The 70,986-nt window shown below is 45.2% G+C and overlaps 2 protein-coding genes across 5 annotated transcripts in view; one reads left to right on the forward strand and one right to left on the reverse strand.

The window, feature by feature from the left end:
* Nucleotides 1-1,159, reverse strand: part of RPS24 (ribosomal protein S24) — a 6,913-nt gene extending 5,754 nt beyond the window's left edge. For all 3 annotated transcript variants that reach the window (XM_012762461.2, XM_012762465.2, XM_076010101.1), the window contains exon 1: nt 1,023-1,159. In XM_012762461.2, the coding sequence (XP_012617915.1) occupies nt 1,023-1,025 (3 nt within the window). In that variant the 5' untranslated portion in view covers nt 1,026-1,159. The remainder of the gene's footprint in view (nt 1-1,022) is intronic.
* Nucleotides 1,160-4,054: 2,895 nt separating this feature from the next.
* On the forward strand, nt 4,055-53,169 carry POLR3A (RNA polymerase III subunit A). Of its 2 annotated transcripts, XM_012762459.3 has the most exons (32): nt 4,055-4,215; nt 8,197-8,332; nt 8,591-8,728; nt 10,234-10,405; nt 10,657-10,811; nt 13,346-13,585; nt 13,707-13,869; nt 14,053-14,189; nt 15,648-15,751; nt 16,417-16,558; nt 20,163-20,303; nt 22,150-22,219; nt 22,982-23,109; nt 23,297-23,435; nt 26,340-26,504; nt 32,529-32,701; nt 34,587-34,698; nt 35,438-35,556; nt 36,257-36,394; nt 38,058-38,228; nt 40,037-40,150; nt 41,100-41,135; nt 44,422-44,508; nt 44,595-44,677; nt 45,244-45,414; nt 46,458-46,551; nt 46,746-46,838; nt 47,866-48,030; nt 48,427-48,591; nt 48,794-48,925; nt 50,040-50,172; nt 52,057-53,169. In XM_012762459.3, the coding sequence occupies exons 1-32, from the start codon at nt 4,172-4,174 to the stop codon at nt 52,203-52,205; spliced, it is 4,209 nt and encodes a 1,402-aa protein (XP_012617913.1). In that variant the 5' UTR covers nt 4,055-4,171; the 3' UTR covers nt 52,206-53,169. The 2 variants fall into 2 exon arrangements, with proteins under 2 accessions (XP_012617913.1, XP_012617914.1); XM_012762460.2 differs by lacking the exon at nt 41,100-41,135.
* Nucleotides 53,170-70,986: the final 17,817 nt, after the last annotated feature.

A 70,986-nucleotide genomic window follows, 5' to 3' on the forward strand; every position in this document is an offset into this window, starting at 1 on the left:
ATGTCACCAGACTTGGCCAACTGCTCTCTTACAAGCAAATTCACCCTCAACTAAGAACCACCTTTCCGAAATAAAAACTCCTGCAGTTGATATAAAAGTTGCACTCACAGAATTGTGTTTATAACATCCTGCAGAAATCTGACACTAAGGTTGCACTCACTTCCTCCATATAATCTACCCTTCTTGGATAGCCACCCTGGAGTCCACAAAACATGGCATTTTATTAAGTAACTACCAAACAATATGGGCATTCAGTAAGTTTAGGCTGACTTAAAAGACAACAACTTTACCAAAAAGGAAGAGACTTTCATAGCAACAATGGACTTGCTAGACTTCTTTCCTCTGCAGTTCTGAGACACCACACTAAATGAAATTCACCTCAGTGGTACGGAATTCTAGGATCCGAGGGGGGAAAACACTGCTTGCAGGTGGAGTTAAAAACGGGAGCTGGAGCCTTTAACGATGAAGCTAAGAAGCAGTGACTGAGAACAAGACCACATTTTGGTTGTATCCCTTTTCGGGGCCTCAGTTTACCCAATATGGGCCGAGAAGACGCATAAATTAAGATGACAAGATTTCTAGCTTACACTTAGGAATGGTTTCGCACGCCGCAACTAGCCCGGGCGCTGCCGGCACCTTCTTCTTCGCCTCTTGGTCTGCCATCACCTACAGCCTGCCTGGCCCAATTTGGGTCTGCAGGAGCAACGTGTCTACTAGAGTCTATCCTCCAACCCATCTCCTGTGCCCCACGCGGTCGACAAGCGCAGCAGCCGCTCTCGCAGTGCCCAGGCCCTAGAGCTCAAAGCCCAGCGTGTCCGTGTCTGCAGTGCAGCTCGGCAGAGCAGCCCGCCTGCCCTGACTCCCCGCCAGCGGCCCGCGGGCCCTTGGCAACCAGCCTGCGCCAGACACGGCCAGAGAAGAGCAACGGGGCTTCGGGCGCCTGCAGCTCAGACGGTAGGACCAGAAAACAAAGGATGGCTCGGATACGCGGCCGATGACTGCACGGGTCCAGCGATACTCACCATGATGGCGGCAGATCCTCAAGCAGCCAGGGAGGAAAAGAGGGCCGCTTTTCGCCGGCCAATCATATCAACGCGCACGGAAGGACCCCTGGTGGCGCCGACGAGGGGGCGTGGCCCGGATCACGAGGCTGACCGTGGTAATGCCTGATTGAAAATGCCTATGGTCCCGCCTCACTGACCTTCGGCCACACCCCTGAGATTTCAGACTGGCCAATGAGGAGGCAGAGCTGCTCCGGCGGGCTAGGTTTACGCAAGCACGTGTTCCATTTCAGTTCGATTCATTATGCTGAATGGTGCGTACCCAGAGTCAACTGTAAACGAACCGATAGTTTAAAATGCTTCCTTCCGAGTTAAAGATGGGTAAGCCTGGAGGGCAGCTTAGGAGATCCTCCAGAGCAGCCTTCCCGTTTTACAGCTTAGGGAAACTGCAGACACCCTGACCCGAAGGCTCTGTTATTTCAAGTACACAACACTCCCCGTTGCAATTTATTATTCATAATATTTACTTTTCGGGCTTCTGTGGCAAGCCTAATTCAAAATAAAAATCCTTCTGTTCTTAGATGAATAGTGTAAAAAAAAAAAAAAGAAAAGAAAAAAATCTTTGGCTTTTTCTGCAAATCTTAGTTCTTACACAAAATTAGCTTTTAATAAATATTTGGCTGGTCCAGAAATGTTTTGCTTAAAGTGCAACAGACATGTAAAGATAAGGAATGTAGGCCGGTCACAGAGGCTCAGCCTGTGATCCTAGCACTCTGGGAGGCCGAGGCCCGGAAGGATCGTTTGAGCTCAGGAGTTCGAGACCAGCCTGAGCAAGAGTGAGACCCATCTCTACTATGAATAGAAAGAAATCAGCCAAATAACTAAAAATAGAAAATATGAGCCGGGCATGGTGGCACATGCCTGTAGTCCCAGCTACCTGGGAGGCTGAGGAGCCAGAAGGATTGCTTGAGCCCAGGAGTTTGAGGTTGCTGTGAGTTAGGCTGACGCCACGGCACTCACTCAAGCCCAGGCAACAGAGTGAGACTCTGTCTCAAAAAAAAAAAGGAATGTAAATGTGCATGTTCAAAGAGAAAAAATAGGAAGTACTTCCCAAAAGTTATCGTGGATGAGGAGACCAGGGTGCAGAATTTGAAGGCAGCTTTCTCATATTCTTCTATAAGAATAATTAAGATTCATTGAGTGATTGCTGTGTCTGTGTTACATTCTAATTATTTTTACCTTCCTTTTGCCCTTTAACCTTTCCATCAGCTCTAAGAAATAGGGTACCTATTACTCATCCTGGATAGATGGGGAAACTAGGACACAATGAGGTTAAGTAACTTTCCCAAGGCCACACAACTCTTAAAAAATCTTTTGGTTTGTTTTTTTCTTTGTAAAAGAAAGGGTTAATACAGTACAGCTTTTAGTGTTGCAGCCGCAGTATCAAAAGCTCTAGTCAGGTAGCACAGACTTGAAACCTTTAGAAGACCCAAGAGACGAGCAAGAGTGCTCGACCAGCTTCTAAAGAAAGGGGGGAATGTGAGGGGTCGAGACATTGCATACCTGCAAGGCCCACACCCCAGTGAAGCCGGGGTCGAGACATTGCACACCTGCAAGGCCCACACCCCAGTGAAGCCGGAACTAACATCCGGCTTCTGGAAACTGTTGCTTGCTTGCCATGGAAACCGTTGCTTGCTTGCTTGATTGCGCCAACTTTGCATTGTTCGGACCCCTGTATAGTGGGGCTGCCAGCCAACCAATCATGTTAAAGGTCAATGCATGATCCACGCGTGATCAGCCACTGCATAGCGTATGCACCATAGGGATAAAAGGCACGCTGCAACCCCAGTCGGGGTCCTTGCCTGCAAGAGTGACCACTGCGTTGGTGCTCTGGGGCTTGGACCCTGGCTAGCCAGAAAATAAACCTCCTCTTGTGTAATTACATCCTCGATGTCTCTGCTTTTCTGTCCGGTGGGGCTGTGGAAGGTCGGTCCCTAACATTTTAACAGAGATAATCAAGTTAAACCTACAACTTTTAAGCGGCACCTAGACTTCCGTAATGGGCACTGTAATTCCAGAACTTTCACTCTCAACCTCTAGATGATAAGTCACTCACAATTGAAATCTTGTTGGCATAATATTGTCAACATTACCCAAAGATACAAGTGGTTGAGTATTGAAATGAGCTAGTAAAACCTGATATGCTTTACTTAGAAAGGCTCCTTGGCATCTGAAAATAAGATAGCATCCCTTCTTAAAATTCAAAGGTCTTGAACCACTTTGTTAAGTTCTGTTTAGAGTTTTTCACAAATAGTAAGGAATTAGTGCCAGGTTCTGCAGCGCTGAGCCCTGGGGTGGTGTGGTTTCCTTGTCAGTTTCATGCACGAGGATATTACACCAGGATCACCTCTCACAGGCTGTAACAGACTGTAGGCAAACAATTTATTTCTTCAATACATTGAATGATCTTCGCTTCCCATTCTTCCCTTTTCTTTCCGTAGCTTACTATAGCTCAGTTTTCACTCCAAACTTACAACTTTTGAGCTTCTGTTTTGGTAATCAAGAATACAAATTTCATTCTCTTTTTTCACAAAACTGACTTTAAGAACTGGAGGCACATTCGCGTCCATGTTTTCTGCTCTGCTTATTTCCCTTGCTTGGTCGTCTACGTGGTGTCCTCTGTTCCATGGCTGGTCCATAATAGCCTCCCTCTTCTTCCCTTAAACAATTGGGGGCTCTTGATTTAGATGGTATTGATGTTGATGATGATTTTCGATTTTATGCAACTTTTGGCTCTCTGGCTGTCTAAAAGTCTAGAGGCAAAGGGTTGTATGTATTAATAGTTTCTCAGCAAGTGTCTGACCACCTAGCTAAATGGATCCGAAATAGGATTGTTAAAATACAGCGCAGGCCCTGATGCAGTTTCAAGGCCGTGTCGCCAGATGGCGGTGTAGGGAGAGAGTGCACAAAGCGGAGCGCCGGAAGCCTCTCTTGGCAGACAGACGCGCAGGCGAGTAGCGGAAGAGGAAGCGGGCACGTGGAACGCTCTACGGTGGCCGAGAGGATGCTGCTTGTATGTTAGCAACGAGTCGAGAAGGACCCTCAGGAGGTGCAGGGAGCATCGTTTCTCCAGCCTGGCCTCCCGAGGAGGCGCCCCGGCAGCCGTCACCATGGTGAAGGAGCAGTTCCGGGAGACGGATGTGGCCAAGAAAATGTAAGACGGATCGAGAGTGGCCAAAGGGCGGAGGAGAAGAGGGGCAGAGGGGGTCCGAGGCCAGCGGTCCCGGGTCTTTAAGGTCAGAGGTGAGGGCCAATTGGAAGGGGAGGCCCAGGAGTCAGCAGAAGGTGTGACCAGAGCTTAAAAGTACCAGGGTAGGTCAAAGAGTGTTGGTCAGGCCGAGCGGATATCAGCACCCGGGGGTCCCCTGGACGTGGGCGGAGAAGGTGGCACGGCCTGAGCCTGGACGGTGCGTGCACCCCGGGCCGAAGCTCGGGTTCTACGGAAGTCTACGATGACCTCTTTCGTTCAGCGAATCTTTCCCCAGAGGCAGCGAGGAGAGCAATCTGGGGCGGGGAGTGTGTCTAATTCGGGTTTTGCCGCAAGTGCCTGACACGGAGGCAGTATTTGCTGACCAAAAGGAGGGAGTTGCCAGGTAGAAAGCTGTACTACAAGCAGATGGATGAAAGAATGAAGCTGCTATTCTGGGCTTCATCGCATTCAGAGATTATTTATTAGGCCATGGCCTCTGCTTAGAGTTCTCAGTATAAAATTGAATCCATCATTCTTGCAGCAGACACTGAGGAGAGTACTGTGTGTTGGGCCCAGTGTCAGGCATTAATAATGCGACATGAATTAGACGTTTGCTGTCTAGTCGGAAAAGGAGCTCCAGTCAGCGCTGGCTGTGACAAGTGCAATGACAAGGGTAGGCATAGGGTGTTCTGAGAGTGTCTAGTGGGTCCAGGCAGAAGAAGGCAGACCAAACAACCTTCTTCAAGGGGCATGCTTGAGGGAGAGAGGGTGGGTGATGAGAAGGAAACAGGAGACTTGAAGCTGTGTCAAAGAGTCATCTTGCAGGCAGTGAGGAAACTTCAGAGAGATTTTTTTAAATTATTATTTTAGAAAATAAACTTCAATCTTACGTTTTATGTCGTTTTTACACCACAGTAATGACTACAAATATTTATATTTTTTTTGAGACAGAGTCTCACTCTGTTGCCCTGGTTAGAGTGCCGTGGCATCAGGCTAGCTCACAGCAACCTCAAACTCCTGGGCTGAAGCGATCCTCCTGCCTCAGTCTCCCAAGTAGCTGGGAGTACAGGCATGCACCACCATGCCCGGCTAATTTTTTTATATGTATTTTTAGTTATCCAGCTAATTTCTTTGTATTTTTTTAGTAGAAACGGGGTCTTGCTCTTGCTCAGGCTGGTCTGGAACTCCTGAGCTCAAATGATCCGCCTGCCTTGGCCTCCCAGAGTGCTAGGATTACAGGCGTGAGCCACCACGCCTGGCCCTTCAAAGGGTTTTAAACAGGGAGTTTCTTGATAAGAGTTCTTCTGGAAGGCCTGTTGAGTCATGGTGTAAAGAATTAGAAATTAGAAGGGAGACCTTGGAGGCCATTGCACAGATTCAGGCAGGGGGTGATGATGGGTGGTAGAATCATTGGAGGAAAAGTAGATTTTAGAGAGGCTTAAGGTGTAAAATTGAAAATACTGGTAGTGACAAAAGTAAGGAAGAAATGAGATACACATACAGAATTCCTTCTCTCTTTGTTTTTTTGTTTTGTTTTGGTTTTGAAGTAGAGTCTCAGTCTGTTGCCCAGTCTAGATGTAGTGGTCATAATTTACTGCAACCTCAAACTCATGGGCATAAGCTATCCACCTGCCGTAGCTCCCTAGTAACTGGGACTACAGGTGCACTCCACCACATCCGGCTAATTTTTAAATTTTTTTGTAGAGATAGGTCTTGGTATATTACCCAGGCTTGTCTTGAACTCCTGGCCACAAGTGATTCTCACACCTTGGCCTCCCAAAGTGCTAGGATTACAGGTGTGAACCACCACGCCTGGCCAACATACAGAATTTCTTGCTTGGGCAGCTATGTGAATGGTTGCTATTCACTGGGACGGTTGTCTTACCTGGATGAAGCAGTGTCCTCCCACATGGTCTCTCTATGTCTACCTTGGCCCCTCACATCCACCCCAACACCCACTCCCATTCAGCATAATACATTCTCACAAAGCAGCTCAAGTGATTTTGTTAAAATGCAAATTAGATCTATGACACTTTGAGCTTAAAATCCTCTAGCAGCTTTCCATTGCACTAGCATTTAAATGCGCCCCCCCCCAAGAGTCCCCAAGCCCTTTGTGATCTGGCCCTTGTACACTTCACTGACTTCTTCATGTACCATTAGTTTTCTGTGCTCCAGTGCACTGTTTGCATTTGGTTCCTTGAAAATGCCAACCTTTTGCCAGCCCGAGGACCTTTACCCTAGTCATTCTCTCTATGTCGCATGCTTGTCCTCCTACTCATCTTGTGGTTGGCTCCCTCATACTCAGAATTGAGCTTACATGTCAGTTTTACAGAGAGGCCTTCTGACTATGCAACATAAAGTGGTCTCCTCAGACTGTCTGATACTTTACATCATTTCAATACTCTGCATCTATTCACTTTTTTCTATCTATTTGTTTATTGTCTGTCTTTCCCACCCTGCACTGTGCTCTGTATTTTTGGGGTTTTTGGTTTTTGTTTTTTGTTTTGAGACAGAGTCTCACTCTGTTGCCCCGGCTAGAGTAAGTGCCATGGCATCAGCCTAGCTCACAGCAACCTCAAATTCCTGGGCTCAAGCAATCCTTCTGCCTCAGCCTCCTGAATAGCTGGGACTACAGGCATGCGCCACCATGCCCGGCTCATTTTTTCTATATATATTAGTTGGCCAATTAATTTCTTTCTATTTATAGTAGAGATGGGGTCTCGCTCTTACTCAGGCTAGTTTCAAACTCCTGACTTTGAGCAATCCGCCCACCTCGGCCTCCCAGAGTGCTAGGATTACAGGCATAATCCACCACGCCCAGCCAAGCTCTGTGTTTATACGGGCCTTGTCTGTCTTGTTTAGTCTGTAGCCTCAGCCTCTAGGATGGTACCTGGCACATAGTAAACACCCAATTTATTGGAAAAATAAGCGAAGGAACAGATATGAGAGAGAAAGTATTGGGGTCTGTTTTCAGTATGTCAGTGCCTGTGAGATATCTGAGTGGAGCTGTCTAGCTGTCTATACAGATGTCTGGTTGAGTAGCAGTAGCTGGCCTGCAGAAAGGTTTGACAGACGACATGTTTAAGAGAGTTGCAGTCAGGCCGGGCGCGGTGGCTCACGCCTGTAATCCTAGCACTCTGGGAGGCCGAGGCAGGCTGATTGCTCGAGGTCAGGAGTTCGAAACCAGCCTGAGCAAGAGCGAGACCCTGTCTCTACTATAAATAGAAAGAAATTAATTGGCCAACTAATATATATAGAAAAAATTATCCGGGCATGATGGCACATGCCTGTAGTCCCAGCCACTTGGGAGGCTGAGCCAGCAGGATTGCTTGAGCCCAGGAGATTGAGGTTGCTGTGAGCTAGGCTGACGCCACAGCACTCACTCTAGCCTGGGCAACAAAGCGAGACTCTGTCTCAAAAAAAAAAAGAGAGAGAGATGCAGTCACTCAGGAACGTATAGAGTGCAAAGATAAGGGGACAGAGGTGGCAATGCTAGGTGGGATAGGACGCTAGTATTTAAGGGATGGCAGTAGAAGAGACCTCAAAGGAGACTAGGGGAGGAGCAGTCAAAGAGGGAAAGAAAACGCAAAGTATATGTAGTGTCACCAGAGCCAAGAGAAAAGGACTTCAAGATTGGGCAAAGGGAGGTGAGGGAAGAGGGTTGCTGCCAGTGCTGCAGAGGTAAAGTGAGAAAGTTCTTGTTGGATTCAGCAGTCAGCAGGTCATCTAGGGCACCTTGGTGAGCACCATTCATTTGATGGTGACAGTAGAAACTAGATTCCGGATGGAAGAAAGGATGTTTGTGAAGGAAAAATGGGAGAGGTTTGAATATATTTACTATGGTGGGAAGAGCCTATAGAGAGAATTGGGACAATGGGATGGTTATGGTGGTCTCTATATGTGATCGCCTTTATGTAACGGCTCCCTCTTTTCTTCCCATTCTAGAAGCCACATTTGCTTTGGGATGAAGTCACCTGAGGAGATGCGCCAGCAGGCGCACATCCAAGTCGTGAGTAAGAACCTGTACAGCCAGGACAACCACCACGCCCCCTTGCTGTATGGGGTGCTTGACCATAGGATGGTAAGACTCCCTGCTCCGTCCCAGTACCTGTGTCTTGCCTTGCTGATAAAACTGGTGGCTTTCCAGATTGGAAGCACCAAGGGCTTCTTTGCAGCTGCCCAGCTCCCCCAGCACATCTCAGACTCAGTCTGCTGGGTGTGCATACACCACAGCTGCCCAGTTGATTCTGGTTCTGAGTCATCTGGCTAGGTGTGCAAGCTGGTCCCTCTTTGCTGTCCAGTGGTCTCCATCCATCACTGTTTGTGCTTTTCTCCAAAGGGTACGAGCGAGAAGGACCGTCCATGTGAAACCTGTGGGAAAAACTTGGCTGACTGTCTAGGCCACTATGGGTACATCGACCTGGAGCTGCCGTGTTTTCACGTGGGGTACTTCAGAGCAGTCATAGGCATCCTACAGGTAACCACACAGGCCTAAATTCTGGAGTGATTGGTCAGGGACACTGGAGTGAGCTTAGGAATCTCGAATGGTGGGAGATCCATCCAGGGGTAGTGTTGTTGTGTGTTTTTTTTTTTTTTTTTTTTTTGAGACAATCTCACTCTGTTGCCCTGGCTAGAGTGCTGTGGTGTCAGCCTAGCTCCCAGCAACCTCAAGCTCTTGGGCTCAAGCGATCCTCCTGCCTCAGCCTCCCCAGTAGCTGGGACTACAGGCATGTGCCACCATGCCTGGCTAATTTTTTCTGTATACTTTAGTTGGCCAATTAATTTCTTTCTATTTTTAGTAGAGACGGGGTCTCACTTTTGCTCAGACTAGTTTCAAATCCTGACCTTGAGCAATCCTCCTGTCTTGGCCTCCCAGAGTGCTAGGGTTACAGGTGTGAGCCATGAGTCTGGCCAGGGGAAGTTTTTATATTAAATATGTAATATTTTCATCTTGTACTACCTTAAATTACTCAAGGATTTTTTTTCCTTGAGAAGATGGTGGTTATACATTGTAAAAAATAAATAAATAACAAGCCGGGCGCGGTGGCTCACGCCTGTAATCCTAGCTCTCTGGGAGGCTGAGGCGGGTGGATTGCTCGAGGTCGGGAGTTCGAAACCAGCCTGAGCAAGAGCGAGACCCCGTCTCTACTATAAATAGAAAGAAACTAATTGGCCAACTAATATATATAAAAAAAATTAGCCGGGCATGGTGGCGAATGCCTGTAGTCCCAGCTACTTGGGAGGCTGAGGCAGTAGGATCGCTTGAGCCCAGGAGTTTGAGGTTGCTGTGAGCTAGGCTGACGCCATGGCACTCACTCTAGCCTAGGCAACAAAGCGAGACTCTGTCTCAAAAAAAAAAAAAATAAATAAAAAATAAATAAATAAATAACAATAGTAATAATTCAAAAAATACAGAACAGGCCGGGCGCGGTGGCTCACGCCTGTAATCCTAGCTCTCTGGGAGGCCGAGGCGGGCGGATTGCTCAAGGTCAGGAGTTCAAAACCAGCCTGAGCAAGAGTGAGACCCCGTCTCTACTATAAATAGAAAGAAATTAATTGGCCAACTGATATGTATATAAAAAATTAGCCGGGCATGGTGGCGCATGCCTGTAGTCCCAGCTACTCGGGAGGCTGAGGCAGAAGGATCGCTTGAGCCCAGGAGTTTGAGGTTGCTGTGAGCTAGGCTGACGCCACGGCACTCACTCTAGCCTGGACAACAAAGCGAGACTCTGTCTCAAAAAAAAAAAAAAAAAAAATATACAGAACAGCACAAAGGAAAAATGAGTTAACAAAATCCTGCCACTGATTGTGAGTACTGTTAGTATTTTGGTGAACACAGGGCTGCCTCTGTATGCATACCTACACGTAGATCTGTGTATGTGGTCACTCAGTTAAGTGTACAGGACAAGGGGATAGCATTTTAAAAAGAAGAATTTCCCATTTTCTGTTATTCTTTTATTTGTTTTGCTTAATTTGAAAAAGATGATCTGCAAAACCTGCTGCCACATAATGCTGTCCCAAGAAGAGAAGAAGCAATTTCTAGATTATCTAAAGAGGCCCGGCCTGACCTACCTTCAGAAGCGAGGACTGAAGAAGAAAATCTCTGACAAGTGCCGAAAGAAAAGCATTTGCCATCACTGTGGCGCTTTTAATGGTGAGTGGGATGCTTGGTGACAGCCCTGTTCATTCACTCTCTTCTGTGTGTTAGGTGTGTGTAGTGTTCTGGAGTCAGCTTTTTTCCTTGTAAATTAGGCCTGAGAGCATAGCAGCTGTTTACTACTAGGAAATGCACCTCTCGTCTTTCATTGCTGTAGCAGTTTCAGTAGTCTTATTAACCAGATTACAACCTCCAGCCAATCTAAGAACCTAACTTTTTTATTCTTTATAAATAAATTAACTTTATAGGAACTGTGAAGAAGTGTGGATTACTCAAGATAATTCATGAGAAATACAAGACCAACAAAAAAGTCGTGGATCCCATCGTATCAAATTTCCTTCAGTCTTTTGAAACAGCCATTGAACATAACAAAGAAGTAGAGCCTCTGCTGGGAAGGGCACAGGTGAGCCTGAACACGCACGTCCACCCTCTGCCTGCAGCAGGTGCTTAGTGCACTGCCTGGCATACAGCCCTTGCTGGGAGCATGGTTCCCAGCTGCAGTAACATCACGGTCACTGCCACTGCTGTCACAATCACAATCATAATGAAAACAGGCAAGGGTCCCCCACCTCTGCGTGTGTGCTTGCACTCCCAGTGTGTCCCCCCATTCCTTAGCGGCCCCCCCCAGCCTCCTCTGCTCTCTAGACCCTGATTTGATCCTGACCTTCCCTGAGCCACAATACATTATTTGTGCCACATATAGCACTTGATCGTATCACTTGTGTTTCATCTTGTATATTTGCTTATTTCTTCTGCTAAGCTGGGTCTTTGACAAGATCTGTTTTTGTTTGATGCCTGTGGCATCAAGCAGTGGCAGGTCCTATGTGGTCATTACTCATCCTGGGTCTGCTTATGCTATCTAGGGCAGTGGAGAGGGGACAACGCATGAATTCACGATTTGCCTAATTCCAAGCAGCCCTGTGTCAGAGAGGGCCCCTTACACCCACAAGGGATGCAGTGTCCTTGAGTACATTCTCCCTTCAGGGGGAAGAGCAGCATGCAGACAAGTGGGACACATACTCACTGTGTGTGTCCATGTCCTGACACGTGCCCCTGCCCATTTAATTTTCAAGAATGTGGAACCGCATGCCTTATGGGCAGCACAACATGATTAAGTTGTTGGAAGAGACCCTAGAGCAGTGGTTCCTGAACTTTTCTAAGTCACAGACCCTTTGGGGGATTGGACAGAAACCATGGGCTCTATCTCCACAGGGCTCATGTACACTCACACTCAAATCCACATTAAGGCAAATCCAGTCTCCCTCCCAGGTGGAAATGCCTTCCACGGCATCTTCGGCAGACTGAGCAACGGGCTGCTCCGGCTAGTGCCTTGCCAGCCTCGTGCTATCTCACCACCACCCAGGGCAGCCCGCACTCCATGGCCAGAGAGCTCTAGTTGTTAGGGTAGCCTTCCTGAGCTGTCTCTCCATCGGCCCATTTTCTGTTTCCTGGTACATAGCATAATAAGTCAGCAGCCGCTTGGGAGGCAGTTGTTATCCCTCGTAGATATTATGCTCTTGCTAAGAGATGGCTTCCAGATTTTTGCTGATTCTCATGCCCTCCTAGGTGTCTTTCAGTTCCATGATGTTCTTAATCTCTTGTCTAGGTTGAGTGTCCCTAATCCAAAACCTAAGATGCTCCAAAATCCAAAATTTTTTGATCCCCAAAAGAAATGTTCATTGGGGCATTTTGGATTTGGGATTTCCAGATTAGGGATGCTCAGTCAGTAAGTATAATGCAAGTATTCTAAAATCCAAAATCAAAACTTTGCTTCTGGTCCCAAGCATTTTGGATGAGGAATACTCAGCTTATACTGGCTGTGGTACTCCAGGTGAGGTCTGGCCTTTGACCCATCCCTCCAATTCTGTTAAATCAGTTTTAGGTTTCCTACCTAACTGCCTCAGGTGGTTGTGAGGTACCCATGGCTGGAAGGTGGGGAAGCTAAGGTAGGGAATTTTGCTGTGGGCAAGCACCTGGACAGAACACCTCTCTGGTGGCATTCCTTCCTTGTGCCCAACTACACTACAGTGTCCTCCAGGTAGGACCACAGTAACCTCCTCTTGCTACAGTGCTCTACAGGCAGTAGCTCTTCAAACATTTTTTTCTTTGTTTCCCTTCTCATTATGCTATGCTTAGCAGATTCTGCCTGTAATATACACTCCCGGTCCTATGATCTTAAATCCCCAGAAAATTTAATGAGTAGGCAACAAGACACAAGCTGACCATTCTTATCTTTGATCTTTGAATTTCTCTGATATTTTGCTTGGGTAGTTATAGTATAGCACTTTTATTGAATGAGTTCATACAAAGGCAATATAAACTAATTAGAGAAAATTTAAATACAAAAATGAAGCAAAAAAGATTTCCTTCCACTCACTTAAAGTCAGCTCTGTTAACATCTCAATGAATGCTTCCATTTCCTTTTCTCTGCAAAGATGTACATTTTCCCCAGAACTGAGAACATACATATACGTGCTTATTTCATTTACCAGTATTTTATGAACGCTTTTCATGTGAATAGCTACATTTCTATTATAAGTGTCATTTTTTCCTTTGTTTTTTTTTCTTCTGGTGTCATTTTTTTAATGGCTTCATGGTTTTCCATGTGGGATATACCATGATTTTATCTTGCCAGTAACCTATCAAGCTGTTTCAAATTTTTCACTATTAAGAACAGCTTATGTTCATTTCTGAACTTACACCCTTTGGAATAATTATGAGAAGTGGAATTACTGGCTTAAATAATTGAAGTAAAGAGTGTGTACCTTTTTAAGGTTTTCACAGCCTAGCATGCCATCAACAGAAATCTCTGTCATTACTTATACTTATCCTGAGTTAATGGTTGATGAACAGGTTAGAAAGCATGAAGAAGTGAAACCTCACTCAGGCTGTGTAAAACTAACACACTATCTCCATTACTTCCTCTCCTCTCCATAGGAAAACTTGAATCCCTTAGTAGTTCTGAATTTATTTAAACGAATCCCTGCTGAAGATGTCCCTCTGCTTCTGATGAACCCAGAAACTGGAAAGCCCTCTGATTTGATTCTCACACGACTTCTGGTGCCTCCCTTGTGTATCAGACCCTCTGTCGTGAGTGATTTGAAGTCTGGCACCAACGAAGATGATCTCACGATGAAATTGACAGAAATCATTTTTCTAAATGATGTTATTAAAAAGGTCAGTACTTCCCATTAGCTTGTAAGTTTTGTAGTATATTCATCCAAAATGTCTGGTCAGGAAAATGCAAGAAACATCCAGTTGACCAGGTTTGTTCCCATTTGTGCTATGCTCGTTTTAGCATCGGATCTCGGGAGCCAAGACCCAGATGATCATGGAGGACTGGGATTTCCTGCAGCTGCAGTGCGCCCTCTACATTAACAGCGAGCTCTCAGGCATCCCCCTCAACATGGCTCCCAAAAAATGGACCAGAGGCTTCGTCCAGCGCCTGAAGGGAAAACAGGGTAGGTTTCCAATAAAAGGTGCCCAATCCGGCCCACTGCCTTTGCTACCTTTCTGTGGCCTGCGCGCCCACACTGTCTAGACGGAAGGCACAGGCGTTCCTCAGTCTCTCTTCTTACTACCCCTAAACAGCACACACCGTGCCATGAGCCATGAGCACCTGTGACCTACTTTTATTTATTTAGGTCGATTTAGAGGCAATCTCTCAGGAAAGAGAGTGGATTTTTCGGGAAGAACAGTCATCTCACCCGACCCCAACCTCCGGATTGACGAGGTGGCAGTGCCAGTTCATGTGGCCAAAATTCTAACTTTTCCTGAGAAGGTAAGTACCATCTAGCTGCTCAATTCTATATTTTAAATCTAGTTTTTTATATTTTGATATTTAAGACATCAGACAGTAGAAAATCCCCAGTAATCCACCCAGTCCACAGTTTGGTTTATATGAGTATATGTATCTTTCCAGGGTGTTTATACATATGTAACTATATATAATATCTACACCATACACAACCACAATTGTATCTGGCTTCGTCTATATCTACTCTTATATACATTCTATGAACTGTTCTGCAACTTTTTTTTCTAATTAATAACATCTTAGATACCTTTGTATATTGGTTCATAGCTCATAGTTCATTTTAAATGAACTAAATGGTAAACATTACCCCTCATTAATTTTCTTGGAACGAGTTATTATGTTTAAAACCTTAGAATCATTGAGTCAAAGCATTTGAACATTTTAAGTGTATCACTGCATACCCAGAAAGGCTGTACCAGTTTACACTCAATTTGAAGTCACAGCGAATGTAAAATTATATTTACAGTGCTTTCTTTTTTTGAGGTCTAGATAACTGCAGGGCTTTCAAACAAGAGAATATTGACTGGTTTTACCCTTGAGATTTACAGTTAGCCCAGATCATAGATGCTTCTGGTAAAGTTTGTATCAAGCGCCCTCATTTGAGTGGCTAATGATCCAGGAGTTTCTGTCTCTGAAATGGTGTTCCACAAGATGGTTGTCCAAGAGGTTGCAGAACACAGCCAGTGCAGACCAGGGCCTGTGGTGCTGGTGTCACAACTTTTAAACCTTAGAAGCCACTGGTAAATTATTGCAGGTGAAGTTGCCACCTGTTTCTAGGGCCACAAATTGTGCTGGAAGACTCCTACAGATCAGTCCAGCCTACTCGTTTCACCAGTGGGGAAGCCAAAAGCCAGGAAAGTACTTGGCCGTGTTACCCAGCAAGTGAATAACTGAGTTGGAACTTGGGCACCTGTTTGCCAGTCCTTTGTTCTTTCTGTACTCTGTAGGCAGGCCGGGCACGGTGGCTCAAGCCTGTCGTCCTAGCACTCTGGGAGGCCAAGGTGGGCAGATTGTTCAAGGTCAGGAGTTCAGAACCAGCCTGAGCAAGAGCAAGACCCCATCTCTACTATAAATAGAAAGAAATTAATTAGCCAACTAATATATATAGAAAAAATTAGCCAGGCATGGTGGCGCATGCCTGTAGTTCCAGCTACTCAGGAGGCTGAGGCAGGAGGATTGCTTGAGCCCAAGAGTTTGAGGTTGCTGTGAGCTAGGCTGACACCATAGCACTCACTCTAGCCTGGGCAACAAAGCAACTCTGTCTCAAAAAAAAAAAAAAATGTAGGCAGCAGGCTACCTGGGGTGCCTCAGTTTCTCCTAGAATCTACACAAGGAAAGTGAAGGTTAAGGTACAATTCAGTATAGTTTACTGGCTTACAGAGACATGAAAGTATCAGATTGTTTTTTATTCTGCTGCTGCAGGTAAACAAAGCTAACATCAATTTTTTGAGGAAACTGGTTCAAAATGGCCCTGAAGTTCACCCAGGAGCGAATTTCATTCAGCAGAGACATACGCAGATGAAAAGGTAATGCTTTCCCAGTCTACTTGGATTTAACTACCTTCTCGAAGTTCACCATCCCTCACTAGCCACAGAGCACAGTCCAGAATACAATTGCTGTGACATTTTGACATGTGGAAAATACCTATACACATAGCAGTTGAGCCTATGTATGTCATTTGCTGTTTGACCACTGACTGTACGTGCAGTGTTCATTTGTTCTCTGGCACGTAATGTTATCAGGCGGACGAAATACCTTGGGCATGACAGCAGGTCATTTCCCGTGTTACCTGCGCTCTCTGGCTTCCTTCAGTGTACTCGTAACTCAGTGGTGCTCACTTCGCCAGCTCTGGCTGTCCCGGCGAGATGAACTGACCACCGGTGCCTTCTATCCCCTGAGAGGATGGCATCAGTCGGGCCTTTCAAGAGAAGCTGATTAATTACTGTATTTCTGTGATTCTAAAACATACTCTTCATATTTTAACATTTCTAAAATTAGGATCTGTCTATAATCAATTTGTCATGGTTTAATAGGCAGCTTTTTTTCTTGGTGACACATAAACTAATGATTTTTAAATGGAGGCATCTTAGATTTGGTGAAATAGGATCATTTTAAAGATTGAATCTGAAGAGAGAGAAATGTGCTGAGTGAACTGTGTTCCCACACATCATGTGTACTGTTGCACGTTCAGGTTTCTGAAATACGGAAATCGGGAAAAGATGGCTCAGGAGCTCAAGTATGGTGACATCGTAGAGAGACACCTCATCGATGGCGACGTGGTACTGTTCAATCGGCAGCCCTCGCTGCACAAACTGAGCATCATGGCTCACCTGGTGAGTATGAGATTGCTCTTACCACTTTCTGCCAGTGAGAATTTGCCATGAGTGTACGATGCTGAATTCTGAACTGTTGAATTAAAACTGCCCATAATCTCAAATTTTCATAACCTGTTTAATAATAACTAAGTCTAAACTGAACAGATGTAATAATCTCTAATCTCCCTTTTCTCTCACTTTTTAGTTTGAGTGAAACCTAATTTTAAGCATTTCTTCAGTATTTTTTTTTTTTTTTTTTTGAGACAGAGTCTCGCTTTGTTGCCCAGGCTAGAGTGAGTGCCGTGGCATCAGCCTAGCTCACAGCAACCTCAAACTCCTGGGCTCAAGCAATCCTGCTGCCTCAGCCTCCCGAGTAGCTGGGACTACAGGCATGTGTCACCATGCCCGGCTAATTTTTTCTATATATATATTAGTTGGCTAATTAATTTCTTTCTATTTATAGTAGAGACGGGGTCTCGCTCTTGCTCAGGCTGGTTTCAAACTCCTGACCTCGAGCAATCCGCCCAGAGTGCTAGGATTATAGGTGTGAGCCACCACACCTGGCCTCCTTCAGTATTTTTAATATAATATAATATTTATCCACAACAGTAAAACATAGGATCTAATTGAGAATTCTTTTATTTTTACCCCAGTATGATCTCTCATGCACATTTACTGTTGGTTTTCTTGTTTGTTTGTTTGTATGTTTTAAGAAGCTGTGTCTCACTATGCTGTCCAGGCTGGTCTCGAATTCCTGGCCTCAAGTGATCCTCATGAATAGCTGTGATCATTGGCCCAAGCCACCACACCCAGCATAATTTTATATATTTATTGATTAATTGAATGATTGATTGCTACCACACCCAGCATAATTTTGTTGATTGATTGATTGATTGATAGACAGACAGACAGACAGGGCCTACACTGTGTTGCCCAGGCTGGAGTGCAGTGGTACAGTCATAGTTCATTGCAGCCTCAAACTCCTGGGCTCAGAATATCCTCCTGCCTCAGCCTCCAAAATAGCTGGGACTACAGGTACATGCTAATTTTTTTCTTTTTTCTTTTTTTTCAGAGACATGGTCTCACAGTGTTGCTCAGGCTGATCTCAAACTCTTGGCCTCAAGCAAATCCTCTCTCCCCTCAACCTCCAGAATTGCTGGATTTATAGGCAAGAGCCACCACACCCAGCTCTTATTGAAAACTAGTGTCAAAGTGACTAGCATGATTTCTTTTGCAAGCAAAAATATATACACATATATGTGATATGTACATAAACTTATATAAAATATGTATGGCAGAAAATTGACTTCTGATTTAACTTTGCATATAAACTAAGGAACTAAAATGCTTAAAAGATTTTTTTCCTTGCCGTAGTCCTCCAACTAAGACCTTAAACCATATTTTTTTTGGTGATTTAGTTTTGCAACAGTAGCAGTTCCTCTTTCTGGAGATTTAAAATGCAAATGAGAAGCAACTTTAATTTGTTCAATATTCATAAATTCTCCTATCTGCAAATCATTAAATTCATGAGCCTTTGCAGTATTTTTTTTTTTTGAGACAGAGTCTCGCTTTGTTGCCCAGGCTAGAGTGAATGCCGTGGCGTCAGCCTAACTCACAGCGACCTCAAACTCCTGGGCTCGAGCAATCCTGCCTCAGCCTCCCGAGTAGCTGGGACTACAGGCATGCACCACCATGCCCAGCTCATTTTTCCTATATATATTAGTTGGCCAATTAATTTTCTTTCTATTTATAGTAGAGATGGGGTCTTGCTCTTGCTCAGGCTGGTTTCGAACTCCTGACCTTGAGCAGTCCACCCGCCTCAGCCTCCCAAGTGCTAGGATTACAGGCATGAGCCACTGCTCCTGGCCCTTTGCAGTGTTTAAGCAGGCTCTTACGGCAGTATTTTGCTAGATTCAGTTTGGGGAAATTTATGAACACATTACATCAGTCTCTCCTAACAGAAATAACAAGCAGTGTATGATTATAGGTTTATGATTATGTGGACTTAGAGGGTTAACAAAAGCCTTCTCTTTCTGGAAACCTTTCCTTGGCTTTGGAACATTTTAAAATAGAAATTTTGTTTTGCCTGGTGCAGTGGCTCATGCCGGTAGTCCCAGCTACTCAGGAGGCTGGGGCAGGAGGATTGCTTGAAGCCAGGAGTTCAAGGGTATAGTGTGCTGTGATCACACCTGTGAATAGCCACTGCACTTCAGCCTGGGCAACATAGCAAGAGCCCATCTCAAAAAAAATAAATAGAAATCTTTTTTGTTTGAAAATTTTCAAATATACATACAAATAGAAAGAATAGTATAATGAACTCACATATTCCCATTCTCTATATGCAATAATTTTCAAGATATGGCCAGAAGTGTTCTATCTTTCCCTTTTTTCTTTGATGAACCCACATGCCTTATCATTTTTCCATGTGTTTTCAGTTTACTTCTATAAGAACAACTTACCTAACCACAGTGCTATAATCAACCTGAAAAATTAATAGTCGTTTTTTAGTGTTCTCTAGTACCCAGTCATACTCAGATTTCCCCAGTTGTCTCAAAAATGTCTTGTTGCAAGTTGTTGCAATCAGGATGCAGACAAAGTGTGCACATTACATTTAGTTGATACATGCCCTAGGTCTCTTGATCTAGAACAGTCCACCTCCTTTTATAAATTTAAGCATCACTGCTGAAGGAGTCAGGTCGTCCTGAAGAATGTCCCATGTTCTCAATTTGTCTGCATATGTGTGCCATTAAGTGTTTCTTCAGTTTTCGTTTTATTCCTATAAGCTAGAAATTAGCTCTGAAGGTATAACCAGATTCAGGTTCAACTTTTTTACAGGGATCACTCACAGATGGTGCTGACTCTGCCTCTTGCCTCATTCCAGGAGGCACTTGTCTGGCTGCTCCCCTTGTATGTAGTCAGGCTGAGAAGGTTAGGGATTCAGGTGCTTCAGCCCGATGTCTGCCCTGTAAGGTTCCTCATCAGCCTTTGTTCTGATGGTTTCGTCCATTTAAGACTGTTGCCTACATTATTTCCTTGGGGCTTCAAAATGAGGCCCCAGTTTCTAATCTGTCATTCCTTTCACATTTATGACCCAGAATTCTGGTAATGACAAATGCTCCCTCGTTAATAAGGGCTGTTTACTTGCCCAGAAGTGCAGTCCGAAAAGGAAAGGCAGCATCAATGGCCGAGTCTGTCTCCATTATTGTCAGCTAGGGGAGTAAGAGGTTGGTGCTCAGTTACTTTCAACTAGATTGGTTTGGGTTTTTTGTTTATGTTGACTTTCTCTTTTTTCCATGTCATTGTAAACTCATGGGCTTTTATGTATCAGTATATTTTAATCAACTTCTGTCATTAATCTTTTTGATAGTCAGTACCATGACATCATTGGCCAGTGGGAGCCCTTCACTTTGGCTCTTGTGTTGAGATCCCTCCTTTGGTTTGCTCTAATAAAGCTTCCTGAATGAGCCCACAGATGGTATATATCACTTGACAGACCATAATAGAAATTTACTCCCTTAAGTGTCCAGTTTTCCAGGAAGCCACTTTTTAATGTGTTGAAACAGAAGCTTTTGGGTAAATGACTAAGTCCTTTTCCTGTTTTGTTTTGTTTTATATTCCACAGGCCAGGGTCAAGCCCCACCGGACGTTCAGATTTAACGAGTGTGTCTGTACACCCTACAATGCAGACTTTGATGGTGATGAAATGAACCTTCATCTTCCTCAAACAGAGGAAGCTAAAGCAGAAGCACTTGTTTTGATGGGGGTATGTAGGATGGCGGGGCCCAGCTTTTGTATAGCAGCTCCTAAAAGGAGGGGAAGGAGAACATGTCTTATTTGAAAAGCACCACCATGGCTAACAATGCCAGAGAAGCCAGACTCTTTCTGTTCTTAAATGGGCCACTGGCTGCCTATATATTGTCTTCTCTTTTTTTGTTGGGTTTTTTTTTTTGTTTTTTTTTTGTTGTTGTTGTTTTTGTTTTGAGACAGAGTCTTGCTCTGTTGCCCAGGCTAGAGTGAGTGCTGTGGCATCAGCCTAGCTCACAGCAACCTCAAACTCCTGGGCTCAAGCAAACCTTCTGCCTCAGCCTCCCAAGTAGCTGGGACTACAGGCATGCGCCACCATGCCTAGCTAATTTTTTCTGTATATTTTTAGTTGTCCAGCTAATTTCTTTCTATTTTTAGTAGAGACAGGGTCTCACTTTGAAGAGTCAGCGTTGGAAATAATAGTATATGAGTGAGTTAAGTTCTGTAGCAGGTGCTTAAAGAGGGGAGAGGGTGTTTTCCGACCTGTAAATGTGGATTCATGGGAGAATACACATACATGAGGACCAGTTATGAAAAGATGAGAGTATAGCAATACCAATATTGGATATCCCAAGGGAAGAAGATATCCCCTATAAGTAGATTCTCCAATAGCTGAAGATTCTTTAAGCACCAGTACATTTTACTGAACACTCTGAATGGAAACCTTCCTAAAGTATATTACATGCTTCTTTGTCTTCTTAAAGCACACACTAAACGTAATCATTTTGTAATGATTCTTGCCGCCATTGCATCTTATAGACAGTTAAGGAGTGCCTGTTTATTTTAAAGCCCGTCGTGTGCTGCAGGAGTTGGTGGTGGTGAGGCACGTGCCTGCTCTTGAGGCACTTGCAGTTGGACTCTTAACTGTCACACTGTGTGTGCTGTTGACTCCCGACCCAGCCATAGCACAGTAGTGTGTGGTATCTGCTGCATAGGGCTCTTCCCCCTAAGCTTAATGGTCCCCAAATGTCAAGAGAGCTTTCTTTTTTCTTCTAGCTTCCTATTATGAACTTACAGTTTGAAGTGTTCCAACTTCCAAAAACACTTGTAACCATTTCTGATGTGATGCTTCTAACCAATTTTGATTTTGGCTTTTAGTATTCCATGCATTGGTTTTTTTATTTTAAGTTGTGTATATATATTTTTTTTCTATAATGGACATGTATAATTTTTGTAACAAAAAGTAATGTTTAGATAATTGCAACCAGCCAGACATCGAGATTAGATCAAATGCTCTGTGATGCTCAGAGCCTCCTTTACATGAGTTAATTATATGTTATGAACTAGCACCCTTTTTTGCCCATGTAGGCACTCATTAAATGTTTAATTAAATTCTATTGTCAAATTGATTGGTTTTAGAACTTAATGTCTTAACCAAGGGAAATTTAATAGTTCTGCCATCATTGTGGAGAAGTGTGCAATTGGTTGACTTCAGAGGTAGCACAATGCTCCTCATTCACAAAAGTGAATTTTCTTTGAAGAAGTGCATTGATTAATAATAAAGTATTATCTGTGTAGAATTTTTTTTATAGAATTCTGAAACAATTTCACTCAGTATTTCATTTTACTGTTGGTAGGAACCTCCAAGGTCAATCTTGCTTGTATGATTCATTTCTCTTTGATAAATGAAGGACCTGGTAGTCAGTGACAAAACTGGGGTTAAAAACCCTGGTTTCCTTTTCTCAGCCTCATTCTCCTGCTACTCTTTATTTGTGCATAATAATTCCAAATCCTTGTGATGCAGATCTTTGGACTGCATCTTGCATCTAAGAATGGCTAACTTAGTGTGCTTACTTTTCCTGCAGACTAAAGCGAATCTTGTAACCCCAAGGAATGGGGAACCTCTGATTGCTGCTATTCAGGATTTTCTAACAGGTGAGTTTATGAAATTCACTTGAAAGGAGACTTCTGACTGTGGAACACAATGATTCTCATTCATAGTGATTTTTGTGACGACTTGAAAGCTATTTTATTTTATTATTTTTTTCTTTTAGAGACAGGCTAGAGTACAGTAGTGCAATCATAGCTTACTACAGCCTCCAACTCCTAGGCTCAAGCAATCCTCCTGTCTTAGCCTCCCAAGTAGCTGGGACTAACCGGCACATGCCACCACACCCAGCTCATTTTTGTTTATTAATTTTTATAGAGACTGGGTCTCACTATGTTGCGCAAACTAGCCTTAAACTCTTGGCCTGAAGTGATTCTTCCACCTGGGCCTCCCAAAGTGCTGGGATTATAGGTGTGTGCCAATGCTCCCAGCCTTGAAAAGTTATTTAATTGCCTGGGTTTAATTCTTTGTTTACTAAGTTTAGTCTTGAGCCTACTTGAGGTATTTTTTATTGATTGACTTGTCATTGATTTTACAAGTATTTGGGGGGCTCCTCCCATGATCTTGGCATTTTCTAGGCCTAGTATCTGGCATAGAATCTATCCCTACACCTGGGGATAAGCCGTGAATAAAACAAAGTTGCTTTCCTGTGAGGCTGAGGTCCTAGTTGGAGGAGAGCCAATAAGCAGCTGGACATTTTAATTCACCCTGTTGGTAATTGTTCAAGTTTATTTTAAAATCGAAACTCTATGGTTTTCTTACAATTTCATTCCTTTTCTTTGTTTTCTGTTGGTTCTTAACATTCTCAGGTGCCTACCTCCTCACTCTCAAGGACACTTTCTTTGACCGAGCCAAGGCTTGCCAAATCATTGCTTCAATACTGGTTGGCAAGGATGAGAAAATTAAAGTTCGCCTCCCACCCCCTACAATACTGAAGGTGCGTGCAGGGGCTGTGTGTGTCTGGCAGGGGTGTGTTGGCGTATGTGTGGATAAAGGGGTGAGGGCCTGTGACCGTGTTGGCGCTGGGTTTCAGCCCCGTTGCTGGACCATCTGGCCTTGTCTGTGTGAAGGGTGGTTGGGACCAGGCTCAGCCCCTGATCCTCCGACTTCCTCTTCTCCCTCAGCCTGTCACCCTGTGGACCGGAAAGCAGATCTTCAGTGTCATCCTCAGACCTAGCGATGACAATCCAGTGAGAGCCAACCTCCGAACCAAGGGCAAGCAGTACTGCGGCAAAGGGGAAGATCTCTGTGTCAACGATTCCTGTGAGTCGAGAAACTGGGGTGTGGAGGGGGTGTGGCAGGAAAGTGAGTGGGTGGGACCATCACTTGGTGAGCAAATCGATGTTTCTCTGAGGCTTTAGGGAGGAAGTGCATTCCTCAGAAGTGTATAGCTGGTGTTTCTTCTCTCAGGTGTAATTCCCCATTTCTTTAAAAGGGTAGGGGTCATATAGACACATGATCCAGTGGTTAGAATGTTCTTCTCTAAACCTGTTTTGTCTTAAGTTACTAGTTTTTGCGAGTTAATGCAATTTGTCTCTTATTTTGTCTTTTTTTTGCCATCAACAAGGATCTTTTTTTTTTTTTTTTTGAGACAGAATCTGACTCTGTTGCCCTGGCTAGAGTCCCGTGGCGTCAGCCTAGCTCACAGCAACCTCAAACTCCTGGGCTCAGGCAATCCTTCTACCTCAGCTTCCCGAGTAGCTGGGACTACAGGCATGCACCACCATGCCTGGCTCATTTTTTCTATATATTTTTAGTTGTCCAATTGATTTCTTTCCATTTTTAGTAGAGACAGAGTCTCACTCTTGCTCAGGCTGGTCTCAAACTCCTGACCTTTAGCAATCCTCCCTTCTTGGCCTCCCAGAGAGCTAGGATTACAGGCGTGAGCCACTGCACCTGGTCAAGGAGCTTATTATTTAAGGCATATAATTTATTATTTTGTTTCCCATGGTGTGTGTTCATTGTCTTTTCTTCTTCTTCCTTTTTTTTTTAACTGTTTCTGCTGGTCAATGAGATTTTTGGTCAAATTAGAGTGAAGGAGGTACAGTCTTGAAGCAAACATTGGTAACTGTTTCTATCCCCATAGAACCTTGATCTTTAGCTTTCAAAATGATTTTAAGTAGGCATTTACAATTTATTTTCTTTAAAACTTGGTCCTTTTTTTTTTTAATCATTATTTTCCATTATAAAATAAGTTGAAACAGATCTAGATTTTCAACAGTTCTTAGAAAGACACTTAGAAGCTAATTAAAAGTTAAGCTATATAGATCATAACAAAACACGTAAAAGCTACAAAAATATTTCTGTCAGGAATTAAATACATATATTAAATACTGGACAGTGCAAAATGTTGAGATGAAGCATCAAAGGTAATGGCTGCAACCCTTACACAGTTGGAGATGGACAGTGGATGTTTCCTGAGTTATATATTTTGGAGTGTAAAATTAGAATCAGAGTGCTCCTTGTCCACCGAGCTGCAGCTGCTGGGCTTCTGCTGCTCGGGACTGGCCTGCGGGTCAGCGGTCCAGGCCTCGCTGTTCACCCCCGGCTCCCGCACCTCGGGCGCCTCTGCTTCCTCTTCTCCACTCTGCTCTGCATTGTCTTCCTCGGAACCATTGAGGGTTTTTCCAAGCTGAAGGGTTTCCATAGTTCTCTGGGTCTCTGAGACCCAAGACTCAATTCTACTATTGAGCTGCACTTCTACAGATATGGGTTCATGAGTATAATCTTCCTCCTCCTCCTCATCTTCATCGTGCTTTAAAAAAAAACACCCTTGTCATGTAAGTACTTTCTGTACGTTGTGCCAACAGGTTAGAACATTAATCCATTTAAAAACTTAATTATCTTTATTTGATTTAAAAAATTTTCTGTGAAATAATTTATTTACAGACACCTTCCTCCTCCCTTGTCCCTTCCAACCTTTACACACATCACAGAATCAACCAAACTGTTTGCCTAATCTGAAATCTGAATCCTAATTGATAAAAATTTAAACTGTTGGCACATCACACCTTAAAAGTATTTGTATTATTTTATAATTTAATTTCTAAATATACCACATGGATTTATAGTTTAATGTCTTGATTGTAATGCTCTAATAAAAAACTAGCAAAATTAGTATGAGTTATAACATGAAGGGATTTTCATCTTGTCCTTTTGCTGTATGAAGGATAATTGTTATATCATATTTGGGGGGTAATAACAGCTTTTTTGCACTATGTAAATACTAGTGGGGATTCTTCTGTACTAATAAAATGATTATTGAAAAAAAAAATGAGATTTTTGATAAGGTGATCAGGTGTAACAGGGAGAGGATTTAAATGCAAGTCGTCTGCGTCATCTGGACCAGGACAACCCCAAGTGTGGTCCGCAGACCAGTGTTGCTCCCGCGGCATCCACCGATTTCCTTTCTGGCGAGAGCTGCCGGGCTCACCCTAGACCACTATCAAGCAGTTCCTCGTCCAGTTCCTTTGAGTAACACTGATTTATAATGGAATTGCTAGGAATGCCTTGTGACTGGAAGTGGATTTCCAGGACTTTGTACTGAAGAACTGAAGTGTAGCATTTCTTTAAAGGTCAGGGTGTCTCCTGTCAACTAATGAAGAGTAAATATTTGAAGGGCACTGATTTTTCTCAGGTTTGTTCTTTTGACAGTATACTGTCTGCTCTTTAAGATATTTTGGCTTCTTGTTTTAGATTTTGTCTGTGTTTTGTCTTTTTCTAGGTCTGAATTGTGTTTTGTTGTGTAGACTATTCGTGATGGTGCTACTGTTTGTTTTCAATATTTTAGACCAATAACAAATTGCTTTACAGTCTACAAAGTGCTTTGCTGTACATGTTTCCATCTGATGTTCCAAATATTCCATAACATAAAGATGGCAAGTGCTTGGCACTGTCGTCCACAGTTCACATATGAGGAAAGCGAAAATGTCAACTAGTACATCTCAGATTTAGGACTGCAAGTTAATTAACTGTGCCTTTCATATTTTCAAAAGCTTCTAAATTTTCCTTTTTTCCCCTCAAAACAAAAAATCTTTAAAAAGAAGTTCTGTTTGTTCTGCTTTAACTTTTCACCTGGGGACATATTTTCTTAACCACCTCAAATTCATTTTGGAATGAGGCAGAGTAATAAGTCATTGTCTCAATGCATCATCATTATTCTTCCAGACGTCACCATCCAGAACAGCGAGCTGATGAGTGGCAGCATGGACAAAGGAACCCTAGGATCAGGATCCAAGAACAATATCTTCTACATTTTGCTGCGAGACTGGGGGCAGAATGAAGCTGCTGATGCCATGTCACGGCTTGCCAGGCTGGCTCCTGTCTACCTGTGTGAGTATCTCAGCATTCTCATTTTATTAGTGCAGTTTTTAGAGTTTCAGAGGTTTATATCATTTTGTTCTTTTCAGTTGTTTCATTCTCTCCCACCACCACACATACACACAGAAAAAGGTACATCTTTCAGGATAAATCATGTGTGCTTTTATTAATGAAACTAACCTAGTACCGACTGGTTTGACTACAGATTTGAACTTACTTTTCAGTTCTCTTCTCAAAATCTGCAGTAGCTCCCTATGGTCTGTCTTCTGGATAGGATTATATTATAAAAAGCCCTTCATGGGCTGCTTCCAGGATACATGTGGAAGCACCATCACCCTCTGGGCCTTCTGTGATTGGGCCATACCAGGTTACTCAGTGTTTCCCTACTATGCATTCTGTTCTGGTTCTTTTGTTTGCTCATGCTTTGAGGGTACCATGTGTCGGAGTGTTTGCATGCCAAAAATATCTTTTTTCCACTCTTATATTTGCCTGGAAATTCAATTCTAGGTTGAAAATTATTTTCTCTCAGAATTCTGAAGATATTGCTCTATTCTCTTGTAGCTTTCAGGGTTGCTGTTAATGTGTATTGCCATTCTTATTCCCCATTTTTTTTTTATTTGTATTGTTTTTTTGACTCTGGAAACTGAAAATCCTTTGTTCTTGTGAAAGTTCAGTGATATATCCTTGGTGTGAATCTTTTTTCATTCATTGTGCTAAACACTCAGTAAGCTCTTTAAATCTACAACTGTGTGTCCCTCATTTCCTGAAATTTTCCTGTGTTATTTCTTTGAAAATGTTCTCTCCTTCCTGTTCTTTCTTTTTGGAAATTGTATGTTAGAGCTTCTGGATTGATTGTCTAGTTTTTTATCTTCTTTTCCCTGTATCCATTTTTTTTATTCTAGATGCACTTTATCTTGTAACACTTCTATTGATTTTTTTTTATTTTATTTCAGCATATTATGAGGGTACAAATGTTAAGGTTACATATATTGCCCATGCTCCCCCTCCCCCCTCGAGTCAGAGCTTCAAGCATGACCATCCCCCAAACGTTGCACATCTCACTCATTATGTTTGTATATACCCATCCCCTCCTCTCTATTGATTTTTTTAAAGCTTTTCACTACTATATATTTAATTTCCAATAATATTTTTCATTATTTTTATTTGCAGATAGTGTTGTTTTTAAGACTTCCTTGCCTTGATCCCTACATACATCTTCTCTGATTGCTCTGAGATGACATACATAGTTTTATTTTATTTGCTACCTGGATTTTCTCTCTCCTTTTAGTTTCTTTTTGCTGTGCATTTGTTCTCTTCTATCTTCCGTGTTAAAGACATTCCTCAAATATCTAGTGGTCCCTGGCTATCCATTCACATTTTAGAAATGAGACCTGAAACTGATTGGAAATGCAGCTGATTGGTTTGATGGACCTCTCAGGTTCCTTGATTGAGCTGGGAGCCAGCTTTTTCCTTATTATGGGTATATAAAGTTGTATATATGTATAGGGTATCTGTGTTTTGGTACAGGCATACAATGTGAATTAATCAAATTAGGGTGATAGGTGTATCCATCACCTCAGGCATTTATCATTTCTTTGTGTTAGGAACATTCCAATTCCACTCTTTTAGTTATTGTAAAGTATACCCTAACTTATTGATTATAGTCAGTTTGTTGTACTATCAAATATTGTTCATTCTATCTACCTAACTATATTTTTGTACCCATTAATCAACCCAACTCTATCCCTACCTACATGCCACCCTTCCTAGCCTCTGGTAACCAGCATTCTACTCTCTGTCTCCATGAGATCAATTGTTCTTCTTTTTTTTTTTTTTTTTTTTTTTGAGACAGTCTCACTTTGTCACCCAGGCTAGAGTGAGTGCCGTGGCGTCAGCCTAGCTCACAGCCCTCAAACCCCTGGGCTCAAGCAATCCTGCTGCCTCAGCCTCCTGAGTAGCTGGGACTACAGGCATGTGCCACCATGGCCGGCTAATTTTTTTTATATATATATAAGAAAAGGTTGGTTTTGAACTCCTGCCCTTGAGCAATCCACCCGCCCGGGCCTCCCAGAGAGCTAGGATTACAGGCATGAGCCACCGTGCCCAGCCTAATTATTCTTATGAGTTAGAACATGTGAATTTATCTTTTGTGCTTGGCTTGTATCGCTTAACATGATGTTCTCCAGTTCCACCCATGTTGTAAAAGGCAGAATTTCATTGTTTTATGGCTATATAATATTCCATTGTATATATGTACCACAATTTCTTTATCCATTCATCCTTTAATGGACACTTAAGTTGATTCCAAATCTTGGCTATTGTGAATAGTGCTGCAATAAACACGGAAGTGCAACTATCTTTTCAATATACTCACTTCCCTTCTTTTGGATATATACCTAGCAGTGGGATTGCTAGCTTATATGATAGTTTTATTTTGACTTTTGTGAGGAACCTCCATACTGTTCTTCATAGTCATTGCGCTAATTTGCATCCCCACCAGCAGTATATGCCACATCCTCACCAGCGTTCATATTGCCTGTCTTTTTGTTAAGAGCCTTTTTAACTAGGGTGAGATTATATCTCATAGTTTTGATTTGCATTTCTCTGATTGAACTGTTGTGGCTCATTGTATATTCTAGTTATTAATCGCTTGTCAGCTGGGTGGTCTGCAAGTATTTTCTCCCAGTCTGTGGGTTGACTCTTCCCTTTTTTGATTGTTTCCTTTGCTGTGCAGAGGGTTTTTAGCTTTATGTGATCCCATTTGTTTAATTTTGCTTTGGTTGCCTGTGCTTTAGGGGTATTACTCAAGAAGTCCTTGCCTAGACCAATGTCCTGAAGTGTTTCCCCAATGTTTTCTTTTAGTAGTTTCATAGGTTTAGGTCTTAGAGTTAAGTCTTTAATGCATTTTGATTTTTGTATATGGTGAGAGATAAAGGATCTGGTTTCATTCTTCTGCATATGGGTGTTGAAGTAAGTTCACTATAGATTTGTGGATTAATTTCTGGGTTCTCAATCCTGTTTGGTCTGTGTGTCTCTTTTTATGCCAGTATCATGCCTTTTTGCTTACTGTAGCTCCGTAGTAAAATATGAAGTCAGGTAATGTGATTCCTCCAGTTTTGTTTTGTTTTTTTTGCTCAGGATGGCTTTGGCTATTCTAGGTCTTTTGTGATTCCATATAAATTTTAGATTATTTTTTCTAAAATTTAGAAAATACTATTGATTTTTATATGTTGATTTTGTATCTTGCAACTTTACTGTATTTGTCTGTCAGTTCTAATAGTGTTTTCTGGAGTTTTTAGGATTCTCTAGATACAAGATTGTATCATCCACAAATGAGTAATTGGACTTCTTCCTTTCCGATTTGGATGCCCTTTATTTCTTCTCTTGTCTGATTGCTCTAGTTAGAACTTCCAGTATTATGTTGGATAACAGTGGTGAGAGTAAGCATCCATGTCTTGTTCCAGATCTTAGAGGAAAGGCTTTCAGTTTTTCCCCATTCAGGATACTCACTATGGGTCCAGATATGTAGCTTTTATCATATTGAGGTAAGTTCCTTCTAAACCTAGTTTTTTGAGAGTTTTTATCATGAAGTGATGTTGAATTTTATCAAATGCCTTTTCAGCATCAATTGAAATGATCAATGGTTTTTGTCCTTCATTCTGTTGATATGATGTATCACATGGATTGATTTGCTTATGTAGAACCATCCGTGCATCCCTGAAATGAGTCACACTTGATCATGATGAATAATCTTTTTAATGTGTTGTTGAATTTGGTTCGCTAGTATTTTGTTGGAGATTTTTGCATCTGTGTTCATCATAGATATGGGCCTATAGTTTTCCTTTTTTGTTGTGTCTTTGTTTGGTTTTGGTATCTGGGTGATACTGACTTCGTAGAATGAGTGTAGGTGTATCCCTTCCTCCTCGATATCTTTGAATGGTTAAGTAGGATTGGTATTAATTCTTCAGGTTCTGGGCTTTTCTTTGTTTGTTTTCTTTGTTCTTTGTTGTTTATTTCTTTCTTTTTATTACTGCTTTTATTTCGCTACTTTATATTGCTTTATTCAGCTTTTAGATTTCTTCCTGGTTCAATCTTGGTAGGTTGTATGTGTCGAGGAATTTATCCATTTCTAGGTTTTCCAATTCATTGGCACATAGTTGCTCATGGTAGTCTCTAATGATTCTTGAATTTCTGCACTATCATGTCAGTCTCATGGTAGTCTCTAATGATTCTTAAATTTTTGCACTGTAATGTCTCTTTTTTCATCTCTGATTTTATGTATTTGTGTCTACTCTTTTTCTTAGTCAGCCAGCTTTTATACTGATGGACTACTAGATAGCCCTATCAGGAATGCTTTTCTCTAGGGAAGCTTAATTTCTCCAGAAATCACCTTTCCAGCCTCCATCTCCTACTCAAGGGGTAGAGACATGGCTGCTGAGATTCAGGGAGCTGGACAGGAATCAAGCTAAGGGTTCTCAACCCTAGAATATACAGGCTTTCCCTCAGTGCCCTTATTTTCAGTTGTCCCCTCTGCCTGTGCCCATTATCCTCAAATCCAGAGCCTCTGTGTTGCCATAAGGGAAACTGCCGTCTGCCAGAGGGATAAGGGCCTGAAGCCTGTTCCTTATGTAGACTTTCCATGAGGTTTCCTTGTTTCCAGCACATTCATTATCTCTAGCAGCTGCAGGACCTGGTGATCTCATTACTGAGCCTTTCCAGGCTCATTAGTCCTCTCATCTATAGACACTTTCAGGCATCCCCTTCCCAACCCCACTAAGCCAGTGGCCACTCTTCCACACACTTTATTCCTACATACTATATATTATGGTGGAGATAATGATGGCACCTCGTTCCATCAAAGGTGGAGTTTACATTGATTCCCTATTCTCTGTGTTTTGTTTTTTTTTATTTTTATTTATTTATTTATTTATTTATTTATTTTTGAGACAGAGTCTCGCTTTGTTGTCCAGGCTAGAGTGAGTGCCGTGGCGTCAGCCTAGCTCACGGCAACCTCAATCTCCTGGGCTCGAGTGATCCTTCTGCCTCAGCCTCCCGAGTAGCTGGGACTACAGGCATGTGCCACCATGCCCGGCTAATTTTTTTATATATATATATCAGTTGGCCAATTAATTTCTTTCTATTTATAGTAGAGACGGGGTCTCGCTCTTGCTCAGGCTGGTTTTGAACTCCTGACCTTGAGCAATCCGCCCGCCTCAGCCTCCCAAGAGCTAGGATTACAGGCGTGAGCCACCGCGCCCGGCTTATTTATTTATTTTTTTGAGACAGAGTCTCACTTTGTTGCCCAGGCTAGAGTGAGTGCCGTGGCGTCAGCCTGGCTCACAGCAACCTCAATCTCCGGGGCTCAGCGATCCTACTGCCTCAGCCTCCCCAGTAGCTGGGACTACAGGCATGAGCCACCATGCCCGGCTAATTTTTTGTATATATATTTTTAGTTGGTCAATTAATTTATTTCTATTTTTGGTAGAGACGGGGTCTCGCTCAGGCTGGTTTCGAACTCCTGACCTCGAACAATCCCCCCGCCTCGGCCTCCCAAAGTGCTAGGATTACAGGCGTGAGTCACCACGCCCGGCCTGATTCCCTATTCTCTGTGTTTTAACATGACTTCTGAGATGAGAAGGCAGGCAGACAATTCCGTACTATGCTCTCTTAGAGCCGGAAGTCAGATGGCTCACTTTCTGTGGCTTACTTCTCAGGCCACTCTGGAACTTAACGTCAGCTTGCTTTATAATGTAGCCAGTTAGAAACATCCTGTGTTCCCCACTGGGTGGTAAGGTCTCTGAGAGGAGTTGGTGAGTCTTAGTCATTTTGTATAACTCCCTAGGGACTGAGACAGGAAGCTATTACTTAACTAAATTGTGACAAATTCTGTGACGATACAAACGTTTTTATACTTTATACGTAAGTAGTTCGTATATAGTACAAACTATATCAAGCAGGTATAAACCGTACTAAATAGGTTTACTAAGTCTCATTTATGGCTGTCTCTTCCTGCTCTGCCTGCCAACTCTTCCACAGCTAACCGCGGGTTCTCAATTGGGATCGGTGACGTCACACCTGGCCAAGGACTGCTGAAGGCCAAGTATGAATTGCTGAACGCTGGCTACAAGAAATGTGATGAGTACATCGAAGCCCTGAACACAGGCAAGCTGCAGCAGCAGCCCGGCTGCACTGCCGAAGAGACCCTGGAAGTGAGTCTGGCCCTTTGGCTCCGGGTGCCCACTTTGTGCGTACAGTGGCTGAAACGGTGTCCACGGGGGTTGTGCTGTGAGCCACGAAGAGAAGGTGGCAAAAGTGGGCAAGTCAAGGCAGTGGTGTCTGTCCCATCTGGGCCCTGGTCTGGCTGGCCGTGCTCTCATCTCTCCTGAGGCCTCTGATAGATCCCCGCGTCCTTCCCAGCTTTCACATTCCAGGTGGCAAGAACACAGCCATCTGTTCACTCAGCCACACGGGGCTGCTCTTGTTCCGACGGCACACTTGGGCCTTCTGCAGCTGCTCTTGAGCGCTTCTGCCCTTTCTACTTTCAGCGTCCTTCAGGTGGACACGGGCACCACGGTTCTTTGAATGGGTGGGTTTTTTTTCTGGGTGTGGGGATTGGTTGTCAGTTTTTCTTGTTTTGTTTTAAGAGACAAGGTCTCACTCTGTTGTCCAGACTGGAGTACACTGGCACCATCACAGCTCACAGCAGCCTCCAACTGTTGGGCTCAAGGGATTGAATGGATGGTTTTTATAAAAGATTTGGTACAGAAGAGGGAAAATTCATGTCTAATTATCACATACCCAGTCTGCTGCCCCTCACATGTGAAGCTAGTGTAGCTGAAAGGTAGACCAGCATGGGTCAGAGGCAGCATCACCACCAGCCTCTAAGATCCCGAAATTCTTCCTCCAGCAACCAGGTCAGCAGTCTGGGTACAACAGGCTTTCTTCTGCCTCCCCTACAGTCCATAGCTCCAAGCTCTCACTTACCTGAGTGTGGAAGAAAGGCTCTTTAAGCACTGAGAAGTTTTCTGATGAAATTTTTTGAAGCAGAGAGAAACTAGAATTGTGTGAGATTTTCACCATTAGCTCCTTAATCTCACTGAGTTTGAGAGAGAGAGAGATGTTTCTCACTGATACCTACCTAGAAAATTACGTGAGGCCTTGGCAACACCAATTTTTAATGGAGCCATGACTCCTAACTGACTCAGTGTCCCAAGTTATGCATTGAGGAGTGATGGTGTGTGAATGAGCTCATGGTCCAAAATATTTCTATAGAGTCTCCTCATCACATGCTTGGCTTGTGGGAATTTAGATGTGTGTTTGACAAGAAAAAGTAGACAAAATTTATAGACAGGGCAAGCAATTCTCTTTTAGTTGATGCATATTATCTTTATACATTCACGCATGAATGCCTATGTGTATACACCTAGTTATACAACAGATACTTTGTTGTGTAGGCTACTATGCACAAAGCCATACTGTCTACTTTATGGTCCATTTAAAGGCTTTTTCAAGTTTTTATTACTAGTCAATTTTTCCCTCCCATGCTGATTTTATTTTATTTTATTTTATTTTTTTGAGACAGTCTCACTCTGTTGCCCATCCTAGAGTGCTGTGGTGTCAGCCTAGCTCACAGCAACCTCAAACTCCTGGGCTCAAGGGATCCTTCTGCCTCAGCCTCCCGAGTAGCTGGGACTACAGGCATGTGTCACCATGCCCGGCTAATTTTTTCTATATATATTTTTAGTTGGCCAATTAATATTTTTCTTTTTATAGTAGAGATGGGGTCTCACTCTTGCTCAGGCTGGTTTCAAACTCCTGACCTTGAACGATCCACTCACCGGCCTCCCAGAGTGCTAGGATTACAGGCGTGAGCCACCACACCCGGCCTCTATACTGATTTTAGAACCTTGTGAAAGTTGCACATATTTATATAGCTAGGGCATTTTGCTTCTCTAAGGCTCTGAAACCTTTCTTGATTGGAAGTCTGATATCCTGCTTCAATATTTTCAAATTCCTTTAAATGTCAAGTTGAACATTTGTAATCCACAAAGCCAGAGGACAAGCCACTGTAAATCTCTCCTTTTCTCCCGCTAGGCGCTGATCCTGAAGGAGCTCTCTGTGATCCGCGATCACGCCGGCAGCGCCTGCCTCCGCGAGCTCGACAAGAGCAACAGCCCCCTCACCATGGCCCTGTGTGGCTCTAAAGGTGCGCCTGCCCCGTCCCGTGCCTGTTGTTGCTGTGTCCTCCGCGTGGGCTGGTTCCGTTACAGGAAATGTCATAGTTATAACTTCAAGCAGGCATTTCATTTCTTTAAGGGCATATCTTTTTAAATCATAGAGACTTACTTGCATTTTAGGAAGTTTAACTCCTTTGGAAGAACTTGTTGGTAATGTGTGTGGCTTTCTGAGTTTGAGAGTGCTTTGAGCAAACTTGGTCTTTTTAAAACAAGAAGCAAACTAGGAGTTTTTTGTTGTTGTTGTATTTAGTGATGTGGCAAAAGTCTTTAATGTCATGGATGGCCCAGGCCTTTAAAGCATTAGGTTTCATGATACCGCATTCAAATTCAATACCTCTGTGCTTTTCTTATTTCTGTAAATTTATTTAATATAAGAAAATCCAGTCTGTAACTTTGATGCCTCTAGAGTCTCCTAGAAGATTCACCTGGCATTTCCCTAGCCTTTCCTCCAACCAAAACTTGCTCCCAAGCTCCTCACCCTCGCTTTGCCATTCCTGTGTTCCTGACAGCTCCATCTCGTCTTGATTATATCCCTGGACTGTGAAAAGTAAAAGACAGGGGCAGTCTCTTACTCTCCTTGGACTATAAACTTGTTGAGAATAAGGACCTTTGCTCTGTCGTATTCCTGTTTCGCCCTTCTAGTCTGCTTACACTTCAGTGAATGTGATTTTGGTAAATGAATGTTCCATTTCCTACCCATGTCTCCAGGTTCCTTCATTAACATATCACAGATGATTGCCTGTGTGGGACAGCAGGCCATCAGCGGCTCCCGAGTGCCAGATGGCTTTGAAAACAGGTCCTTGCCTCACTTTGAAAAACACTCAAAGGTGAGCAGTAGTGGATCAGGTAGAACTTCGAAGGCCTCTTTATCTAGATATCTCCTAAGGATCACAGACCTATCCAGATCAGAGACCACTGGCCACTTCATATGGAGTTTTATATATATATTTTTTTTATTTGCTATTTTATTGATATGTATTTCATATAATATTCACCCATTTAAAGTATACAGTTCAGTGACTATTAGTATATTCACAGAGTTGTGCAAACATCACCACAATCTACTTTTAGATCATTTTTAATGCCCCCAAATGAAACCCCATACACACTGGCAATGCATGGTAGTGTTTTGGAGGTGGCCAGGTCTGGCCCACAGGAAGGATGTCTGGGAGGGAGTCATTTCCCAGGGAATGGCCAAGCTGCCTCTGTCAGCACCCCTGAGGTCCATGATGGCTCACCTGCTTTGGGAGAGCAGTGCATGCTTAGGGTTCCCTTTCCTGAGCTAACTGCCTGCACTGGCACCAGCGCCAGCCCTGACGTGGGCCTCACCCTTCTGTGTCTGGTAAGGATGGTTTGTCTAAATTATTTCTGTTTTAGAAAGGGGCATATAAAACCTACCATTTAATGAGAGTATATTGGCCAGTTATTTATAGTCTAAAGGTGTGGCCAATTCTGATTTGAATGGATCTCAGAATTGTGGGGTTTGAACTTTTTTTGTTTGACTTTTCTTTTTTTCTACCTCTCTAGCTCCCGGCTGCCAAAGGCTTTGTGGCTAATAGCTTTTATTCCGGTTTGACACCAACTGAGTTTTTCTTCCACACAATGGCCGGCCGGGAAGGTCTGGTGGACACAGCTGTAAAGACAGCTGAAACAGGATACATGCAGGTAACTTGAAGAAATGTAGGCCATTAGCAACAGAGCAGGACGGGGCTCTGCGTTTTGACTGTTGCGTGTTTACACATTTTGCACATGAGCTATGATTTATCTGATCTTGGTATTTAAAAGAAAAAATTTAAAAAGGTAAATGCCCTGAACCATTAATGAACAATAAAAAAAAAAAAAGGTAGTATGTTCCAAGTCATGCCGTATACCTTGAATGATCAAGACCAGACCAGAGCCACATGTACCAAAGCTCGCCTAGGGGAGAACATGGGCATGTAATTCATTATGAATATCATTCTAATTATTTCCAGTGACCTATTCTAGTGCCTGCTGGAGGGCTTGGACATTTAAAGGGAAAGCTGCTTCCCCAGTGAGTGTGTAGCTCTAAGATAATAAGCTCTGGGCACCAGGGCTAACCTAAAGGGTTCTCTGCGCTTGTGCTTCTCAAACTTTGCCACAGAAGTACCCCTAATGACAGAGGAGTGAAAAATACGTCCTCCTGTATTCTTCCATAAGACCACAAGCAGAGGACGCTGTCTTTTCAGTCTCTAATTGTCATTTCTACTCTTTACTTCATCATTTAACTATGTCTGGGTTTTATGGGGAAAAGTTTAATGTTTTTAACTAATTACAATACCAGATAAAGTCAACACTCCAAGTTGCTGGCCCATGAACTTGGTGTGTCTTTGTGTCCTGTCTCTCCTGACTGTGGAAGAGAGAGCTTTGCAAGCTGGGAAACCAGGACAGACAGCCCAGAGATGTGACTGAGCGGGCCAGAGCAAACAAGGGTGACTAGGGTGACGGGGGAGTCAAGGTAGTAGACACTGATTTTCGTAGTCTTTCCTGCATCTGATACTTCTAATCATCTTTTGGTGAGAAATTGCCCTTCAGTGTTGAGTGTGCTGCTTTTGTCAAAAACCCAACAGACTGTGAAATGCCTTTACCACTCTTGCCATAATGTGTTTTGACTTTATTTTTCATCTTTACCTTTCTGAAGTAGAAAGTATGACTTTCCCAGAGCAGTGTGTTAACCTAGAACAAATTGGTTCTGGCATAAGAGATTTTTGTTTTGAAGTTGCCTGGAGGAAGATGTCTTTCTTTTTAATTCACTGAGCCACCATTGCAGCGCCGGCTGGAGTGTTCTGCTGGTGGACGATCCTCCCCCTAAGCAGCTTTGAGAAGTGATTGCCGCCTGCTGGTTCAGACACAATGCTGTCCCTGTTTTCTCTTCTCTCTTTCTGTCCCAGAAGAGGGCCTGTACCTGATCCTCTGTAATTCATATCGAAGTCTGTAGGAGTCCTGGCTTAAGGTCTGTTTAGAAACAAAAAGCTATTGCATTAATGTATACCTTAGGGAGAAAGAGAGAGAAGGCAGAACAGCCTAGGAAAACAGTGTTTGCAGAGTCCTTTGTGGGTGGTGGGGTTTAAATTGTGTGTATTCTGTAAAGTGCTGGAGGCTGGAGCATATTCTAAATCCCACTGCACAGGCTAGTGAGGCACTCACAGTCTTGTCTTGGGGCAAGGGGACTCTTTAAAGGGTTTCTACTAAAGGAATTTTATGTGATTAAGTTGTTTGTAACCTTGAAACTTTGAGTTGCAAACTTCATCCTCTGCACATGTGACTAGTCTTCTCAAAGCAGCTGAGCTTTCTCCTCCTTTTCCTTTAGAGAAGGCTTGTAAAATCCCTTGAAGATCTTTGCTCCCAGTATGATTTGACAGTCCGAAGCTCTACCGGTGATATTATCCAGTTCATTTATGGCGGTGATGGCTTAGATCCTGCAGCTATGGAAGGAAAAGATGAACCTTTGGAGTTTAAAAGGGTTCTGGACAACATCAAAGTAAGATTTATTATCCTATCTGGAGTTAGAGTGTTTTTGAGGATGTTTCTTTACAGTAGAGGTACCATTTGGAATATCATTTACAGTTAATACTTCAGTCATATCTATCCAAGCACTGGATTAATGTCTTTTATCTTTATGTTACTCTGTATAATCTTTCAATATTAAAAGGAAAAAATTATTAATTGGAAGTTAATTGGTAGTAATCGAATGCTAATAGAAGAGGGCTTTGGTTTCCCTCTGTGTCTAAGTAGAGACCAGTTTTATAAGTCATAGATAATGAAAACCAGGCACATTTCACATACTTTAACTGGGAATATAATTTGGAGCAACCTTTTTGGAGGGTAGTGTGACAATATTGATCTGAATTTAAATGCATGTCCCTTTTGACCCAATAGTTCCACTTATAGGATAGGAATTTGCCCTCCAGAAATGGTCTAAATATGCCAAGAATGTTTTTTCCAGGTTGTTTGCAGTAGTGGCAAATCATCAATAGAGAACAGGTCAAATATAACAGTCTGTCCATACAAAAGAATAATAATGCACCCATTAAAACATTTGGAAAATCCCACAAGCTTGAGGAGTGGGAGAGTATTTTTGCTCTTGAAATGTTTAGGGCTTTTTAAATAACAATCATATATATATATATATATTTTTTTTTATTTCGGCATATTATGGGGGTACAGATTTTAAAGTTTCAATAAATGCCCATTTTCCCCCCTCCCCCCACAAGTCTGAGCCTCCAGCATGTCCATCCCCCAGATGGTGCACATCTCACTCATTATATATGTATATGCCCGCCCCCCTCCCCCCTCCCACCTGCCCAATACCCTGTTACTGTAGTACCTATGTGACCATTTAGGTGCTGTTCAGTTATAATCTTATATTTTTAATGCAAATCTGTGGTGAGGTGAAGGTTGGGAAGTACAGGAACAACACCAGCTGAATACCCAGAAGTCTATGTAGGATCGAGTATCAGTTTAGCCGATTTTCACCTTCCTGTGAAAGACAGAGTCCATGATATGTTATGTTGGGTTTTTTTGAGACAGAGCCTCACTCTATCACCCCAGGTAGAGTGCAATGGCACCATCATATTAATAGCTCATTGTAGGCCAGGCGAGGTGGCTCACACCTATAATCCTAGCACTCTGGGAGGCCGAGGCAGGAGGATTGCTTGAGGTCAGGAGTTCGAGACCAGCCTGACCAAGAGTGAGACCCTGTTTCTACTAAAAATAGAAAGAAATTAGCCAGACAACTAAAAATAGAAAAAAATTAGCTGGGCATGGTGGTGCATGCCTGTAGTCCCACCTACTCGGAAGGCTGAGGCAGGAGGATCTCTTGAGCCCAGGAGTTTGAGGTTGCTGCAAACTAGGCTGACGCCACAGCACTCTAGCCTGGGTAACAGAGCGAGACTCTGTCACCCCACAAAAAAAGAAAAATAGCTCATTGTAACCTCAAACTCCTGGACTCAAACTATAAGTGCACACCGCCACACCCAGCTAATTTTTCTATTTTTAGTAGAGACAGGGTCTCGCTGTTTCTTGCTCAGACTGCTCTCAAACTCCTGAGCTCAATCAATCCTCCCACCTCAGCCTCACAGAGTGCCAGGATTACAGGCGTGAGCCACCATATCTGCCCCATGATATATTTTGAAAGAAAAATCACAATATTGTGATTGTGATTACAATCACAAAAGCTAAAAGCTCACTCTGGGTAAGGTCATTTTATCTCTTTTGAGTTTTCTCATCTACTACTGCCCCCTTTTCCATCTCTCACACTCATAACTCAATTTCCTTTTACTACTCGAGGCAGTCTTCCCGTGCCCAAGCGAGCCTGCTCTCAGTAAAAACGAACTGATCCTGACCACTGAGTCCATTATGAAGAAGAACGAGTTCCTCTGCTGCCAGGACAGCTTCCTGCAGGTAAACTCCTCAGGGTGGTGGTGACCGCACCCAGCTTGGCTGTCACAGAGAGCTCTATTTGCCAAGTGCCAAGCAGGTGGATTTTATAAGCTGGGGGTTTTGTTTGTTTTTTAACATATTATGGTTCCTTTGGTAAAAAGTTCAGAAATGGCCAAGGCAAAAATCTCACTAGGCTACATGAAGAATTTATCTCATGTCTTTCTTAGTTTGTGTCTTTCACATAAGCATCTCCCTGTTAGAGGAAACACGCTTTAGAGAACTGGTTTTGTTTAGGCCCTATCCCTGACACCAGCCTACTGCCCACTTTCTTACCCAGTGGACCGACTCTGCCCTGTCATTTTGAATCCCAGTAACTGTTAGTAGGCCTAGCATTGTTTTAATCGCATGTATGTTAAATTGCTGGCACTTTTAACATATTATGGATGAGAAATCCATTAAGTCAGCCTTCCTTGTTCTTCCAGGAAACTATTAGCCTTGATACCCTCTTGAGGTTTTTTTGTTCAGTTTGTGTTTTGTTTTCATAATTGCACTGACCTGCTCAAACAGCTCCTTCATGTTTATGATCATGGTTAGGAGCAAAAGCAAAGGGGTACAGAAATCAGTCAATGGTTTCCTCTGGTTGAAAATTCAAATGCAGCTCAAGATTAGCAGGCCAAGGAAGAATGTATCCTTTTCAGTATACCAAAAATACAAACAGTAAGTGAAGCTTACGTTAGAAAGTTGTCTTTAAGGATCTCCTCATTCCTTCCATGCATGTGTTGAAGTGTGAAAGGTAAAAGAGTCTTCCAGATTTTAATTTAATTTACAATCACTTGTATGGCTAGGCCTTTCGTTTTGTTTTTCTTCCATAGAGGTTTTCTTCCCCTTTTTTAAAAAACAAATTAGAGTTGTGATTTGGTTTTTCTCCATGATTATGTTTCCTTATTTATTTTTCTGTTTATCCTCAAAGACCTTAACTAAGACAGGTTACGAGACATATAACGAGGTACTGTGCCTAGCATGCTGTGCATGCGACTCCAGCAGCACGTAGCTGTTTGCCAGCACCGGAGACGACGAGTTTCTGTCCCAGTCCTGGCAAACACGGCTTCGCTTTGGACTGGTTCCTTTCTTGCCCTTGACAGGGTTTAACAGGTGACTTCCTGCCCAGCAGTATTTGTTTATTCACTGAGCACTTGTTTGGCCCTCACCATATGTCCCCCAGTCTGCAGATCCTGAGGACGCAAGGCTCACAGAACATGTCCTTGCTGCCAGTAGCTCACAGCTTGATGAGCTCAGATTTGTCGAGAGGGTCTAACATCCGCCGGCCGGCGCAGATTTGTCTGAGCCCGGGAATCATTCTCCAGCTCTAGCCTAGAGCTGAGGCGACAGAGGCAGCTCCTAAGTGGCACTGAGTCCTGGCCTCTGCCAGAGGCTGATGCCCATGCTCACGGACATGCTGTGGGGTGTGAGAATCTAACTACTGGTTAATAGTGTGATTAATTGCCTGCCAGTTGTCATGTTGTACGAGTTCCCTCTAGTATGCATGGGTTGATTCAGTCTGGATTTTTAGTAGCTTGTTTCAGTTTTCATTTCTACCAAGTGTGCTTTTTTTTATTTTTTTTTTTTAAACCTAACTTCCAGAATCTTTGTGTAGGGAAAGTCATTTCTTTCCACAAGCCCACTAGAAACACGTACAATAGTGTAGCAGCTGAACTATCATTGCCGGTGCCTGAGCTGGTGGATGGTTCTAGGTGTGTACTCTTTTCACTCCATGTGTGTGCAGAGTTCCTCACAGGTGAAAGTCCCCTGGCTCTGCATGGCCTTGGGTTCTGCTCCTGTTTCCTGTGCCAACAGGTAAGGCAGCCTTTAACACTGGTGATGAAATGGCAGCACCTGCACCAAGAAGGCTTTCAGGAGCTTTCTCTAAAGGACCCAGCCACAGCTGGACAAGTAGGCAGGGGGGGAGAAAACCACTAATGTGGCAGAGGCCCCTTGCACTGAGTGCTAGAAGGAAAATTCAGTGGCAGTGAACGTGAATGGCTTTGAGCATTGGCGCAGTTAGGCAGAGTTGAGCTGGGACAGATTGTTCCACTGCACTCTCCAGTTTTATTTTTCACCTCTGGTTTGCAGTAGCTGACTGTATGTAAAAATGTGGTCTCAGACTCATAATTAATAAGTGAGTCTGGGAAGTTTCTCTTTAAAAAGAGCCTCTTATGAGTTTTCAATCTCTTGTGAGTTAATAAAAGTCCTTTTTGTATAGAACAATGGCTGAGCTGCAGGGTGACCCTCCGTGTGTCTCTACGCTTTCTCGGTGGGAAGAAAGAATTGGCCAACAGGGTAGCCATGAGAAAGCCTTGTTCGTGGAAACAGGACAGGCAGGGTGTGGTGGATGCCACACCAGGTAGCCTTTTGGCCCCCTGGGTTCCTAGGAGACAGAATGAATTTCCCAGTGAGCGAAGATGACATCATAGAAACCCCTGCTCAGAGAGCAGACTTTGGAGAAAGAATTTGTGTGGAGAGGCCTTTTGCCTTGATCAAGCCCCTGACCTCATTCAGAACAGCGCCCCCCACTGTAGGAGATTGGGTAATGCCATGCAGCCTCACAGGGAGGTCTCTCCTACCTGGGCAGCAGCTGGTTGGGAAAGGCATGAGACCATGTGGATGCAGATGCTAAGGCTATTTAAATAAAAACATAAAAGTTCTACTGTTTTGCTTTCAGAAAAGCTAGTAACTAGAAATTGCTAGACAGTCAGAGGAAGCCAACAAGATTTATTTTTGCAAAGTTCGGATAGAATGAGACTACAAAGTCTTAAGCTCTCTATAGGTACCTTGTAGGATTTTATTTTTGCAGAAGTAGGCTTCTGGCTCCGGCTTAGGCATTTTCAGCAGTGTGCTAGGATGAGTGGACACTGGGCAGGGTGTGCTGGCCTTTTCCCTGGGGGCCCCTCAGCCTACCCTGGAATCAAGAAAGAAGACCCCATGAGGCTTCTCAGCCACCACAGTATGCAGTCTGCCCTCACACCAGCCTGCTCATCCTCCCGTGTGTGTGGTCTGTCCCCAGACATCCACACAGAGCAGTTGGATGCCTGCAGTTGGCCAGCCTGCCAGTCAAGCTCACTGCCAGCGTGATTTGTCCAAAATCATCGAAGGAAATTGTATTTCTGGGAGGCTGCTGAAGGGAAGGGTGGTCTGTCTATCCACTCTTCCTCATTTTCTTAAAAACCATCCCTGGGTCACAGCAGAGGAGGCGATTGCCAGCTCCCCGGGCTGCAGTATAATGGTCTCTGAAGGACTGTGCTGCGGGTGACGCGTGCCATCATTGCACCCTGGGGAGAGCACCCTGGGCAGTGCTCCAGACCCAGTCCTAGAGCGCTTGACGACTGACCCACTGTGAGCAGGGTCAGTGCTCAGAGTGCTCCTCTGTAGGTGCTCCCTCCCCGTGAGCACTTCCCAGGGCGGTGCTGGCTGATCCTGGTTTTAGGAGAGACGATGGGCTGAGCGTATCTCAGGGACATGCTGTAAATTGTCAAACAGATAGGTTTTACCCTGTGAGTGGTGGCCAGGAAATGTAGAGTCAGGTCTGTGGTCCCTGTAGTCGATCCCCTGCCTGATGTACTTTCCACTCCTTCCTGACTCCACTTTGTCAGCATCTGGGGGTTCCGAGTGCTGTTTTCAAGTACAGAAGGGATAGCATATATGCGAATGTTCCACACCTGTCTTTTGAGAGTGATTTCTGGGAACCCTCACCAAGTTCTGATGGCGTGTGGGAAGGCAGCGAGGCAGCGAGGCGCTGGCCTGGGGGAGGGGTCACAATCAGAGGCAGGGGTCAGAGGGGGAGGGAAGCTGGAACTGGGGAGTGTTTTCTTTGGAATGAAGGTAAGTGCAAAGCATGTGTTTGAAGTGCATGTAGGGTCTACAGAGCTATCCTATAATCAATCTAGAGAAGAAAAGTATAAATGGCAGAGTGATTCCTGTTCTGAACTGTGTTAATGTAGACTTTGTGGCATGAGGGGAGAGCAAGAAAGGAGGCCGTGGATAGCACCACGAGAGCAGGCGGAGTAGGCCTTAGAGACAGCTTAACCAATGGAGTGTGTGCCTAGGGTGTAGACCATGCGGTGTGTTCCTTGAAAAACTACTTTGTAATAGAACCAATATCTACACTGTATCCTTTATACTGTAATTGCCACTAAAATACGATGGACTCATCATATATTACTAAAGTTTATGAAATGAATTATGTCACCTGAATGACTGAGAAACATACAACTGATGTTTGCTGTTTAATCTTTCAGGAAATAAAAAAGTTCATTAAGGGGGTTTCTGAGAAGATCAAGAAAACCAGAGATAAATACGGCATCAATGATAATGGCACAACAGAGGTAACGGCGTCCCCAGATGTGCTGGGACTCGGGGGAGGTGGCAGGTGCCGCAGCCCTAACTCTGCCCCCGGCTTGTGTTCCTCCAGCCCCGGGTGCTGTACCAGCTGGACCGAATCACCCCCACCCAAGTGGAAAAGTTTCTGGAGACCTGCAGGGACAAGTACATGAGGTAGGGGTGCTGACTGCCCTTGACTGCCGGGCATTCACACAGGTCCTGCATGTCCTTTCTCCTTCCCCCTGGGGACAAATCCTGGATCTGTACCACTTATTAACTGCCAGTATTTGAGCAGATCTGTCACCTCTTGTCTAGGGACTCCAGTGGGTCACTAGGCTGAATGCTCTAAGATGTGGAAATAATTGCATACAAATTTCCTAATGTCTTCTCTCCATAGAGAAACTGTCAGTAAATTTGGCAGATGCCAGCTGTTCTGTCCACCCTCAGTTTGTTAGCAGACACTTAGATCTTTTCCAGGCAGCAGACATCACGTGCTGACCACGAGTAGCCACGTAGAATTCAGTGGCATTGCTGCCCCCTCTGTGACCATCCCTTCCCCCGTCTGTGGCGGACTCTTCCTCTGTCACAAACACAGCCTGGCCCGTTGCCTATTCCTTCCTGACCCTAGTGGCATCTGTGTTTTTTTCTGTTGAAAGTTGATAACCAGAAGCCTCTCCCCAGCAGTTGTGCTGGACTTTTCTTTGTCGTGCTGGATTCTCATCCACGCCTTTTCCTTCTAGGGCACAGATGGAGCCCGGTTCCGCAGTGGGCGCGCTCTGTGCCCAGAGCATCGGCGAGCCAGGCACCCAGATGACCCTGAAGACTTTCCACTTCGCAGGCGTGGCCTCCATGAATATCACCCTGGGCGTGCCCCGGATTAAAGAGATCATCAACGCGTCCAAGGCCATCAGGTGCCTGGCTTCATCGCCCTCTTATTCTCACACGCACCTGTCGTGTTTCCTGAGATACAGGGATCCTCGTGTCACATGCATGCATGCAATACTCTGATGGCACGGTGTCTCACACTTTCAGAGGTGTGCTTGCTATGTTAATCATATTTTAGCTTTCAAAAAAGCCACTCAAGAAAAATAAGTTGAAACTGGATACACCCAAAATGGAAGTAATGTTTTTTTATGGCCACAAGTCATATGAAAGAGAGAAAATGTGAAAAATGACTGGAAAAATTAGAGCAATGTGTCAGTGGAGGTTTTATCCCTTTACTGTCGTTATTTCCAGCCTGCCTAGGTCTGACTGACATGTCTGCCACTTGGCCCGTGGCCATATTCTGTGACACGCCACCCCCACCCCATGATTTCATGATAGGATTTGTCATTGATCTGAGGCTGGAAGAATCAGAAATACATTACAGTGCCTTTGATGACAAAAAGGCATGATTTAACAACATTAAGCGAAAGAGTGCTGCACTTGGTTGTAGAACAGCAGCTGCCGATGATGGGGGGGGTGCAGGGGCTCTGCCTGCCACCGCCGGGCTGGTCAGCCCAGTCCCAGGAGCGTGTATTCCCAGGACCTTGTCTAGAACAGTGAGGACAGAAGCTGACAGCTAGTGGAGGTACTCCTAGAGAAGAAGTGATGGGGAGCAGGGGGATGAGGGAAGTTGTGTTATTTAAAGGTCCATTTACTCAGGGAACAGAACTAAAATAACTGCTTGTTAGGACCAAAGAGAAAGAGATAAGGCTCACTTTGTAAGGAAAAATTTTCTGAAAGCCTTTTCATTCACTTATGGAGTAGGTTACCTGGGGAGCTCCAAAAATAGTAACTCTGAGTGAGAATGCACGTGAAGCCCTTAGTAGCGTGCCTGTCACACACAGCAAATGCTACATCAATCGCAGGTGCTATTAACGTTAGAATTTAAATGGCGCTTGGATTTAACAAGCAGTGGTCCTCACACAGGCTCACCCCTTGTGCTAGAATCCCTCTACCTTTGCTCCCACAGCACTCCGATCATCACAGCACAGCTGGACAAGGACGACGACGCCGACTATGCTCGCCTCGTGAAAGGGAGGATTGAGAAAACCCTCTTGGGAGAGGTAGGAAGACATTTCTGTTGATAGCAAGAAAACCAACTCAGCAGTGGTTCAGAGAGGTGTTAAAAACCAGCTGCAGGGGACTGACCCATCAGTCATGTCCATGCTATTCTAGCTCTTCAAAAAAGGCAAGCAGTTGTCTACTGTTAGCAAAGGGGAAAGTGACTAATTAACACTCTGATCTTTTGGCATGGCAGATTTCAGAGTATATCGAGGAAGTGTTTCTGCCTGACGACTGCTTTATTCTCGTCAAGCTCTCCCTGGAACGGATCAGACTTCTGAGACTGGAAGTGAGTCACGTAATTAAATGTGTGGAGGAAGTCATCCTGTGAGTCCCAAGATAGGTGCTGGTAAACTCGGGCACGAGCTGAGCGAGACAGCGGAAGCATTGCAGAGGAAGGCTTTGTTTGCTTTCTGGTTTTTGGGATCCGGTTGTCCCCTCACATTTTCTCTTTCTAAACCTGACTGACATAGATATGGCCATCAAAAAACATGCAAGAAATAAGTTGAAATTTTGTGCACGACACAGCACCAGTTCACTGTGACACAGTATTGTGATAACTGGTCTCCTTGTCCACATTCCCAGTGTCTGGAAGGACCCTAGGCTGGCTGTGCCTTGCTCATGTGTGGTTCCACAGCACCTGGCTGGTTTGGGGAATGTTTTCAGACGGGGTGGTTAACCTGGTTTCTTACATTGGCATTCATGGGGAGGTCACGGTTGAAAGACTATCAGCCTTTCTCACAGACGCACTGAATGTAGGGTACATACTGAGAAACTTCGTGTGTTCCCCATGTGAGAGTTGACTCTGAAATTAAGCAGCCAGATCTTGAGTTGGGGGATTTCTGTAGCCTGTCTTTTGCTACCTACCTTGTGGCTCTTTCACCAGAAGAGCTGAGCAGCAGCTAGGAACATAGCACAGGAGCAATCGTGGCAGTGTCAGATAAGGGAGCAGCTCCATTGAAGCCTGCGTAGCCCTGCCCACCACCTGCAGCCTCCCTCGGCTTACCGCAGACGCTGCCTGTGCTCTCATGAATCGAGCGTGGATTCTCAGTGGGGCAAATATTCATTCTTTAGGGGTGAAGAAAATCTAGTCTTTTCGTGCATAAAGCACAGATATACATAGAGTACATAAACAGACCTGTACTGTATCTGCCACATTAAAGTTTCATAGTAGGGGTGGGTTAGGAAAAATGACTTTTTAGTCATTTAGAGGTCTTTTTAGACCTCTTAGATAATAATGAAGTAAAGGGTGAAAAACAATGGAATGAAAACCTTCAGACCTTGGTCAGTAACGCCCACGCGTGGCCACGTTGCAGGTGAACGCTGAGACGGTGCGGTACTCCATCTGCATGTCAAAGCTGCGCGTGAAGCCCGGCGACGTGGCTGTCCACGGCGAGGCCGTGGTGTGTGTCACGCCCAGGGAGAACAGCAAGAGCTCCATGTACTACGTGCTGCAGTTCCTGAAAGAGGATCTCCCCAAGGTGAAACAAGCCATTTCTAATGGAGACATAGCATTTACATTTACCTGCCGTGTGAACACCCACCAGCGGTGTTCTTTTGGAACATCAATGGGAACTTTGTCATTTAGTCCCGTTTCTCCTGGGCCTCATCCCTGGGGAATCAGTCAGATTTTTTTTTCTGCTTGGCACTGCCACAGCAACTTTACCTGTTAGATTCCTCTGTGTTCTGCCATAAAATCGATGTTAGAATGACACACAGTCCCCTGAACTTCTATTCTCCAAACCCCAAAAACAGCCCACAGGCACTCTTAGGTCTGATGCATCACTGATGACCACTGCTGAGAGCTGGGGGTGATCCAGGTGACAAGCCAGGGCCTGGCACACCAGCCCTCACAGCCTCTGTGTCTCCGAATCCAGGTGGTGGTGCAGGGCATCCCCGAGGTGTCCAGGGCTGTCATCCACATCGACGAGCAGAGCGGGAAGGAGAAGTACAAGCTGCTGGTGGAGGGGGATAACCTGCGCGCAGTCATGGCCACGCACGGCGTGAAGGGCACCCGCACCACCTCCAACAACACCTACGAGGTACGCTCAGCCCATGGGCTCACCTGCAGGCCCTCAGCTGGTTCCTGGCACGCATCTCTGACATTTCCATTTACTCTGGGTCTACTACTAACATTTGCCCACCAATTCATTTTTGAAAAGTGGCACGGGGTTTGCTTTGAACCTGCAGGGCAGAGGGAGGAAGTAGAAGGGGCTGCTTCCACTCATCCCTGGCTCCCCATAGGTGGAGAAAACTCTGGGCATCGAGGCTGCCCGGACAACCATCATCAATGAAATCCAGTACACGATGGTGAACCACGGCATGAGCATCGACAGGAGGCACGTGATGCTGCTCTCCGACCTGATGACCTACAAGGTGCGTGGGCAGGGAGGCGCCTGGCTGCCTGGACATCCCCAAATTCACTTTCAGGAGAGTGATGCTGGGGAGCTTCTGACGTATGTAGAAAACACTGTCACCATCACCCAAAAACCAAAGCATGGTGGTTGGGCTGTGTGTTATGGTAAAATCCCGATATGAGCATTGCAAACCCATGGCAGCCTCCCTGCAGCTGGTGGAGTGAAGAGAGAGCTGGAGCATGGTTTTGTCCTTGTTCTGTTATCCTGAAGCAAAATGAGGCATTGCCAAAAACCCAGATTCCCATGGCAAGCCGAGGTGCTTCTCTCTTATTAAACCCCTTCATCACACTTCTGTAACCATTTCCAGGGAGAGGATAAGTTAACACGATCTAAAGCGGGGTTGAGGGGGATGCTGAGGTTGGTTGGTTCGTTGGGTTTTTTTCCTCTCTTCCCCAAAAGTGTATTTTCTTCTGGCGGTGCCATAGAGCAGCAGGTTTTCATGCAGCCTCCCGAAACACGCCTGTGGTATGTTACAGAATGTTTAGAAACCAGGTGAGGGAAATGGCCGGTTCCCTACCACCCTGAAGCAAAGGCTATCAGGTTTAAGTCTGTCTTTTAAGTTTGTTTGTTTTGTTTTGTTTTGTTTTGTTTTGTTTATTTATTTATTTATTTATTTATTTATTTATTTATTTTTTTGAGACAGAATCTCATTCTGTTGCCCGGGTTAGAGTGCCCTGGCATCAGCCTAGCTCACAGCAACCTCAAACTCCTGGGCTCAAGCGATCCTTCTGCCTCAGCCTCCTAAGTAGCTGGGACTACAGGCATGTGCCACCATGCCCGGCTAATTTTTTCTATAAATTTTTGGTTGGCCAATTAATTTCTTTCTATTTTTAGTAGAGACGGTGTCTTGTTCTTGCTCAGGCTGGTTTTGAACTCCTGACCTTGAGCAGTCCGTCCACCCCGGCCTCCCAGAGTGCTAGGATTACAGGCGTGAGCCACCTCGCCTGGCCCTAAAGTTGTGTCTTGAACAGCTGCTTGACTGCTTTTTGTTTATTGAGGGAATGCATAGTGCTTCGGTTTTAAGCTTTTTACAAGTGGCATGAGCACCACTTTGACATTCTCCCTTGACGCAGGGTGAAGTCCTGGGCATCACCAGGTTCGGCCTGGCCAAGATGAAGGAGAGCGTGCTGATGTTGGCTTCTTTTGAGAAGACAGCCGACCATCTCTTTGATGCTGCCTACTTTGGGCAGAAGGACTCAGTGTGCGGTAGGTTTGATGTTTCTAGGAGCAGCATTAAAGGCCTTTATTGTGTACAACTCAGACCACGGCTAGGCTTCCAGAGGGTGAACAAAACCGAGTAGGCAGAGCATTTATTTCTTTCAAGAATAAAGTCACAGATGACAGAATTGGACTGATGGATCTTTTATCTCCAAGGCCTGACTATAGCAGCCTGCATCCCCCAACATCCGTTAGAAGATTTTTCTCTGTCAGTACAGATGGTTTTTGGTCCATGAAGAAAAGCGTGGCCCTGGGCATGTAGGAATTTCTCTAGTCCTGGGCGTTGTGGTCAGCCACACTGATCCTGACCCTCTGTGTGACGCCAGGGCTCAGCGCAAGAGGCAGCATCGTGCTCTCCGGACTCCCTGGGGAGGCAGCAGACCTGCCTCTGGCGTTGGCTGAGCCCATGCTAGGCACTGTGCATGCGCAGTGTCTCCACCCACCTGCGGGATGGCGTTCTTAAGCCCTTTCACAAGTGAGAAGACCAAGGTGACCTCACCTGCCGTCAAGTCCACCTGCAGAGGCTCGCCCTGTGCTGCACCTCACTCCCCACACCACAAAGCATGGCTCTGTCCCGGGCATGCTGGCCTGGGAGAGGGCACACCAGGGGCACTGCCACAACAGCAGCTGGCTTGCCTGCTTCTTCCCCTCGGGGCCAGCACTGACTGCTGGGCTTTGCTGCAACTTTCCTGATTCTGCAGCAAGACCCTGCAAGCCCAGGGTGGGGCTATAGTGTGCATTCACCAAATAGGTGACAGTCAGGTGGGGCCTCATTCAGAGGATACACCTATTTTTTTGCCCCTAAGATTAACTTTTTCCTTTTTACTGCACTGGAGGTGGAAGGGAAGAAAAATTACGTAATTCTTAAAGATAAAGAAGGATGAAAGGAAAGGAAAAGGAGCAGAGATTGGGGTGGGCGGGGGCAGGTATGCAGGGGAGTGGGAGAACACGGAGGCCAGGGCAAGAGCAAGCCTGCCTGACAGTAGGCCCAAGTCTAGCACCTCTGTCCACCACTGACCCCTCTGGGGTCCTGGGACTGCCACCTCAACCCTGCTCTGAAGTTTTCCCCTCCCCCCGCTCCTTCACTATGTCGTAACCAGTGTTGTTCCACACTACTGTTGGTTTTAGTTTGGGTATTTGCCTCTCCTGTTCCTTGTTAACAAAAAGCCTAGAATATAGTAGCCACTTGCTTGTTGTAGAATCAGAAGGCTGATGCAAAGTCAGCATTTGCATCTTACAAAGCCGAACTGGCGCTTGGAGAAAGAATCTGCGCCACCCCTTACTCCTGGAACTCTAGCAACCCTGCCTTCTGCCTGTTTCTCATTAGGGCTGTGGCTCGCAGGGCTTGGCTGCTCTTAAGCCTGACCCAGCCCCTTCCCCTGAGCACGGCTAACAGCTGTCTGCTGTGGTTTCCAAGGGGGCGGTAGTCTGCTCACTGTCGTCCCCAGTCTGCTTTTCCTCCAGGCTCTAAGTTCAGGAAGCCCTGGATGGCACATTTAGGATTCCCGAGCATCACGCCTGCTATGTTGAGTTGAGTGTTCTCAAGGGTAGCGCCCTCCAGGGGGCCTTCAGCTCCAACAGGAGAGGAGAATGGGTGCAGCTGGCTCAGTCCCCAACAGGCTGCTGGGCCATGTATGGGCACCGCCCTTCCCGACGGCGCAGAGTTCTTGCACCCATCCAGAAGCACGGCGATAAGCCTGTCCCCACAGCCTTTTCTAGATGGAAAAGAGTGATTTGCCTAAGTCTAACTGGCTGATGTGGAGTAGAGCTGGGACTCATCCCAATTTCTGACACTTAAGTCAATAGTTTCTCCTTCCTAGGAACTGCCTGTGTGTTCAGAAGCTCTCTGATCTTGATTCTGTTTGGTTTCAGGGGTGTCTGAGTGCATCATCATGGGGATCCCAATGAACATTGGAACCGGGCTCTTCAAGCTGCTCCACAAAGCCGACAGGGACCCAAGCCCTCCCAGGAGACCCCTGATCTTCGACACAAACGAATTCCACATCCCCCTTGTCACATAGTCCAAGGGAAGAAGGGACCGTTCCTGACCTTGGCTCCTTGTCCTGTCTGCAGCTGGTGTGAAGAACTTTGTGCTGCCTGGCACATAAACTCTGATGGGGACCAGCTCATACTGGTGGCCCTGACTGCGCCACACTGCTTGGGAGAGCTGCAGGTTTTATCGTTTGTTTAAAACCCAGTCTGTGGACAGCCCAGCCCCTCCTACCCCCCTTGCCTCCCTGGACTTAGGAGGAGGCCCAGCCAGGTGTTGTTGCTCATCCCACCTTGCTGTGTCCCATACCTGACGGTGAGCCCCCTCTAAGCCCTGCACGGGCCAGGCCACGTTCTGCATTTTCCGTTTCTCAGTCGTGTGTGCCAGGATCTCTCACTGTGGCATACTCATGTAAATATTGTCGCTATTATTTATTGGTTCCATTTGAAGGATTTGGAATCTTTGTTATTTTTATTTTACTTTTGAAACCAAGCAACAATAGAAACCAAGAAAGCCAGCAGTGAAGCGTCACTGGACAAACTGGTTAAGCCATCTAGGATTTTTGATGGAGCTGAGTCCAAGCCGATTGGAAACCTCTTCTGTAGACACCCCTGGCTACCCTGTTGCTTTCGTCTACCTCAGACCCCCATGACGGGCTCTGCCCTGGGACAATAGCCAAACCCATTATCCATGGCCTGTAGAAGCCTCACAAGTCTGGGGCCTGCTGAGGTGGGGACAAGATGGCTTTCTATAGAATTACACTTACATTCTTTGGACAAGCCCTCATTGATTTCCCAAGTTCTGAGTCAATGCGTGTCAATGCTGGTAAGGTACTTAGTGTGGATGCATCAGTTCTTGTGTCTGTATTAGAGTGAGTGCTTTCCCTCCCATGCTGATGTGATTCTCAATTAGGAATTCTGGACCCGAGTTATTTTTGGCCAATGCTCAAGTTTAAAATTATATTAAAATTTATATTTGGTCCCCTGCATCCACAAGGTAGACCTACAAGCTTCTTTCGGGGTATTGGTGATGTGAAAAAAAATGCCATTTTGGCCAGGCACGGTGGCTCACGCCTCCTAGCACTCTGGGAGCCCGAGGCAAGAGGATCACTTGAGCTCAGGAGTTCAAGACCAGCCTGAGCAAGAGCAAGATCCCATCTCTACTAAAAATAGAAAAATTAGCCATCATCATAGTCCCAGCTATTAATACTAAGGAGGCTGAGATAGGAGGATCACTTGAGCCTGGGAATGTGAGGTTGCATTAGCTATAATGACGCCACCGTACTCTTCCCAGGGCAACAGAATGGGACCCTGTCTCAAAAATAAAGAAAGAAGGAATTGAACCCCCCGCCTTACTCCCTCCCATATAAAAGATTTTTTTTTTTTTTTTGAGATAGAGTCTCACTTTGTTGCCCAGGCTAGAGTGAGTGCCGTGGCATCAGCCTGGCTCACAGCAACCTCAGTCTCCTGGGCTCAAGTGATCCTACTGCCTCAGCCTGCAAGTAGCTGGGACTACAGGCATATGCCACCATGCCTGTCTGATTTTTTGTATATATTTTTAGTTGGTCAATTAATTTCTATTTTTAATAGAGACAGGGTCTCGCTCAGGCTGGTTTCAAACTCCTGACCTCGAGCAATCCACCCGCCTTGACCTCCCAGAGTGCTAGGATTATAGGCGTGAGCCACCACGCCTGGCCAATAATTTTTTTTAAAGACTGCCATTTTTCTTAATGTTTAGTCCCCCCTATATCTTTGAATTGAGCTAGCCTGGTGCACGACAGAGGATTGAGTTCATTAACAGTGATGATTCAGAGTTCTACTCGACCTCCTGAGAGCCCTGCTTCTCTTATGCTACCTAGGAAGGGCCACAGCAGAGCCTGCCACCACCAGCTGCCTTTCTAGAAACGTGCCTAGGAGGTAAGCGGTTGGCCTGATCAGATTCAGGACCGCTGGGCTACAGGCAATGGCAAGGGGAGGGTGGAACTGAGCGGTAGGAGGGAACAGCAGCACCTGCTTTCCTCTGCACGTGACACACACTTGGAATGGAGAAGTGGTCGTGGCAGTAATGTGCGGCAGGAGTAATAAAGGCAGCACCGCCAAGGAGCCTCATCCTGCTCAAGCTGGTGCTCACTTGGGTGCTAAGGAGTCTGTGTGAGACATATGTGATTGTGATGGGTGCAGATCATTGTGAGACACTGTGGGAACAAGGCCAACCTTGGAGCAGAATGGTTATGTAAAGGAATGCATCGCCCAATGGGACGGGATGTGTCCCGAGAGCACTGGTCCTGCTGGTACTGCTAGTGCTGCTGGGACCACTGGCATAGGCAGCATGGACTGGTGAACCCTGCTGGCTAGGGGTTAAACTTCTTCCTGATATGATCATCTGCCTACCCTGGCATTGGCTTTATACCAGCACAAAGCTCAAAGACCAGCTCAGGCTGGGCGCCGTGGCTCACACCCGTAATCCCAGTATTTCGGGAGGCCGAGGTGGGAGGATCACTTGAGCCCAGGAATTCAAGAGCAGCCTGAAAAACATAGTGAGACCGTTCAGTCTCATCCATGAACAGTTACATATTTTTTCAATGGTTGGTCTGTCCAGTCCTTTGCCATTTTTATATCTTTTGTGTAATGGGGGATTAAAATAGTTACTAGCTCAGTTACAGCCCCCTGCTTTGAGGGAGACACTCTGGAGTCTTTCAGTGCCTGTGCCAGTTAAATTATTGGTGCCCTGTTTCTGTTTCAGTGTTTATCCATGTGTATTCACGGAGTCATGTCTGATTGAACCTGACACCGTACAGTGATTATTTCTTGAATTTTTGCTGTCTCTTGGCAGACCTCTTTTATGTTTCTACCAAAACTCGAAAGAGGAGCAACTTGCTGTACATATAGCTGAGCTGTCCTTGTGGGTTGTGAAAGATTTGTATGAGCTCTCTCTTTTAGAATAAGAAGTATCCCCAGTCGTTGCCACCTGTGCGCTCCCGTAGTCCCAGCTACTCGGGAGGTGACACAGGAGGATCGTTTGAGCCCAGGAGTTTGAAGTTGCAGTGAGCTAGGCTGACACCACAGCCCTTCACCTGGGGTGACACAGCAAGACTGCCCCCTCCAAAAAAAGTATCATCTGCCAGGAGCTCACCAGCTCACCTTTCTGAGTACTGGAGGTCAACTGTGAGTGCTCTGCCCACGCTGACCTGTGTGATTTAGACATGAGGTAGCTGATTCAGCCCCAGTAGGAAGCATTGAAAGATCTCTAAAGTACCTGCGCACTGCAAGTACCACCTGGCCAGAATCGGGTATTTAGCTTCACTCTTCTTTAACTCATTCATTCAACGAAGATTTAGGGCTACATCCAGGCACCGTTTTAGGTATTAGGAGTACAGCAGTAAACACAAGTGAATCAGATATTACTGCATCTAAAAAGAATCATTCAGCAGAAGCGAGTGTGTAAAGCAAAGAGGTTCAGGATTGAATCTGGCAAACACGTGTCCAACACACTCTAGGGTCAAAGCTGCAGATCCAGGGACTGGCTCCTGTGGGCAGGCTCAGCACATCAGGCCCCTACCGGGCCTTTCATGACTTAATTTGGCCTCTTTCCCTTAGGCTTAGATTCTAGAGAATATGCCCTGAGCAGAGGACCCTGCCTGCAGTCACTGGGAAAGGATGCATCCATCCTCTCTCTACCGCTAACCTGTGTGCAGTGCTCATCTGTGAACATGTAAACACAGGAATATTTATTTGGTAAGCTTCTCCTCCGTGCCAGGTGGGGCACTGGGCCCTCAGGAAGGTCCTGCACGAATGGAGCTTTCCTGGTCAGGGTCGTCTTGTTAAGAGCCTGACTTCAAATCCCAACTCTCCCCTTTCTTCCTCGAATGAATGACTTAACTTTGCCTCACTTACCTCATTTATAAGATGGGAATCCTGTGTAGTAGTGTCTGACTCCTAAGGTCATTGCGAGGTTTAAACATGATTATGCATATACAGTGTGTGGCACATAGTTCATACTCCACGTTTGCAATTACAGTGCATGGTCTATGAATTCACAACTGAAAACCAGTCCTCTGGCCCCTTTTCATTCACCCAGATGGAGCTGTGCTTTGTGGGATCCAGCCTCCCTAGACATAAGGACTACCCCACTGTGTGCTCCATCAATCAGTAGGGCCTGGGAAGTATTTTACACCGTGGAGAAGGAAGGCTAGGGCAGTGGGCTGACGTTGCAATCTTATGGCTGAGGGCTTGAACATTTTAATCTGGGCCATTTAGTATGATCTCATTTTAGAGGCATGGGTGGGAAGACCAGAATAAGTCAAAGGTTTTTTATAGAGAGATGTGGATATGGCTATTTTTCAGATTTATTATATAACAGGGTACCCCATGAAGGGGAACTTAACTTTTTTTTTCCTCTTTAAAAGAGAGGTTGTCATTTAAAAGTCATCAGCAGGCCGGGCGCGGTGGCTCACGCCTGTAATCCTAGCTCTTGGGAGGCCGAGGCGGGCGGATTGCTCAAGGTCAGGAGTTCAAAACCAGCCTGAGCAAGAGCGAGACCCCGTCTCTACTATAAATAGAAAGAAATTAATTGGCCAACTGATATATATATATATAAAAAAAAAAAATTAGCCGGGCATGGGCACATGCCTGAAGTCCCAGCTACTCGGGAGGCTGAGGCAGAAGGATCGCTCGAGCCCAGGAGTTTGAGGTTGCTGTGAGCTAGGCTGACACCACGGCACTCACTCTAGCCTGGGCAACAAAGCGAGACTCTGTCTCAAAAAAAAAAAATTAAAAAAAAAATAATAATAAAAGTCATCAGCAAAGACTGTATTAAGAAACCAGAAATAATGGTTGCCTCTGAGGACAGAAACTGGGTGGCTAAAGGACAGGTAGGAAGTGACTCATTTTTCACTCTATGTTCTGTTGTACCTTTCTGATATTGTATCTTCTAAAGGTCTTGCCAATTTTTTTTTAAAAGGACAGTCTCCCTATGTTGTGCAGGCTGGACTCAACTCCTGGGCTCAAGCAATCCTCCTACCTCAGCCTCCTGAGTAGCTGGAACTATAGGCACTTGACACAGCACCTGGCAATTTTTTTTTTTTTTAATCAGCACCTAATGGTAAAGAAATCGAGTCATCTTGGAGCAGATCTTATTCTGGAAAGTACTTGAGTGTTCTGAAAGTAGTTGAATGTTCTGGACCTTCCAGTGATAGCAACATGAAGTTAGTAGGCACCAGTTAATTCAGGAGAAAGGGTACTGTTATCAGATAGGACAAAAAATGCAAGTTGACACAGCTTTAAATACGTAAGATTTTCTGGTTGGGCACAGTGGTTCATGCCTGTATTTCTAGCACTCTGGGAGGCTGAGGAGGGAGGATTGCTTGAGGTTGAGAGTTTGAGACCATCCTGAGCAAAAGCAAGACCTCATCTCTACAAAAAATAGAAAAATTAGCCGGGCACGGTGGCACACACTTGTAGTCCCAGCTACTTAGAGGACTGAGGTAGGAGGATCTCTTCAACCCAGGAGTTTGAGGTTGCAGGGAGCTAGGATGACACCAGTGCACTCTAGCTTGGGTGACAGAGTGAGACGCTCTCTCAAGAAAGAAAAAATATGTAAGATTTTTTTTCTAACATAAAAAGTCCATTTCCAGGGCTGATATGGCAGTTTCACAAAGTTGTCAGGGAGGAACCCAGGCCCCTCCCAGCCTGCACTCCACCATCCCTTGGGTGTGGCTTCGACCTCATCCTGTTCCTCATGGTCCAAGGTGGCTGCTCCAGCGCCAGGCATTCCAGCCAGGAGACAGGGCAAAGAGGCATAGCACTTCCCTTTAAGGAAAGTTCCCAAAAGTTACTTGACACTTCTGTTTACATCTCCTCAGCCAGAACTTACGTAGCCAAACCCGGCTCCAGCTCCAGGAAGGCTGGAAAATGTTTGGACTCTGATGGCCATGTGCCTGGCTAAAAATAGGGGCCTCTGTTCACAGAGACTCAGGGGGCGGAGAGGACAGGAAGTGGGAATGATCATATCTCTGCCTCCCATGGATCAGGATTATTATTTTTTTTTTTTTGGCTTGACAAAGTTTGGAATATCCCTCAGGGCCCTCAGAACTGGATGCTGCTGGGGGGCGGGGTGAGACCAAGAACCCCTGACCCTTCACTCTCCCTTTCCCTTTCTTGCAAATTTTATGCCTGGGTTATGCTGGGAGTTTTTTGTTTGTTTGTTTTTGTAAACTGACATTTAAATTAGATCATATTCCCTTAGCAGGCTGTCCAAAATGTTTCTGGGCTGATGGAAAATGTGACTGTCAGACATTGATTCAACAAATAGCACTGGTTTTTTGCCTATCTGCTATGTCCTGGCCCCACTACCGGCTCTTGGGTATAGAGCGGTGACCAAAAGTATGCTATGGCCCCTTTCCTTGTTGAAGTAATCAAGACACAGCCCTGTCTCATAACAGTTAATATAGTACAAATTGCATATGTAATTTTAAATCTAGTAGCCACATTAAAAAGAAAAGAAACTGCAGAAGTTAACTTTAATAACATATTTGATCCAACATGTCCAAAATATCATTTCAGGCCGGGCGCGGTGGCTCACGCCTGTAATCCTAGCACTCTGGGAGGCTGAGGCGGGCGGATTGCTCAAGGTCAGGAGTTCGAAACCACCCTGAGCAAGAGCGAGACCCCGTCTCTACTATAAATAGAAACAAATTAATTGGCCAACTAATATATATATAGAAAAAATTAGCCGGGCATGGTGGCCCATGCCTGTAGTCCCAGCTACTCGGGAGGCTGAGGCAGCAGGATTGCTTGAGCCCAGGAGTTTGAGGTTGCTGTGAGCTAGGCTGACGCCATGGCACTCACTCTAGCCTGGGCAACAAAGCGAGACTCTGTCTCAAAAAAAAAAAAAATATCATTTCAACATTAATCAATAAAAATTATTAACAAAGTATTTTATACTTTTTTTTCTTTTCTTTTTTTTTTTTTTTGAGACAGAATCTCACTTTGTTGCCCAGGCTAGAGTAAGTGCCATGGCATCAGCCTAACTCACAGAAACCTCAAACTCCTGGGCTCAAGCAATCCTACTGCCTCAGCCTCCCGAGTAGCTGGGACTACAGGCATGCGCCACCATGCCCGGGTAGTTTTTTCTATATCTATTAGTTGGCCAATTAATTTCTTTATAGTAGAGACGGGGTCTCGCTTTTGCTAAAATTAGTTTCAAACTCCTGACCTCGAGCAATCCGCCTGCCTTGGCCTCCCAGAGTGCTAGGATTACAGGTATGAGCCACCACGCCCGGCCTAAACTTTTTTTTTTTAAGACAAGTCTTGTTCTGTTGCCCAGGCTAGAGTGTAGTAGCATCATCCTAGCTCACTGCAGCCTTGAACTCCTGGGCTCTGAGTTCAAGTGATCCTCCCACCTCAGCTTCCCAAGTAGCTAGGACTACAGGTATGCACCACAACACTCGGCTCACTTTTTTTCCCCTAAGAAATGGGGTCTCATAATGTTGCCCAGGCTAGTCTCAATCTCCTGGCATCAAGCAATCCTCCCACCTCAGCCTCCCAAAGTGCTAGGATTACAGGCGTAAGCCACCGTTCCTGGCTCATTCTTTTTATACTAAGTTTTTAAAATCCGGTGTATATTTTACACTTAACAGCACATCTCACGTTTCAAATGCTAAAGATAAAATTAAATAGCTCAGATCCAGGCTTTCAAGTCAAAAAGATAAAAAGAGATATAAAAAGTTTTTTTTAAAAAAAAGTTTCAAATGCTCAATAGCCACGTAGCCTGTGAGTTGGCCACTCAGCTCCTTCCCTCAATATCAGGGAACTTTCCAGTAAATGCTTCTTGGGGCTTAAACTGAACAGAAACCATTTTCTATTGCCTGCTCACCTGGCCCCAAGCCAGAGCCCTATATGAAGGCAGAAAATGCCCAGTGTAGAAAGACCCAAGTCCCACCACCTCCCTAGGAAGTTTTTTGGGTTGCCCAGGCCTTAGGCCTGTGCTTCCAAACGTCTCCATTTCCTGGAGGAATGCCAGTGGCTAGGAAGCCAGTTTTAGGAGAGCGAGTTCCTGCACCCTTCGGTGTCTTCCACCACCAAGGACTGGCCTGACCCACTCATGGACCACACACATCAGGCGTCAGTGGACTGTGATAAAGTTCCAAGTCAGGGGAGCATGGCATAATCACCTAAGGCTGGCATTAGAAATAAAATAAACCAAACTCTCCCCAGACAGACTACATTGGTCTCCCAGGTGCACGAGACAAGCCACTTATTCAGTCTTCTGTAAGACAACACCAATTCGCAGACCTGGCAATAAATCCCCTGGGTATCCAATCTCTGGACTAAGATAGCCAAGACTCAAGTCCTAGTCACCACTCTGCCATTAGCAGCATTGCCTTAGGCATGCTGCCTCCCTTCTGGGTCTCAGTTTCCCCACCTGTGTAGTGGAGATTAAGCTCCCAACCACATCTGTCTGCTTTGAAGCATCTAGTGAGACATCCAGAAGCCGGAAGGCTTTGTGTATCGTTTGGCTGTGCTGACAGCACGAGGAAGGAGCCAGCCACTGCTGAGAGAGTCTCAAATCTCAGCCAGTTCCTCTCACACCTCACCCTTCTCCCTTTCTGGAATCGTCCTGAGACCTGGAGCTGAGCCCTGTGGCTGTGCCTGGGGACCCTCAGCCCTGGTGTCATTGTGCCACAGCTTACCGCGTCATCTCGAACCACCTTCACTGGCACTGAAACCTAACGCTAACCAGCGTGTTTTACTTACTTGACTGATTGTCTCTCCCCCAAACCTAAGCTCCACGAGGACAGGGGCTTTGTTTTATTCACTGCTGTATGCCCAGTGCTTAGCACAGTGCCTGGCACGTAGTAGGTGCTTTAAACATATTGGTCAAGTAAATGAACACGTGCAGGAGTAGATTCAATCTTAGGTTCCTCCTTAGACTTTGGATTGAGGAGTGAGGGCCCTGGAGCCCGCAGGCTGCAGTGGAAGCCCTGCTGGGTCGCCGCACAGCCCCCTGCAGCTGCCTGGGGGCTGCCTGTCCTCCCAAGTCCACAGTCTGGGGACAGCGTCCTCCTTGCTGCGGGATCTCCCATTCCAACACTGCACAAGCCTGACTGCCTCTTGTCCTCACACCACTTCGCAAAAGATTCAAACTTCCAACTTTGCCCAGAGAGGGCCCCTCGCAGGCCTAGACCAAGGGCCATGGCCCTGACCACCGTCTCCTGCCTCCCCCATTTCTGCCTTGCGCCTGGGCCCCAGCCCTGGCCCTGAACACAAGAGCCGGAGCCAAATGCTTCTAGCATGTACCACCACGGGTGATTTATTTAAGGGTCTCCAAATAATCACTTAAGTGTCACCATGGCAACCTGAAGAGTTGCCATGGAGATTGGAGCAGGAAACGTCCCCATGGAGACCCCCGGGAGACTCTCTAGGAAATCATTACCAGGTGGAGGGGGCTCGGGAAGGGGGAGCTGGACAAATGCGGAAGCCCCACGGTCTGTGTGCTGGTGCAGGGGGAGGACGGGAGGGGGCAGAGCGGGAAAGGCCAGCCTGGAAAAGCAGGCAAGTTAATGATCTCCACCAACTCCAGGGGCCCGTGTGATAAATAACTGCTGTTCCATGCACAGGAGAGACGAGAAACCGGCAGTCACAGTGGCCCACAGGAAGGGAGTGGGGAAACGTTTATTTTTCATTGTATGCTCCTTTGTGCTGTTGCATTTCTTTTATCATAGGTATGTAAATATTAATTATTCTAAAATTAAAATTATGTAAATTATTTAGTGAACATTTATTATGATAATTATTTTATATCCTCAAAACGCCCCCAAATGGTGAGTATTGTCTCTGTTACACGGGTGAGGAGGGTTCAGAAAGTGGCCCCAGTCACATGGATGGATGAACTCAAACCCGGGCCCTCCGGCTCCCCCAGCAAGTCTGGACTCTCCACATGAACCCAGCTCTGCCATTGACATACTGAGCACCTGTCATACTCCTCGTCCCTCTGGGCCTCAGTTTCCTCGCCTGTGAAACAGTTTGGCAGTTTGGCTAGGTGAAGGCACGGGTCATCAAAACCGCAGTGAGATGCCTCTCACAGCCCGGGGATGGCTGCCATCAAAAAAACAAACAATTAGGAAATCAATGTAAAAGGGGAAATCTTGTTAAACTCACAGTCTCTTCCTTCTCTGGAATGTTCTATGCTTTAATAGCCTCTGGTGCTTTGCTTATATCCGCTTGGTTTGCTCATTTGCTCTGTCTACTCAGTACCAGTAACCGTTCTTCAGTACTGGGAACCAAGAACCAAGAACACGGACCTGACATCTGGTCCCCACACCTGACAATCTAAAAAAAATTTTAAATTAGCCAGGTATAGTGGTGTGCACCTTAGTCCCAGCCACTCGGGAGGCTGAGGCAGGAGGATCGCTTGAGCCCAGGAGGTTGAGGTTAAGATGATGCCACTGCACTCTACCCAGGGCAACAGACCAAGACCCTGTCTCAAAAAAAAAAAAAAAGAATGAAGCACTGACGTGTGCTACAACATGGATGAACCTTGAAACCTTATGCTACATGAAAGCCAGTCATGGAAGACCACACAGGACCACATATTAAATAATCCCATTTATATATATGAAATGTCCAAAATGGGGAAATCTATAGATAGAAGCAAAAAGTAGATTAGTGGTTGCCTAGGGCTGGGGGGAGGAACAGGTGGGGGGAGGGGATAGCTAAGGAATCCTAGTCTTAGGATGATTAAAAATGTCCTAAAATTGACTGTGGTGATCCATGCACAATTATGTGAGTATACTAAAAGCCTGTGAATTATGCACTTTAAATGCGTAAATTATATGTTATTAATATACGAATTATGTCTCAATAAAGGTATTTAAATAACAAGGAGGTGGGGGGTACTGAGCCAAGGTCACACAACCACTGAGCCACTCCCAGGTTCCCTGTCACCGCCCATTCTCCCTTTAGGAGAGGCCCAAGTACCTCTATGGGGCAGCCTCCAAGGCTACTTCTGAATGAACAGGTGCCAGCTGGGCACAGCGGCACGCACACTTGTAGTCCCAGCTACACAGGAGGCTGAGGCAGGAGAATCCCTCGAGCCCAGGAGTTTCAGACCAGCCTGGGCAACATAGCAAGACCTTGTCTCAATCAATCAATAAAATGAAATGAACAGGTACCAAGGGGTGGGGGTCCCTCCTGTGACTCCCCTCAGTCAGAGCAGCATTCTTTGACACAATGGGCTGCCTCAAGATGTCATTTAGAGAATAGGGGAAAAAGGCCAAAGGGAAAAAAGGTGAAAGCTTGAAAGCCACTGAGCAGAGAAAGTGTTACAGAAGGATGACAAAGTGATCAAGAGAAGCTGGGCTTTGTCTTTGTATTAAGCATATCTTTCTTTTCTTGAGACAGAGTCTCACTCTGTTGCCCGAGCTAACGTGCCGTGGCATCAGCCTAGCTCACAGCAACCTCCAACTCCTGGGCTCAAGTGCTCCTCTTGCCTCAGCCTCCCTGAATAGCTGGGACTACAGGCATGTGCCACTATGCCAGGCTAACTTTTTCTATATATTTTAGTTGGCCATCTTTTTAATATCTTTCTATTTTTAGTAGAGACAGAGCCTTGCTCTTGCTCATGCTGGTCTCGAACTCCTGAGCTCAAACAATCTGCCCACCTCGGCCTCCCAGAGTGCTAGGATCACAGGCGTGAGCCACCGCGCCCAGCCTACGCATATCTTTTTATTCTGATGCTTTGACATCTCGGGTCTTTGGTGATCCTGGAGGGGCTGCCCCTTCCACGCCAGCCAGTTCCTAGAGACGGTAGAGGACTCGTGTGTGAGTGTGCCCTTCACGTGCAAAGCCACCGGTCCAGAGCCGTGTCTGTCTACCTCCCTTACCCAGCTCTTGCAGGGCTCTCACTCTGGGCCACTATTCCGAGCCCTCATCCTCCCAGGGCCAGGTACTGGACAGCTAGAGACAGCACCTGCACCCCAGAACCCACTGACATTATTCAAAGTAGCCAGTCCCAGCCTGCTTACCCTGCTCACCCGTCCCTTCCTGCAGAAACACAGCAAAGGCTCTTGCCCACATTTTCCCTTCTCTTGCTCCACCTCCCAACCACCCTGGGGCTTCCCCACCCTGCCCGGTGCCCTCTCCCTTGGGAACTGTGAGTACCAAACGATCCTTTCAACAGCAGCCATCTCCTGATCTGTTGGCCTCACCATACCTAAATAAAAATAAGATCTCTGCCCGGTGTGCTGGCACACGCCTGTTACCCCAGTGACCCAGGAGGCTGAGGCAGGAGGATCCCTTAAGCCCAGGAATTTGAGGTTGCTGTGAGCTATGACCATACCACTGCACTCCAGCCTGGATGACAGAGCCAGACCCCTTCTCTAAAAATAAAATAAAATAATACATTTTAAAGCAGGCCTCATTCTGCCTGTGCTCCAAGCTTGCAAATTCCCACCGCTGTGTTCACTCTTCTCACCCACAGACCTGGCTTTCCAGCCATGCCTGCCTGGAGGCCGCCATGTACGGTTGTGTGGGCTGTGCTTTGTGCTAGGGCGCCGTGCCCAGGACCTGAGTAGGAGCTCTAACCTGGTCCCTGTTCTGCTTTCCAAGCTGTGGGGCTGCCAGGGTATCTTTTCCTAATTTGCAAAAGGGCCCAAATGGGCCAGCAGTGACCCTCACCATGCCCCACCCCATGGGGCTGCTGGGTTGCTGCAGAAGCAACTGGTGTCTGTCTATCAACAGATGAATGGATAAACAAAATGTGGAATATTCATACAATGGAATATATTCAGTCTTAAAAAGGAGGGAAATTATGACACGTGCTACAACATGGGTGAACTTTGAGAACATTATGGTAACTGACACAAGCCAGACATGAAAGGACAAATATTGTATGAATCCACTTATATGACATACCTAGAGTAGTCAAACTCATCCATAGAAACAGAAAATATGCTGCACGGAGCTTCCATGAAAAAAAAAAAAAAAAAAAAAAAGAAAATAGATGGTGGCTACCAGGGAAGAGAGGGAGGGAACAAAAAGTTATTGTTTAATGGGTACAGAGTTTCAGTTTTGCAAGATGAAAAGAGTTCTGGAGATAGGTTGCACAATAGTATGAAAGTACTTAAGGCCACCGAACTGTACACTTCAAAATGGCTAAAATGGTTGGGTGTGGTGGCGCATGCCTGTAGTTCCAGCTACTAGGGAGGCTGAGGCAAGAGGATCACTTGAGCCCAGGAATTTGAGGTTGCTGTGAACTAGGCTGACGCCACAGCACTCTAACCCAGGCAACAGAGCGAGACTTTGTCTCTTAAAATTAAAAAAAAGGTTGGATGTGATGGCTCATGCCTGTAATCCTAGCACTCTGGCAGGCAGAGGCGGGAGGATTGCTTGAGCTCAGGAGTTCGAGCCCAGCCTGAGCAAGAGTGAGACCCCGTCTCTACTATAAATAGAAAGAAATTGGCCAAACAACTAAAAATAGAAAAAACTAGCCGGGCACAGTGGCGCGTGCCTGTAGTCTCAGCTACCCTGGAGGCTGAGGCAGAAGGATTGCTGGAGCCCAGGAGTTTGAGGTTGCTGTGAGCTAGGCTGACACCGCTAACACCATGGCACTCTAGCTCAGGCAACAGAGTGAGACTCTGTCTCAAAAAAAAAAAAAAAAAAAAAAAGTTAAAATGGAAAATTTTTATGTTATGTATATTTTACCATAATTTTTTGTGTTTGGAGACAGAGTCTCACTCTGTTGCCTGGGCTATGGTGCAGTGGCACGATCAGGTGCGCATACCTAGCTAACTTTTCTATTTTTTGTAGAGACAGGATCTTGCTATGTTGCTCAGCCTGGTCTCAAACTCCACTCCAATTCTTCCACCTCCCAAAGTGCTAGGATTACAGGTGTGAGCCACAGCACCTGGCCTCGCCACAAAGTTTTTAAAGGCACAGCCACGTCATACTTCCCGGCAAAATCACGCACATGGGAGTAAGAGCCGTTCCTGCTCTTGTCCTGTAGAAAAGCCGCTCAGGCAAAGGGAAGCGACTTTAAGGTGTTCCTCTAACAGCAAGGTCCCAGCACTTCCTCGGACTCCCTTGGGATTGGCCAAGGCTGGGCTCCGTGTCTGTGACCTCGTGGGACACTTTGCTCCTTTGCCAACACCGACTATTTCCATTTCATTATACACACACACACGTATGTGTATGTATGTGCATTTGCCAATTTGACAGGAGAAAATCTTCTCTGTTTTAACTCATACTTCTTTGTCTGCTCCTCAGATTTGAGGTTCAACTTTTGCTTGACAGTTTTTCCTTTGCTGTGAGTTGCCTGTACTTAAAGCTAAGAGAACAACCCGGGAGGACAAGTGTGCTCCCGTGGCGGTGTGAGTCCCACTGGTGTGTCAGACCTCATGGCCCTGTTTTTGATATCTTGCATTGTTGGGGCACCAGGTGTTTTCATCAGAGTTCCCGGTAACAAGAACAGAAGCCAACTCTGGCTAATGGAGTGGAAAAGTTTTGTTTTGTCATGTTTTTGGCAACATATCAGGCAGCTCACAGAATCATCATGAAGGCTGAATACCCAGGATGAGAAAATGTGCAAAACAGCCGGGCGCGGTGGCCCAAGCCAGTAATCCTATCACTCTGGGAGGCCGAGGCGGGAGGATCATTTGAGGTCAGGAGTTCGAGACTGGCCTGAGCAAGAGCGAGACGCCATCTCTACTAAAAATAGAAAAATTAGCTGATGTGGTGGTGCATGCCTGTAGTCCCAGCTACTTGGGAGGCTGAGGTAGGAGGACAGCCTGAGCCCAGGAGTTTGAGGTTGCAGTGAGTGAGACTGATGCCACAACACTCCAGCCTGGGTGACAGAGCAAGTCTCTGTCTCAAAAAAAAAAAAAAAAAAAAAGAAAGAAAAGAAGAGAAGAGAAGAGAATAAAAAAGAAAAGAAAAGAAAATACTGACCTTTTGATTTTTGTAAAAAAAAATAAAAAAAATAATAAAAAAAAATACTGACCTTTTGATTTTTGTAAAAAAAAAATAAAAAAAATAATAAAAAAAAAAAAAGAAAAGAAAAGAAAAAGAAAGAAAGGCCGGGTGTGGTGGCTCATGCCTATAATCCCAGCATTCTGGGAGGCTGAGGCAGGAAGATGGAAGACCAGCTCTGAGCAAGAGCAAGACCCCATCTTTATTATTATTTTTTTTTAAGTAAAAACAATTACTAAAAACAAAACAAAAAAAAATGGGCAAAACCCAAGGGTTACTGAACAACAGAGGGGCAAGCAGGATCTGAGCCCAGCTCTGGCCAGCTGGGACACTGGCCGTCCCCACTGCCAAAATAAGATTCTTCTTCTCCTTTTGCAAGAACATCCAGTTGGCCATGCAGCCCCCCGGGGAGGGGACAGAGGTGGTGAATATCTGTCATTCCTGTCCTGGAGGGGATGGAGGAAGGAGTAGTTAGATGCTAAGCTGTCCAAAACATGGTGCCCACCACATTTGTGAAATACTTACCAGGGTACAGAGCATCTTCATGTCCAGGAAAATAACTATCGATGGCCACCATGTATTGGGTTCTGCTATGGAGAACGCACCCTGCTAAGCATATTACACACTATGTCATTAGGTGTCACAGCCGTCCTCTGAGGTTGGTATTATTCTCATTGTTTTGTAAATGAGAAAACCAAGCCCAGAGGGTTCTATCACTTTCTCCTGCACACAGTAAATATCCAAGCCAAATTGTAAACCTAGCTCCATTTGACTCCAAAATCACACCCTCCACGGCCTCCCTAGTGGTTTGTTTGACAATCACAACGCTTCCCTCCCCAGGAATGGCCAGAGCCACCGAGTGAGCGAGTGGCAGAATACAGCAAGGTCCGCTCCATCAGGGCCTTTGGATTATCTTCAAGATCCCAGGGGGTGCTCCAAACACAAGGCTCTTCTCCTGGTTGTCACAGAAAAAGACTTTGGTGAAGTGTTTTCTGTCAGTTCCCAGTTTTGCCCAGCATGCCAAGAAAATGTATTGAAACAGCTATGTTTTAAGGTGGCTCATGCCTGTAATCCCAGCACCTTGGGAAGCTGAGGTAGGAAGATCACTTCAGGCCAGGAATTTGAGACTACTAGCCTGGGCAACATAGTGAGATCCCATCTCTACAAAAAAATTTTAAAAATTAGCTAGGCATGGTGGTATGCCCCTGGAGTCCCAGCTACTCAGGAGGCTGTGACAAGAGGATTGCTCGAACTGAGGAATTCGAGGTGAGCTATGATGATGCCACTGCACTCCAACCTGGGCAACAGAGCAAGACCTCTGTCTCAAAAAATAAAAAAATATATTTAAAGTTTCTGCTTCCAGGTTTGATGGAGTGGCTGGTATCAGATTTATTCTTGCCTGGCCTCTGCCATAAACAACTATAAAGGCTGGACAAAATACATCCGACAATTCTTTGCAGATATGGGACATTGACCCGTGCAGGGCTGTGATCACAGAGAGAGAGTTCACCCGGCTTTCATGCGGAGAACGTTCTCTAAACTGTGGGAAATGGCATCCAAGGAGAGAATGGCAGTTTTCCCGGGCGGGGAAGACAGATTGAAGCGTGAGGGAGCTGAGACGACAGGGACTGGCAGGAAGAGGAAGAAGACGCAGAGCAGAAACCCAAAAATTCTTCACAAAAATCTCCCTTCAAGGCACAAAGAAGCTTTTTGACAAGTTGGAAATGTTCTATATTTCAGTTGTGGGGAGGGTTACACGAGTGGTTACATTTGTCAAAAGTCATTGATCTGTGCTCTTAAAATGAGCAAATTTTATTATAAGTAAATCAATCGATTACATTTTACTTGTTTACTTGTGCTCAATTTTTATTTTTGAAGAATACCTTTGCCAAGCTCACCCATCATGATCAACACTGTGAGTGAACGTAAAAAATTGCCCTAGACCTTTTCCTAATAATTTTCCTAAGGCGGTAGTAGTTATAATATGCTAAAATGTTATGAGATTGGCATTACTCATTTTATTTTATTTTTTTTATTTTTTTGAGACAGAGTCTCGCTTTGTTATTTTTTTGAGACAGAGTCTCGCCCAGGCTAGAGTGAGTGCCATGGCGTCAGCCTAGCTCACAGCAACCTCAAACTCCTGGGCTCAAGCAATCCTCCTGCCTCAGCCTCCCGAGTAGCTGGGACTACAGGCATGTGCCACCATGCCCGGCTGATTTTTTCTATATATATTAGTTGGCCAATTAATTTCTTTCTATTTTATAGTAGAGACGGGGTCTCGCTCTTGCTCAGGCTGGTTTCCAACTCCTTACCTAGAGCAATCCACCTGCCTCAGCCTCCCAGAGTGCTAGCATTATAGGCGTGAGCCACCTTGCCCGGCCTGGCATTACTCATTTTAAATGCCAGCATATTGTATTTTAAATCAATAAAGTTCATTATTTAAAAATTCCCCTTCTGGAGATTAGGCTGACTCTTAAACACACCCCTCCATCCCACCCCCCACCCCGATCAGGGCGAGACTGCAGCAGACAGAGCCGAGAACAGCCACTGCAACTCGACAGTGGAGTTGAAGCTTCAGAGGCATTTTGAAGGCTCTTCAGGGCGCAGAGAGCTGGAGTGTGGCCCCAGCCAGACCTGAGGCTTTCAATTGAGGGCCCAGAAAGGCCACACACACGCAGAATGGGCCATGACTTAGGAACAAGCATGGAGACAAGACTATGCCATTTTGGAGGTTGGAAAATAAATGAATGAATGGCAACTAATTTAGCAGATCCAAGAGAACTGAGTCCTCCACTGGCAAGGGGAAAAGCTAAAAAAGCAACTAGATTCAGTCTGTGGAATCTCCAAAAGGCTCAGGGATTGGTGGCACTAGAACTAGGGGTGAAGGTGGGGCTAAGAGCAAGAGAACTATTTGACAATTCAAGAAGAAATGGGACACTCAAATGCCCTCTCACATCCTACCATCTAGACAGTTGGTGGAAGACTGGCGTTTACTCGCAGAGAAAGTAAACCAGAGGGTCTCTAGATCGGGGGGGGTACTGGGCGCAGCTAGTGCTTAAGCAAGTGCTTAAAGCAGGGGACTAAGCTAACATGATAGCCGTGATGTGGAACCCCAGTTCTTGCCGTTCATTTAGCTCCCAGGACCCTAACTCCAGGCGATGATAGGGAGTCTATTTTGGGAAGTCTGACTAGCTTAAGAACAAAGACCTAAAGGGGTGGTAACAACGGATGGCTCAGCCAATTCACCCTGCAGTGAAGCTCATGGTCAAAAGCTCTACCCATGTGCTCAGACTTCCCTATCAGCTTTTTAGCGCCCCTGCTCAGACAACCACCTGCCATCAGACATCTGACCAAAGCCTCTAACATGAAAGGCAGAGAGTGAAATAAATAGAAAAAGCAACTTGGAGGAAATGGTTTACGCAGAAAGGAGGAAAAAAAATTAAATATAACAAAAACCCTATCATTAATATTTCTCAAAGAGATCTTAAAAATATTATGCATCCCCTGAAACAAGAACACAATACTATTCAAAATATACATAATAGCCTGGCGTGGTGGCTCCCACCTGTAATCCTAGCACTCTGGGAGGCTGAGGCGGGAGGATCACTCAAGGTAAGGAGTTCGAAACCAGCCTGAGCAAGAGTGAGACCCCGTTTTTTACTAAAAATAGAAAGAAATTAATTGGCCAACTAAAAATATATAGAAAAAATTAGCCAGGCATGGTGGTGCATACCTGTAGTCCCAGCTACTCGGGAGGCTGAGGCAGGAGGATTGCTTGAGCTCAGGAGTTTGAGGTTGCTGTGAACTAGGCTGAGGCCACCGCACTCGAGCCCAGGCAACAGAGTGAGA

This window comes from Microcebus murinus, chromosome 14 (assembly GCF_040939455.1).
Source record: "Microcebus murinus isolate Inina chromosome 14, M.murinus_Inina_mat1.0, whole genome shotgun sequence".
In the NCBI taxonomy this organism is placed as follows: Eukaryota; Metazoa; Chordata; class Mammalia; order Primates; family Cheirogaleidae; genus Microcebus; species Microcebus murinus.

Bases quoted from the DNA above. Each gene is read 5' to 3' on its own strand.
- POLR3A (XM_012762459.3), top strand. From the start codon at position 4,172: ATGGTGAAGGAGCAGTTCCGGGAGACGGATGTGGCCAAGAAAAT. The intron at 13,586-13,706 runs GTCAGTACTTCC...TGCTCGTTTTAG, and splicing joins TAAATGATGTTATTAAAAAG to CATCGGATCTCGGGAGCCAA. The intron at 13,870-14,052 runs GTAGGTTTCCAA...TTATTTATTTAG, and splicing joins GCGCCTGAAGGGAAAACAGG to GTCGATTTAGAGGCAATCTC.